Source organism: Heteronotia binoei, unplaced genomic scaffold (genome assembly GCF_032191835.1).
Source record: "Heteronotia binoei isolate CCM8104 ecotype False Entrance Well unplaced genomic scaffold, APGP_CSIRO_Hbin_v1 ptg000366l, whole genome shotgun sequence".
In the NCBI taxonomy this organism is placed as follows: Eukaryota; Metazoa; Chordata; class Lepidosauria; order Squamata; family Gekkonidae; genus Heteronotia; species Heteronotia binoei.
In genome coordinates this window covers 95,639-166,265 of record NW_026800023.1, presented here as the reverse complement: position 1 = coordinate 166,265, position 70,627 = coordinate 95,639, and the positions used below count along the sequence as shown (strand labels likewise).

General features: G+C 49.8%; 2 protein-coding genes across 2 annotated transcripts; both read left to right on the top strand.

Annotated features, from left to right (window-relative positions):
* Positions 1–16,880: 16,880 nt before the first annotated feature.
* On the top strand, positions 16,881–35,369 carry LOC132590616 (atrial natriuretic peptide receptor 2-like). Its single transcript, XM_060263589.1, has 9 exons — positions 16,881–17,633; positions 21,437–21,639; positions 23,278–23,391; positions 25,255–25,390; positions 25,653–25,747; positions 26,120–26,243; positions 32,570–32,692; positions 32,978–33,073; positions 33,201–35,369. The coding sequence occupies exons 1-9, from the start codon at positions 16,928–16,930 to the stop codon at positions 33,329–33,331; spliced, it is 1,728 nt and encodes a 575-aa protein (XP_060119572.1). The 5' UTR covers positions 16,881–16,927; the 3' UTR covers positions 33,332–35,369.
* A 9,043-nt stretch (positions 35,370–44,412) lies between these two features.
* LOC132590619 (atrial natriuretic peptide receptor 2-like) lies at positions 44,413–55,611 on the top strand. Its single transcript, XM_060263591.1, has 7 exons — positions 44,413–45,421; positions 48,381–48,559; positions 49,363–49,476; positions 51,438–51,573; positions 51,846–51,940; positions 52,286–52,382; positions 55,068–55,611. Exons 1-7 carry the CDS (start codon positions 44,413–44,415, stop codon positions 55,127–55,129), a joined length of 1,692 nt encoding a protein of 563 aa, XP_060119574.1. The 3' UTR covers positions 55,130–55,611.
* The last annotated feature ends 15,016 nt before the right edge of the window (positions 55,612–70,627 follow it).

Sequence of the window (70,627 nt, the reverse complement as noted above, 5' to 3'; positions counted from 1 at the left end):
CGGAAGCCTGGAAAGGAGTACTTGGCAAACACGGCATTGGCAACTGCAATGACAACGGGCGCCTCCTGCTAGAATTCTGCATGGAGCACCAGCTCACCATCACCAACACTATCTTCCAGCAGAAGAACAGTCTGAAGACAACCTGGATGCACCCACGGTCCAAGCATTGGCACCTTATCGACTACATTCTGGTGCGCCAGAGAGACCTTCGAGATGTCTTACACACCCGAGTAATGCCCAGCGCAGAATGTCATACGGATCATCGTCTTGTACGCTGCAATCTCCGTCTTCACTTTAAACCCACACCCAGGAGAGGAGGTATCCCTCGGAGGAAGTTTCAGGTTGGCAGCCTCCAGTCAGCCGAAGTTAAAGCTGCCTTCCAGGCAAAACTCCAGTCAAGAATTGAGGACCTCAGTTGCCCCACAGACCCTTCTCCAGAAGCACTCTGGGAACACCTAAAAACTACCGTCCTGCAGATCTCTGAAGAAGTCCTCGGGTTCTCCACAAGGAAGAACAAGGGCTGGTTTGATGAGAACAATCAAGAGATCCAAGAATTACTGGCAAAAAAGAGATCTGCCTACCAAGCACATCTTGCTCAGCCCTCCTGTCCTGGGAAAAAAGCAACCTTTCGCGCTGCATGTAGCAACCTCCAGCGCAAGCTTCGAGACATTCAGAACGAGTGGTGGACCAAGCTTGCAGAGAGAACCCAGCTGTGTGCAGACACTGGTGATTTAAGAGGGTTCTACGAAGCCCTGAAGGCAGTATATGGTCCATCATATCAGGCTCAGAGTCCCTTGCATAGTGCAGACGGCCAAGTGCTCCTCACAGACAAGGCATCCATACTGAACCGGTGGTCGGAGTATTTTCAGGTTCTCTTCAGTGCCAACCGCGTAGTTCAAGATTCAGCAATCCACCTCACCCCACTTCAACCGGTGAAAACAGAGTTGGATGAGATCCCCACCCTAGAAGAGACTGTTAAAGCCATCAAGCAACTGAAAAGTGGCAAGGCAGCAGGAGTTGATGGAATTCCACCAGAGATCTGGAAGCATGGGGGCACAGTACTACATAGCTCACTTCACAAAGTACTTGTCACCTGCTGGGAACAAGGCAAATTACCACAGGACTTTCGCGATGCAATCATCATCACCCTATACAAGAACAAAGGGGAAAAGTCAGACTGCTCCAACTACCGGGGGATAACCCTGCTCTCCATCGCAGGCAAAATCCTTGCCAGAATACTCCTGAACAGACTGGTGCCCACCATTGCAGAAGAACTCCTCCCAGAGAGCCAGTGCGGCTTCAGAGCTAACAGGAGCACCACCGACATGGTATTTGTTCTCAGGCAGCTCCAAGAGAAATGCAGGGAACAGAACAAGGGTCTGTATGTGACTTTTGTCGACCTTACCAAAGCTTTCGATACCGTTAGCAGGAAAGGCCTGTGGCAAATCTTGGAACGTTTAGGATGTCCCCCAAGATTCCTCAGCATGATCATCCAGCTACACGAAGACCAGCGAGGCCAAGTCAGACACTGCAACGACCTCTCGGAGCCCTTCCCAATAGGCACAGGTGTAAAGCAAGGCTGCGTTCTCGCGCCAACTCTCTTTACGATCTTCTTTAGCATGATGCTTCAAAGAGCCGCAGTAGATCTAGATGAGGACGATGGTGTCTACATCCGCTATCGCACCGATGGCAGCCTGTTCAACCTGAGGCGACTAAAGGCACACTCCAAGACAATGGAAAAACTCATCCGAGAGCTACTGTTTGCTGATGATGCTGCACTCGTCTCCCACTCGGTATCAGCTCTGCAGCATATGACGTCCTGCTTTGCAGAGGCTGCCAAGCTATTCGGCCTAGAGGTTAGTCTGAAGAAGACAGAAGTTCTCCACCAGCCTGCACCCCAGGAAGATTATCACCCTCCCTGCATCACTGTGGGTGAATCAGTTCTGAAGACAGTCCAGCAGTTCAGCTACCTGGGGTGCATCATCTCCTCAGATGCCAAGATCGACAAGGAGATTGACAACAGGCTGGCAAAGGCAAACCGTGCATTTGGCCGACTGCACAAAAGAGTGTGGAGCAACAAGCATCTGAAAAAAGGCACAAAGATCAATGTTTACAAAGCGGTTGTGATGACAACCCTCATCTATGGCTCCGAATCGTGGGTTTTATACCGTCATCACCTGCGACTCCTTGAGCGCTTTCATCAGCGCTGCCTTCGCACCATCCTCAACATCCACTGGAGTGACTTTGTGACCAACACTGAAGTCCTCAAGCGGGCAGAGGTTACCAGCATCGAGGCACTGCTGTTGAAGACGCAGCTGCGCTGGGCAGGGCATATTTCTAGGATGGAAAACCACCGCCTTCCCAAGATTGCCCTGTATGGCGAACTCTCCACCGGCCATCGAAATAGAGGGGCACCAAAGAAGAGGTACAAGGACTCCTTGAAGAAATCCCTTAGCACCTGTCACATCAACCATCACCAGTGGTCTGACCTAGCCTCAGATCGCAAAGCATGGAGGCACACCATCCACCAGGCTGTCTCTTCCTTTGAGAACACACGCATAGCTGGTCTTGAGGACAAAAGGAGATTGAGGAAGAATCGCACTGCTACAGGACCAACCCTAAATCAGACTTTTCCCTGCAGCCGCTGTGGCCGGACCTGCCTGTCCCACATTGGTCTTGTCAGCCACCAGCGAGCCTGCAGCAAACGTGGACTATTGCACCCTTCTTAAATCTTCGTTTGCGAAGCCAAGCCGAGAGAGAGAGAGACCATGGCAACGCTATGCAAATTCGCTTTTGAGACTGAGCTGAACACAGGACAAAAGGAAAGTGCTCACATCATTAACCCCAGTGGAAGTTTTCTCCAGCAAAGGGCCACCACAGGGCAGCCCCTGTGGAGTACTTGCCGAGGGCGGGAGAGATGGAGAATGGGGTCAGCCAGAGGCCTCCCTTTCCATTAGTTCCTCTTGGGAAAATAGTGGAAAGGGAGAGCTGTAGCTGGCAGGTCCCTGTTTCCCCTTCCCCGACCAACCCCAACCACTCCCTATTCCATTCCCTCTACTGCCTCAGCTATTGGTTGGGGTGGTGGAGGGACTAGAATAGGGAACAGCGTGACTTGTGGAGGGAAGGGAAGCAGGGCCAGCAAGGACAGGGGCAGGTAAATTTGTGGGAGTGGAGGAGGAAAGGGCAGAGAGGATGGTGACGGCCAGGCTGGGGAAGAGATGGTCGAGGTAGAGGAGGAAAGGGAAAGAAGAGCAGTAAGAAGAAGATGAAGAAGATATTGGATTTATATCCCGCCCTTCACTCCGAAGAGTCTCAGAGTGGCTCACAATCTCCTCTACCTTCCTCCCCCACAACAGACACCCTGTGAGGTGGATGGGGCTGGAGAGGGCTCTCACAGCAGCTGCCCTTTCAAGGACAACCTCTGCCAGAGCTATGGCTAACCCAAGGCCATTCCAGCAGGTGCAAGTGGAGGAGCGGGGAATCAAACCCGGTTCTCCCAGATAAGAATCCGCGCACTTAACCACTACACCAAACTACACCCAAAGGGGTGGGAGAGAGGAAACAGCACACAGGGTCGATGGTGGGAGTTATTATGGGTTAAAGGACAGTGGTGGTGGTCGAAAGGGGGGAAACAGAGACAGTGGAGTTAGACAGAGACTGAAATAGAGCGAGTGAAGTAGGGTAAGGGGAGGGGAGTGGGAGACCCCAGTTTGCTGCCTCTTCCATGCACCCTTTGCCGATCTTGCAGTTTCTGGAACCTTTGAAAGAATAGGAAGAAAACAACCATTAGAAAAACCCATTCAGTCACCATGAAAAACTCCACTTGGGACTGACAGTCATTCAAAACTAAGCCTGTCAAAGGCAGTCTTCAATAAAACTGGCTTTAACTCATCTCCTGCTTCCTACCAGCCATCCTTCCCTCACCAACTTCCTCTTTAAAATTCGCCACTGGCCTTCAGGATGATTTACCAGTAGCCCTACGATGGACCTCTCAGTTTTCAGCCTCGCCTTTGAATCCAGCTGCTTTCAACCTCTTCTGAATCCAGCTGCTTTCAGCCTTTGCTTTGAATCCAACTGCCAAGTCTTAAGCCTGTGTCTACGTCTCTGTCTCCCTGGAGCTTTGTGATGCTGGACATTGTGACATCAGAGGAAGGAGGACCCAGCAGCCTCTGGGTCACAGTCAGGGACCAGTCTCTGCAGGATGGCAGGTGGGGGAAGAGGGAGGTCAAGGGTCAACTGTTGGCCTCTAACTCCATTGGCTCCTCCTGGGGACCAATGGAAGGAGCAACAGACTGGCTTAGATGGCCAAGAGAATTGAATGAGGAAGAGTGGAAGGAAGGGAACTGGGGACCTTAAAGGTGGTTAAAGGTTAATGGGTACAGTGGTCATGGGGAAGGTTAAGAACTTGGGGTTGTGGTGCTTGTGGAAGGAGAAGAAAATGCTGCAACTCCTTCATGTATCAGGTTAAGGTCTTATAGGCATTGCTGAAGGGCTGTGAAAGTCCTCCTTCCCTCTCATGAGAGCTGCTAAGAAAAAGATCGTTATCAGACTCCTAAATCATCCAACTGTCTTAGGTCCCCATTTTTAAAGGTAGGGTTTTGCTTGGCAAACCATTTGCTCTTGGGAGATGACAGTGGAAAGGACGGAACTGAGAAGACTGTGGGGCACACCAAGGAAAGGTCACCTGTAAGGAGCCAGTCTCCACATGCCCTCTGCCTCTTGAACTCTCCCATCATCCCTTCAAGCATACTTCTATGAACTTCTGGAGAGCTCCAGCCTGCAGTCTCCTTCTCCCACTCTGAAAGCTGATTCTTAGCCTGCTTCAACCCTGATCACACTGCAGTGTCTCAGCTTCCTCCAAATACATCCACATGGACGTATTTGAAGAGAAGCCCTGAAGTGCTTGGGGAATATTTCTTTGGAACAGAAGTCCATTGTGTGTACACGCCCCCTCCCATAGTTATAGATAACATGACATACCAAACTTTTTTTGACCAATCTCAACTGTTAGTTTTGCTTTCTTCCGCAATGGAGTGATCAATATTCTAGCAGCTATCAATAAATTCGGCACTGGAATCCTGGACTTGTTTGGCATCAATGCTTTTTCTGCGTATGCCCCAAATAAAAACAGGACATCCAAGCCAATGGGTTCAGCTGGGATGTACTAACAGATGCTGATCTGGGTCAGAATCATGCCCCCTCCAGTGTGGGCACCATACCAACCAGCCTGCCTGAAGCATGCCATTCGCAATGGCCCATTGTGATGGGGTCCCATGCTTTGGCTGCAAGCATGAAGCAGTGATAATCCCCAAATAATTTTGTTGAATGTCTTTACAAAAACCCCAACTCCTTCCCTATATATATATTGAAAGTAGCTGTGCTGAAACCTCTGTCAATAACTGATTCAGCTGTCCTAATGCCAGAGAGAAGACAGATGCTCCGTGCGATTATCCTTTTTCATATATTATGTGATACCCTATTTTATCCTCACAACAACCCTGTGAGGTAGGTTAGGCTGAGAGACCTTCAAGCTTCCTGACTAAAGTGACATTTGAACCTAGGTCTCCCCAAGTCAGTCTCGGGGGTGGGGAAGCCCCTGAACTCCTCTAATTCTTGCATCACTTAGTTAAAATATAAGAAGTCTCATTCCAGGAGGTGTGGGGAGGTCTAGAAATCGGGAGAAACAGCTGGGACTCAGGAAGGGGTGGCAGCTAACATCCTGTAGCCACCAACAGATAGACATTTGGGCAGAGCTCTTCGGGGGTGTTGGGAGGGTGTCACAGTCCCACTTTCTGAGGGGAGCACCAAAACCTCAACCCCAACCCAGCCAGTTTGGTGTAGTGGTTAAATGTGTGGACTCTTATATGGGAGAACTGGGTTTGATTCCCAACTCCTCCACATGCAGCTGCTGGAACGGCCTTGGGTCAGCCATAGCTCTGGCAGAGGTTGTCCTTGAAAGGGCAGCTGCTGGGAGAGCCCTCTCAGCCCCACCCACCTCACAGGGTGTCTGTTGTGGCGGAGGAAGATAAAGGAGATTGTGAGCCGCTCTGAGACTCAGAGTGGAGGGTGGGATATAAATCCAGTATCTTCTCTTTTTTCTGGAAGGGTTTTGTGGAGAAAAGTTCATAGGGCCATGAGGTTGAAATGGTTTGCTGAGGTGCTATTACTAATACAGTATAAATCCTTGATAAGGCTAAAGGCTTGATAAATGATGAGAGGCAAGGAGCTGACGGTGCCTTCTCTTATCATTCAATTTTATTCTTTTTTGTGGTGTGTTGTTCACAGTGCCTATGTAAGCTCTTTTCATCAGCAAAACTTGTGGCTCTGGGAAGCTCAGCTGATTGCTATCTTGACCCACCAGGGTGATCAACAACCCAGATTAACACGCAGATCTTTAATGTACTTCTGAGCAGGTCACGCTACACCCTCCTGTCCCTCGGCATCCATCTTGTTTCTCCAGCCTGTGCTGGTAAGACACCAGGCCTCAGGAGGCAGCTGCTGCTCCCTGGCTGTGGTTCTTTGGTACCTGCTGGGGGAAAAAGAAATATCCTGATAATGGCCTTCAACACTGTTGCTGAGCTGAGCATCCTGCCTTGTATCTGTCTCCCACACCTTTGCCAGAAATAGAATTAATTGTGGCTGTCTTCGTGGATCCTGTAGAAATAGACTGGTATCTATGAAGTTGGCAAGCAAATCTTGTGGGACAGAAATTCCCCCAATCCCCATTGTCCTTCCCAGCCACTCCTTGAATCTCCAAGAAAGAATCAGGAAGGTGAAATAAGATTCCCTCCTTTTCCATCATAGAGAAACACATGGAGCAGAGGTCCATTAGTGACCATCATAGAGAAACACATGGAGCAGAGGTCCATTAGTGACCATCATAGAGAAACACATGGAGCAGAGGTCCATTAGTGACCATCATAGAGAAACACATGGAGCAGAGGTCCATTAGTGACCATCAAAGAGAAACACATGGAGCAGAGGTCCATTAGTGACCATCATAGAGAAACACATGGAGCAGAGGTCCATTAGTGACCATCATAGAGAAACACATGGAGCAGAGGTCCATTAGTGACCATCATAGAGAAACACATGGAGCAGAGGTCCATTAGTGACCATCATAGAGAAACACATGGAGCAGAGGTCCATTAGTGACCATCAAAGAGAAACACATGGAGCAGAGGTCCATTAGTGACCATCATAGAGAAACACATGGAGCAGAGGTCCATTAGTGACCATCATAGAGAAACACATGGAGCAGAGGTCCATTAGTGACCATCAAGAGAAACACATGGAGCAGAGGTCCATTAGTGACCATCATAGAGAAACACATGGAGCAGAGGTCCATTAGTGACCATCATAGAGAAACACATGGAGCAGAGGTCCATTAGTGACCATCATAGAGAAACACATGGAGCAGAGGTCCATTAGTGACCATCATAGAGAAACACATGGAGCAGAGGTCCATTAGTGACCATCATAGAGAAACACATGGAGCAGAGGTCCATTAGTGACCATCATAGAGAAACACATGGAGCAGAGGTCCATTAGTGACCATCATAGAGAAAAACATGGAGCAGAAGTCCATTAGTGACCATCATAGAGAAACACATGGAGCAGAGGTCCATTAGTGACCATCATAGAGAAACACATGGAGCAGAGGTCCATTAGTGACCATCAAAGAGAAACACATGGAGCAGAGGTCCATTAGTGACCATCAAAGAGAAACACATGGAGCAGAGGTCCATTAGTGACCATCATAGAGAAACACATGGAGCAGAGGTCCATTAGTGACCATCATAGAGAAACACATGGAGCAGAGGTCCATTAGTGACCATCATAGAGAAACACATGGAGCAAAGGTCCATGAATGACCATTAACCACAAGGTACAGATGGAACTCTCTGTCTGGGGTAGTGATGCTCTGTATTCTTGGTGCTTGGGGGTGGAGGCCCAGTGGGAGGGCTTCTGGAGTCTGGCCCTGCAGTTGGACCTCCTGATGGCACCTGGTGTAAAGCCACTGTGTGACACAGAGACCAGTTCCACACTAAATCTTTAATCCTGGTTTAGCCTTGTCCCCAAACTGATATTCTACGCTAGAGTCAGAGGAACCAGCTCTATGACTCTGCGGTTTTATGGTTTTAGCTTGGGGACAGGGCTAAACCAGGAATAAAGGCCTAGTGTGAAATTGGTCAGAGAGAGTATTTGACTGGATGGGCCATTGGCCTGATCCATCATGGCTTTCCTTATGTTCTTATGATGGCCAATGGGAATATGGTTCTTCACAAGCCACAGAGTGATTACCGCTAAGTATAGCCTCTCTAGTACGAACTGAGCCATCAAGAGTGAGCTGCACCCCATCAAACTTGGGAAGCACAATACCCTCAAAGACCTCAGTCTCCCCCCACCTTGACAGCATTCAGTTTCAACTTGTTCCCTCATAGCCCTTTAACCACCACAGCCGGGTTTTGACTCTGCATGGCTACAGCAGTGTCAAGCAGCCTTTCCATTTTCCTTTCATGAAAAGGATTGGGGGGGGGGGGCGGGTTGTATTTTTGTCTGTGTGTATGCGTGCACTTGGAAGTCATGGCGACCTGTAGTGGACTGACCCCTACTGGGGGGATAGAGGCTATTCAGAGAGGTGGCTGAATAAAGCCTGCCCCTGCCTCCAGCTCTGGTATTCCAAGGAGGTCTCCCATCCAAGTACTTGCCAGAGTCGACCCTGCTTAGCTGCTGACATCTGACGAGATTGGGCTTGCCTGGGTTATCCAGGTCAGGGGTATGAAAAGGAATTTTGATGATATGCCTGAGAGCTAAAAAATGTCTAAAGATAAATCTCTCAATACGAGAATAGTGACTCCTTGGAGGAGCAAATTGTCAAATTTGTTTGAATACAGATCTTATCTTTTCTCAGTATCTCTCTTGCAGGGTTCCCTCTAAGCTGAGTTAGGGTGAGCCAGCTCACAGATTTTTAGCCTCCAGCTTACACCTTTTTGTCTTAGCTGGCCCCAAAGCAGACTAATGGATGCAGGAGCTCACAACTTGAATGCCAGTAGCTCACCAAGTAGAATTTTTGCTCACAAGACCCTGCATCTTAGAGGGAACATTGCTCTCTTGTATAGGAATAACATTAGGATTATCTTTCATCAGAGCAGTTGTAACTGGTTTTATTTGTTTACTTATTAAAACATTTTAACCTGGCCTTTCCTTGTGGTTCCAGGTGGCTTATAATAAGAGTTTAGAAAGATTTCCAATTAAAACCAGAATAAGAAACCCCAGATCTCTCCCTCCCTCCCCCATTCAAAGATGCCCTCCAATTAAACCCCATCAGAAGTACATTCAGGGTCGATTTCAAAAAATACCCATGGACCAGCTTCTTTGTTCCTGTGGTACCGATCAGATAGAAAATATTGTTCATTGTATTCTATCCTGTCCCATTTTATGGGCCCATCCGAAATAAACTGCTGAATCAATTTCTCACAAAGTTTAAATCAGACGAGGAATGCATTGCATTTTTATTGGCTGATGCCATTCAGATGTTACCCTCAAGGTGGCTACTTTCATCTTTTTTTAGCAATAAAAATAAGGGAAAAGATAACCACAGCCACCCGATACAAATGTTTTGGCCAAGTTATAGCCCTCATTCTGTCACATTATTTTATTGCATATGTTTTAAATCAGGGGGTCCTCAAACTTTTTAAATAGGGGGGCCAATTCACTGTCCCTCAGACTGTTGGAGGCCGGACTGCCGTTACTGTACAAGGCCGCGGGCCGTCAGTTCTCCGTCTTCTGCATCTCTCTCCTTCCCCACACCACACACCCTGGCCTGGGAACTCACCTCACCTCGGTATCACCTCATACTCTGTCTCCGCCGCCTCAGCCCAGTGCCGGAAGTGTGCGTTGCTAACGCGAGTTTAGGTTGAACGTCACTTCCGGTCTGATTTTGCCATAACCTGGCGGGCCGCATCTGGCCCGTGGGCCGTAGTTTGAGGACCCCTGTTTTAAATCTTGTTCCTAGTACTGTATTTTGCTATGTATTTTTTTTTATGTTTTCATTTTTATGGCTGGAAGTAAACTGTATACTTTGGGGGGGGAGGTTTGCTGGGTTGTTGTTGCCGATGGCTACAACAATAAAATACTTTGACCTTTGACCATCAGAAGTCCTGGCAAACAAGCAAGCCTTGCAGTGCGTCCTGAAGAGATCCAAGCGTCAACTCTGGGACCATCCTCAGGTAAAGCAGACCTCCAGGTTTCACAGAAGGTGGACTTTATTGATAGACAGGAAACAGAAGCAGAAGAAGTCTGTGTCAGAGCTAGTTCACCTGTGGAGCAATCTGATCATCGTACCCTTCTTAGGGCCGTGACTGAGCCTGCCGAATGCAACAGTGCAAAGTCCCCGCAAAACGATACAAATTAGTTCACACCAAACTCTCTCCGCTCCCAAACAATGAGCAGTTCGAGCTGCCTCCGGAAGGTGCTAAGGTGGCAGAAAAGGGAACTTACGAATGTTGCAGAGAAACAGCGAAGCAGGTACCAACCACACTCTGCCTCCCCCCCAGATTCCAAGAGCAAACATGCAAGCCAGCATTCATGCATACAAAATGGCAAGAGCTCCTGACATCAAGAAGAAGATGACGACCACAAATTTATACCCCACCCTTCTCTCTGTGGCTCACAATCTCCTTTATCTCCTTCTCCCACAACAGGAGAACAGGCCTCTGTGGATGCTCAGCTCAGTGAGTGTGGAAGGCCAGCGAATGCATAATTCTTGTCTTGCTGCAAGCGCCTAACCCTAACCCTGTGAGGTGGGTGGGGCTGAGAGAGCTCTCACAGCAGCTGCCCTTTCAAGGACAACTCCTACGAGAGCTACGGCTGACTCAAGGCCATTCCAGCAGCTGCAAGTGGAGGAGTGGGGAATCAAACCCGGTTCTCCCAGATAAGAGTCCGCGCACTTAACCACTACACCAGACTGGCTCTCCAGTCCAGTGACCTATCCTTAGAAGCCATGATGGAAAAGGACTAGGCTCAGGTCAAGGACAGAGCGGTGGGATAACAGAGGCAGTAATCCTGGAGGGGCTATGCACTTTGGGCCTCCCCTCCCTTAAGCCTCCTCATGTTAGCAGGGCTGGGAGCCCCCGCACCCCATGGCGAAGGGCAGAAAAATGGGATAGGGAGCCGAAACCAGCCCTTGGCTGTTGTAAGCCTTCTGCATCATGGGGGGTTTGCAGGTGCAGAGGAATGAGCAGGTTTGCAGGTGCAGAGGAATGAAGGCACAGAGGAGGGGAGAGTCAGAGCTGGCAGGGGGAGGGGGGCAGTGATGGGGGAGAGCAGGGCAGGGCAGGCGGAGGGTGACTGGGACAAGGTGGGCCAGCAGGAGTATCCTGGCAGCGGAGGGGGGGACAAGATGGATACAGAAGAGGCCTCTGTGGATGGTCAGCTCAGTGAGTGTGGAAGGCCAGTGAATGGCTAATTCTTGTCCTGCTGCAGACCCCAAACACCCACAGTCAGGGAGGGTCACCACCACCACTGCCTTCCCCAGGGTCTGGCCTATCAGATGACCTGGCTGAGGAAAGGAGGAGGAGGAAAAGAAAGAATTGGATTTATATCCCACCCTCCACTCTGAATCTCAAGAGTCTCGGAGGAGAAGGAGAAGAAGATGACGATGATGAAGAAGAAGATGATGATGATATTGGATTTATCAGAGTCTCAGAGCGGCTTGCAATCTCCTATATCTTCTCCCCCCACAACAGACACCCTGTGAGGTGAGTGGAGCTCTCCCAGAAGCTGCCCTTTCAAGGACAACTCCTGCGAGAGCTATGGCTGACCCAAAGCCATTCCAGCAGCTGCAAGTGGAGGAGTGGGGAATCAAACCCGGTTCTCCTAGATAAGAGTCCGCACACTTCACTACACCAAACTGCCTATGGCTGACCCAAGGCCATTCCAGCAGCTGCAAGTGGAAGAGTGGGGAATCAAGCTCAGTTCTCCCAGATAAGAGTCCGCACACTTCACCACTACACCAAACTGCCTATGGCTGACCCAAGGCCATTGCAGCAGCTGCAAGTGGAGGAGTGGGGAATCAAGCTCAGTTCTCCCAGATAAGAGTCCGCACACTTCACCGCTACACCAAAGTGGCTCTCTTAGGATGCTTAGGGAGGTGGAAAATCCGGTACTCAGAAGTACATTTCAGGATGTGCGTGTTCATCTGCGCTCTTGATCATCCCAGCGAGTAAATATAGCAGCCAGCGGAGTACGTGCAGATGCACAGCTTTTGCTGAGAAAGACCGTTTCTTGAGGCCTTGCGAACGACACACCACGAAACACGATAAAACCAAATGCATGACAAGGGCAGATATAATCAGGCGTCCCTTGCCTTTTATCATTTCTCAGGCCTTCCATTTCATTGTGGTTTTGCAGTGCCTTTGTCACAGGGACCTGCACTGTCTGCCAGTCCAGCGGGGGGGGGGGGGCATTGCTCTGTGCCCAGTCTGTCTCATGAGCACCCATCCCAGCTTGTTCCTGGCAAGGGCTCAGAGGAGCTCCAGGGTTGGTGGGCGGCCCAGTGACTCTCTGCCCACCTCTCCAGCTGAGTGGCTGAGCATCCAAGATGGGCAAGATGATGCCAGCTGAGGCCTTGGAGGGCATCACCCGCTGCTTCGTGGACGCCTGGCCAGATGAAATAGTTTTGCAGAGGTCCTGGGGAGTTGGGGTGGAGCCTGGGGAGAGTAAGTTGGTGGGGAAAAGAACCTCAGTAAAATATAATTCCACAGAGTCCAACTGTCCAAAGCAGCCCTTTCCTCCACGGGTGGAACTGATCTCTGTAGACTGCAGTAGTTCCAGAAGATCTTCAGGCTCCACATGGAGTAGTCCAGGGAGACTTGTGGGAGGCCTTCTTCCCTGGTAAATTTGGAAGTCTTCCACCAACAAAGTTTGCCTCTAAGTCAGGTTGCCTGTCTTTGGCCTGGGCTTGAGCTGAGTGGCTTGTCAGACTCACCTGACATTGCCCTGTCCTCCTCGTCTCTTTCTTTCTTTTCCCTCCTTTTTTAGCAGCAAACCACCTCGCAGTTTACCTCAGCTAAGAACATTTTTCAATTTTTAAAAAACATTATTGAAACGGCAAAAAGTTTTATGATAAAATCACAAAGACGACATACACCAAACGTTAAAAGTCAAAACATTAAGAAATCACACATTATAAATATAGACTAATTATATAAAAATGACCCCTAATATAGCAAATTTGAATATTATAATATTTCTAGCCTTAAATAAACACTAGCTAAATAACTAAGTTCAAAACAAATTACAACAGATCTTACTACAGAGTCCTGCTGGATCGGAGCAATGGTCCATCTCGTCCAGCATCCTGTATCACACTGTGACCAAATAGATCCTCTGGAGGGTCAGCAACAGGACATAGAGGTTGAGGCCTTCATAAGAACATAAGAAGAGGTCTGCTGGAACAGACCAATGATTCATCTAGTCCAGCATCCTGTCTCACACTGTGACCAACTAGTTCCTCCGGAAGGTCAGCAACAGGGCATAGAGGCCAAGGCCTTCATAAGAACATAAGAAGAGCCCTGCTGGATCAGACCAGGGCTCCATCTAGTCCAGCATTCTGTCTCACACTGTGGCCAACTAGTTTCTCCGGAAGGTCAGCAACAGGGCACAGAGGCCAAGACCTTCATAAGAAGAGCCCTGCTGAATCAGACCAGTGCTCCATCTAGTCCAGTATTCTGTCTCACACTGTGGCCAACTAGTTTCTCCGGAAGGTCAGCAACAGGGCACAGAGGCCAAGGCCTTCATAAGAACATAAGAAGAGCCCTGCTGGAACAGACAAATGATTCATCTAGTCCAGCATCCTGTTTCACACTGTGACCAACTAGTTCCTCCGGAAGGTCAGCAACAGGGCATAGAGGCCGAGGCCTTCATAAGAACATAAGAAGAGCCCTGCTGGATCAGACCAGGGCTCCATCTAGTCCAGCATTCTGTCTCACACTGTGGCCTATTAGTTCCTCCAGAAGGTCAGCACCAGGGCATAGAGGCCAAGACCTTCATAAGAAGAGCCCTGCTGGATCAGACCACTGCTCCATCTAGTCCAGTATTCTGTCTCACACTGTGGCCAACTAGTTTCTCCGGAAGGTCAGCAACAGGGCATAGAGGCCAAGGCCTTCATAAGAACATAAGAAGAGCCCTGCTGGAACAGACAAATGATTCATCTAGTCCAGCATCCTGTTTCACACTGTGACCAACTAGTTCCTCCGGAAGGTCAGCAACAGGGCATAGAGGCCGAGGCCTTCATAAGAACATAAGAAGAGCCCTGCTGGATCAGACCAGGGCTCCATCTAGTCCAGCATTCTGTCTCACACTGTGGCCTACTAGTTCCTCCAGAAGGTCAGCACCAGGGCATAGAGGCCAAGACCTTCATAAGAAGAGCCCTGCTGGATCAGACCAGTGCTCCATCTAGTCCAGTATTCTGTCTCACACTGTGGCCAACTAGTTTCTCCGGAAGGTCAGCAACAGGGCATAGAGGCCAAGGCCTTCATAAGAACATAAGAAGAGCCCTGCTGGAACAGACAAATGATTCATCTAGTCCAGCATCCTGTTTCACACTGTGACCAACTAGTTCCTCCGGAAGGTCAGCAACAGGGCATAGAGGCCGAGGCCTTCATAAGAACATAAGAAGAGCCCTGCTGGATCAGACCAGGGCTCCATCTAGTCCAGCATTCTGTCTCACACTGTGGCCTACTAGTTCCTCCAGAAGGTCAGCAACAGGGCATAGAGGCCAAGACCTTCATAAGAAGAAGATGAAGAAGAAGATATTGGATTTATATCCCGCCCTCCACTCCGAAGAGTCTCAGAGCGGCTCACAGGCTCACAATCTCCTTTACCTTCCTCCCCCACAAGAGCCACCCTGTGAGGTGGGTGGGGCTGGAGAAGGCTTTCACAGCAGCTGCCCTTTCAAGGACAACTTCTGCCAGAGCTATGGCTATCCCAAGGCCATTCCAGCAGGTGCAAGTGGAGGAGTGGGGAATCAAACCCGGCTCTCCCAGATAAGAGTCCGCACACTTAACCACTACACCAAACTGGCTCTCCCTGCTGGATCAGACCAGTGGTCCATCTAGTCCAGCATCCTGTCTCACACTGTGGCCTACTTGTTCCTCCAGAAGGTCAGCAACAGGGCATAGAGGCCAAGACCTTCATAAGAACATAAGAAGAGCCTTGCTGGATCAGACCAGTGATCCATCTAGTCCAGCATCCTATCTCACACCGTGGCCAAGTAGTTCCTCTGGAGAACCAGCAACAGGGCATAGAGGCCCTAGGCATTCCCCTGATGTTGCCTCCTGACTGTGGGATTCAGAGGTTTAGTACCTCTGAATGTGGAGGTTCCCCTCAGTCACCATGGTTAGTAGCCACTGATAGATGTATTCTCCATGAATCTACCTAAGCCTCTTTTCAAAATGTGTATTCCTGTGGCCATCGCTATATTCTCAGGTAGCGAATTCCAAATTTTAACCACACTGTGTGGAAAGCAGTATTTCCTTTTGTCCATCCTGAACCTACTGCCCATCAGCTTCAATGGGTGCCCTCCAGTTATAGTCTTTTGGAAGAGGGAGAAAAAGTTCTCTTTGTCAACTCTCTCCATCCCATTCATAACTTTATAAATTTCTGTTCTCCCCCCCCCCTTAATTTTCTATACAGAAGCTTTACAATATAGGTGGTTTTATTCTCAATGTCTTTCCTAATAATCCCTAACAAAGAGTTCATCTTTTTCACCACTGCAGCACACCATCATTGACCCCAAGATTGTATTCACTTCTCAGTAAATTCAGCCCCAACAGCCTCTACATGAAGTTGGGATTGTCTGTCCCATTGTGCATCATCTTAACACTTACGAACACTGAACTTACTTTGCCACATATTTACCCACTCACCCAGTTTGTGGAGGTTTCTATCCTATCCCACCTATATTGTAAAGCTTGGGTGGGGGTTTCTATCCAGAATCAGATTTTATCCCCTGGAGGAAAGGAAAGGAAAGGAAAGGAAAGGAAAGGAAAGGAAAGGAAAGGAAAGGAAAGGAAAGGAAAGCTCCCCTGTGCAAGCACCAGTCATTTCCGACTCTGGAGTGACATTGCTTTCACAACGTTTTCACGGCAGACTTTTTATGGGGTGGTTTGCCATTGCCTTCCCCAGTCATCTACACTTCCCCCCCAGCAAGCTGGGTACTCATTTCACCGACCTCGGAAGGATGGAGGGCTGAGTCAAACTCAGGCCAGCTACCTGAAAACCCAGCTTCCGCCGGGGATCGAACTCAGGTCATGAGCAGAGCTTAGGCTTGCGGTACTGCAGCTTTAATACTCTGCGCCACGGGGCTCTTTATCCCCTTGAACCTCTTTATTAATTCCTGTTGGGAACCCCAGTGCAGCGGGGGAGGCATACACTAGTGGGGGGGAAATCCTGTGCCACGGTGCCTGTTCCCCCTCCCCAAACTCATCAAAGGAGGAGGGGCTTGGGGGGGTGTTTGTGGTGGATGATTTGAGGATAAATGGGAGGTGGGGGCTTAATGCATCTTTCCCAACATGGGGAGGGGAGCCTCTGGAAGCGCCCGATGCCCGCCTCGATGGGGGTGCGTGCGGGAATTCAGGCGGATCCCCTCGCAGTCCTCGACCTCCCAGCCGGAGAAGGGAACCTCACTCACCAGGGTGAGCGGCGCTGGGCCTTCAGCTCCGGTTCCTGCCTGGGCCTGGCTCAGCCGGGATTGATCCGCGCGCGGGAGGGCGCAAAGGGGCGGGCACCTTCAACTGCACCCTGCCCGGGAGCGAGGGCGGGCCGCGGCAAAGACGCCTTTTCTCGAGGGGGCGCAGCGCGGCCGCCCCACAGTCGGGCTGTTGCTGGCTTCTGCTCCAAGATCTCTTCGCCCGCCCCGTCCATGGCCGCGCAGCTGCTGCTCCTCGGGGCCCTGCTGGCGACCTTGGCGGTGCCCTCTTCCTCCTCCTCCACCGCCAGGCCAATAGCTGCCAAAGCCAGCGCCGCCCGGACGGAGGGGGTGACGGTGGGGGTGCTGCTGCCGGAGCGCAGCCTGCGCTTCCCCTGGGCCTGGCCGCGCGTCCAACCCGCCCTGAGCCTGGCCCTGGAGGCGCTGGAGCCCCAGCTGCGCCACCAAGGCCTCGCCGTGCGCACCGCCTTCGCCTCCACCGAGAACCAGAAGGGCCAATGTGACTCCGAAGAGGCCCTCACCCAGGCCAGGGCTCTGAAGGCCTCCCACGACCCCGCCGTGCTGCTGGGCCTGGGCTGTACCGGCACCAGCTTCCTCGTGTCGCCCCTGGCGCAGCACTGGGTTCTGCCGCTCCTGCGAGCGGGGCTCCACGACGGGCACAAAGAGAGCAGCAGCCGCACGACGACTGTGTACGCCGGCCCAGGGGGGCCCGCCCTCCGCGCCTTCGTGGCCCAGCTGCACCGGCACTTCGGCTGGACCTCCGGCGGCGCCCTCCTGCTCTTGGCTCCCGATCTCAATTACTGGGCACCCTGCTTCCCCTTGTTCGGCGCGCGAGCGGACACCCTCAACTTTACCGTCCACGTTCACGAATCTGGGGAGCCAGACGAGACTCGCCGGTTCATGCAGGCCAACGGGCCAGGTGAGCAATGCTCTCTTTAGGCTGCAGAGGCCTGTGAGCAAAAATTCTCCTTTGTGAGCGCCTGGCATTCAAGTGGTGAGCTCCTGCATCGATGAGTGTGCTCTGGGGTCCCCCTTCCTGAGCCAAGACAAAAAGGTGTGAGCTGGAGGTTAAAAACCTGTGAGCTCGCTCACACTCAGCTTAGGCAACACTGCAGGTGAGTGACTCCGGCCACTCGGCGGTTGTTGGACTCTACCGCACTGGCCAGCCATCCCGTCGAAAGCCGCCCCCCCCCCCAGATATTTTGGGGGTTAAACTCTTGCCTGGACTTGCATCATGCTCTGGAGCAGGGGTCCCCAAGCTGCAGCTGGGGAGTCACATGTGGTTCTTCCACACATATTGTGTGGCTCTGCCAAGTCCCTTCCGTCCTGTCAGCTGGCTTGGAGAGAAGTTAAAGTTGCTGTCTTTCCACCTCTCCCTCCCCTCCATCTGTTTGCCTGCCTGCCTTCCTGTTTTGTGGCTCTCAATCATCTGACATTTATTCTATGTGGCTCTTATGTAATCAATTTTGGCCACCCCTGCTCTAGAGGCTTTTCAGGGTGACTGTCTCATTTTCTTTCTTGCCTCCAGCTGCTTTTTGGCCAGTTTGGTGTAGTGGTTAAGTGCGTGGACTCTTATCTGGGAGAACCGGGTTTGATTCCCCACTCCTCCACTTGCAGCTGCTGGCATGGCCTTGGGTCAGCCATAGCTCTGGCAGAGGTTGTCCTTGAAAGGACAGCTGCTGTGAGAGCCCTCTCCAGCCCCACCCACCTCACAGGGTGTCTGTTGTGGGGGGAGAAGATATAGGAGATTGCAAGCCGCTCTGAGACTCTGATAAATCCAATATCATCATCTTCTTCATCATCATCATCTTCTCCTCCTCCGAGACTCTGGTGTCGCTCATAGATATCATTGGCACATGTGCTTTTACGGTGGTTTTTGGTGGAATCCACATGAAAACTATCAGCACCCACGAGGATCCATGGCCTGCTGTCAAGTTTTTTGTGACTTGGTGGTGCCAAGAAGCAGTGGGTACATTTTTTTTCTAATGTAGTCCATGGACTTTGTGACATGTTGACTCAATACTCTTTCTGTAATCGAGTGGGAAAGACAGACTGTAAGTAGCATAAATAAAAATGTTTATTAAAGGTGGGGTCTGGTAGAATCCATACACAAATGGTAAAGATATACAGGGACCAATGTTCCCTCTAAGCTGCAGAGTCTTGTGAGCAGAAATTCTACTTAGTGAGCTATTGGCATAAAAGTTGTAAGCTGCTGCATGAATTAGTGTGCTCTGGGGCCATTTTTCCTGATCTAAGACAAAAGTGTGTGAGCTGGAGGCTAAAAATCTGTGAGCTAGCTCACGCCGACTCAGCTTAAAGGGAATACTGACAAGGACCCATATTTTAATGCAGTTTTGTAAAAATGAGGCCCTGTGAAATGCTTTTTGTGTGTGTGTGTGTGTGTGTGTGTGATCCAGTTCATTGACACGGGTGTGATATGTGCTTAGACTTTGGCTTTGGATGGAGTCCAGGTGAAAATCTGTAAGAACATAAAAAGGACACCCATTTCTTTACACTGTGACGGGGCCATGAAATGCTGGGTCCGAGCCTGCAGCTAGGATTTTTTTAGTGGAGGGACCACTGGGTATAGCAGCGGGGCACAAAAATGATGCCACAAAAATTTTAAAAATAGGCAGTCTGGGCCTGGAGAAGGAAACAGGAACCTCCCGAGGTTGACCCCTGGGGCTCGGATGATGGCCGGGGCCAAATACACCGAGTTGGCACAGCACAGAGAGGTGGCAGGGGAGAGCCTAGGGTTGGACAGGGAGCTCCCCTGGCCTAGCTACCATGCTGTCAGGCTGGCAAGGTGTGCAGCCACCTCTCTGCCTGCCTTCCCGGCAAATCTGTAACTTTAAATGCTAATAGACACATGTGGTATTGTTAAAAAGAAAAAAATATATTAGCTTTTTAAAGTTACAGATTTGTTTGTTTGGGATTTATTTCTGTGACTCCTCCTGTTCCTTCCTCAGCCCACAAAGCGCCCCTGGTGGTGCCCCTCCATGTGGGGATCTGCAGTTCCCAATGGGGCACCCTGCCCTGGCGGCACCATCTGTGGTGGAATCCCGTGTCTGAGCCCTCTGCGAGGAACATGGTGAAGAGCTGGGCCTGCAGCGCATGCATAGCGAGCCAGCTACCCCAACCCAGAGTGCGCCCGCCGCCCCGTCCTTCTCAGCTCCCTCTGGCCATCTGAGCCACTGTGCCCACTGGGGATTGCAGTACAAATTGACCAGGTACCAGGGCTCAAGCAACAGGCAGCCCCGGGGTCCTGGGCTGGATGGGAAGCTGAGGGGGGGGGGCCTTGACAAGAAGTCAAGGGGCTGGGATCCAGGGGCCCTACCATAGCTAAAGGGCTGGCTGGATGCATGATTTTTCTGGTTTTGTTCATGGCAAGCTGCAATACAATACTGTTATTCTGTTGTTTCAGTAGCCCTGCACATATATTTTGAATAAATGCACGTTCAGCCCACTGTACATGCATACATCCAGAGCTTTTTTTGAGCAGGAACACATTTCTGGTTGGCTTGACGTCAAGGGGTGTGGCCTAATATGCAAATGAGTTCCTGCAGGGCTTTTTCTACAGAAAAGCTGTGTGGAACAATGAGGATGTCAGGGGGTGTGGCCTAAAACGGAAACGAGTTCCTGCTGGGTTTTTTCTAACCCCCCCCCCAAAAGCCCTGCATATATCTATTTGTTCATCAATACGTCTATTTTTTAGGAAAGCCTAATGCATGTTCACTCAACTAATTATATTGGGGACCAGTACTGGATAAACGTGGAGTTTGTACCACTCATTTAGCTGTGCGTGCGTTAACTGCAGCATGAGAATTAGTCAGCACACCTACAAAGAACAATCAGCTATACTGTGTGTTAGGAATGTGTGTTTGCTGTAACATGTGAACAGGGCTTATTTTTCGTGTGCAGTTTGTGGACATCAGTGTGATCGGTACACTTTCCGTGTATAATGTTTAGGGTTCAATGTGAAAATCACGAAGTGCCATGAAGATTTCCGCCTTTAATCCTTGTAGGGTTTTTGGTCCCATGGTGGTGCTATGAAGCACTGAATCTTTGTTACATTAAGTTCGGTTTATGGACGTTGAGATATATAACTTTACAGTGAATTTCTATGGAGTCCATGTAAAAGTCATGAGAATCCATCCACTGTGGCACCATAAACTGTTAGGTCTGTGAGTTTTACAGGGCAGTCTGGGAAAATGTTGGGGATGGGGAGGACATTGATGGGAACCTGGCTGCCAGGATTGGGGAAGGGAGACTGTTCCACAAAACCCATGTGAGGAGGAGGAGAAGATGATGAAATTGGATTTATACCCTGCCCTACACTCTGAATCTCGGAGTCTTATAGCAGCTTACAATCTCCTTTACCTCCCCCCCAAAAAACAGAGGTAGGTGGGGCTGAGAGAGCTATCCCAGAAGCTGCTCTTTCAAGGACAGCTCTGCGAGAGCTATGACTGCCCCAATGCCATTCCAGCAGCTGCAAGTGGAGGAGTGCGGAACCCAGTTCTCCCAGATAAGAGTCTGCACACTTAACCACTTCACCAAACTGGTTCTCCAGTGTGTAGCCAAAGAGCCAGACAAAACAGAGCATTTTAAGTCAAGCCTTGCACTTTATGCATCGCTGAGGGGCACATTGCCTCTCACCTCCTGCAATCCATTTTTTGTCTGTGTCTGACACACACTCCTCTGATCCATGTGGTTTCTCCTTAGTGGTCTACATCTGTGGGTCCCCAGAGATGTTACAGGAGATCATGCACCTGGTGCAGGCTCAGAACATGACCAACGGTGACTACGTCTTCATACATGTGGACATTTTGGGGGAAAGCTTGAGAGCTGTGGGGCTTCGGGAGGCAGCCAAGCCCTGGCAGAGCAAGGAGAGCCAAGATGCTGGAGGCCTACGAGAGGCCTTCCAGGTAAGTCCAGGACTCTGCTGCAGGGAGGGAGTGGAGAGGAGAGGAGAAAACGAGGGAGCAGAGGATAGGTGCTGGAATTACCCCAAAGAACATTGCCTTCCTTGGGGTGTGTTGCAATGCAAGCTTAATGGCTTGTTGGAATTGGTTGAGGGCCACCATTTAAAGCATTGACCCATGACCTTCAGGGGATTTGAAGCAAAAACAAAGTCCTGCAATGATTCTGAGCAGGTGCAGACATCTTTCCTCTTGTGAGTGAGTTCCCACTCATTACTTCAACATGCCGGGGAGGGAAGTTTGCTTCTGGGCTCTTCCAGACTGAGCCACAGCCCATCTAGTGAAGGAAGGTGACCTGCAGGTGGGGCTCTTGGGGTCTGACTTGGCTGGGTCCTTGGAAGGGGTGTTGGGAAAGGCCTCCTTCAGCAGGGAAAGAGATGGCTTGTTTTTGGCCTTTTGTGCAGTCCCACTTTTGGGATAGTATATGCCCAGGCCCAGATGTGTGCCTGGGCAGGAGGAAACTCAACAAACACTCTCACTTAGTATAGTTATACATTCACAGTATTCTAATGTGTTTCTCTATTAGAATTGTGTATCAGAATGATTTTTTTTGTATTGACATACTCAAAACAGGGATATTGGCTGTTTATCTCATTACATATACTTTACCCATTTTCACTATATTTTATTGTATTCTTTTTTTTTCTGTGGCGAACTAGAATGATGATTACATGTTAAAAAGTAAACTAGGTGGACTAGAACATCACTATCCGATGTATTTCTCTTTTTAGCTGTACTGACACACTCAAACAGGGATATTGGTTGCTTATCCCATTACATATATTGAACCCATCTCCCACTAAATTTTAATGTATTTTTCTCCTGATGACAAACTATATGTATGTTGCATGTTTAAAGGTGGGTTAGTTGGATGGGAAAACATAATAATTCCTTCCTTTTGGCCCAGGTTCATAGCAATAGAGTCACTGACAGATGCTCTCACATTTTGACATACTGCTGTGTTGTTGCTTTCACATGCTCATGCTACTCAGATCAAAGGTTTGCTCAATTTGTTAATTTTGCTATTCTGTCGTTGAATCTTATATTTGTACCATTTTACCTTCTAAATCACTGCCTACCAGATAATTTTACATCACTGTCCTTGGTTCTAAAATCTGTACCATTTTGCATTCTGGGCCACTGCCTACCAGCTCTGTATGGCTCTGCTCACTGTGCTGGATTCCTCATCCGATGAAGTGTGCTTAGAGAGCACATGAAAGCTGACGTTCTGAATAAAACTAAGTGGGTCTTAAAGGTGCTATCGACTCCTATTTTGTTCGACAAACAACAGTAACAGGAAACGGCAGCTCTTTTTTTTCTACCTGGATAAATCCCAGTGTAGATTCTGGCTTCAGTTCTTTGTATTGAGACTATAGTTTTTGAGTCAGAATCCCTTGGCCTAAAGGGAGGTGGAAGGAAGACAGGGGTGGCTGGCCCTCTGAGGTGCAGAGTCTTTCCCATCTTGCAGGAGACCAACCGTGGCAGAACCCTGGCCTGGCTCTTCCGAGCTGCCCAGACCTACCCTGTCGCTTCTGGAGGAGTCCAGCCACCTTGAGTTCCCTTGACCTTTTCTTCTAATTGCAGACGGTGCTGGTGATCACTGCCCATGAGCCCCAGACCCCGGAATACCGGCATTTCCAGAGACAGCTGATCCTGCGTGCCCAGAGGGACTTTGGTGTGGCTGTGAATGACTCGCTGGTAATTCCACACACCCCTGCTTCTTCAGAGCTCTGTTATTATGGAGGGCCCTTTTTGAGGAGTGAGATGAGAGAGATCAGCCAGCATCCTGGGGCCAAAATCACCTTTCTCCTTGGCCTTGGGAATCTCCTATTGTGAGAAAGAAATGACCTAGGAGATTCCCCAGGTTTGGGGTCGAGGAAGGCAGCTGTGGCTTGGCTTTGCAGGTGGGTCATGTGGGTTGGTTTAGAATCTCAGAATCATCAAGTTGGAGGGTATCTCTAGGGTCATCTAGTCCAACCCCCTGAACAGTGCAGGAAATTCACAAGAGTACCTCTCCCTGCCCTCCTTCTCATGTTCTGCCTAATTCACAGAAAGCATTACTGTCAGATGGTCATCTAGCCTCTGATTAAAAACCTCCAAAGAAGGAGAGCCCACCAGCTCTTGAGGAAACCTGTTCCAGTGAGGAAACACTCTAACTGTCAGGAAGTTCTTACTAATATTTAGCCAGAAACTCTTTTATTTTACTTTCAACGCTTTAGTTCTGGTCTGACCTTCTGGGGCAACAGAAAACAACTCCACATTGTCCTCTATATGCCAGCCCTTCAAGTGCCTGAAAATAGTTATCTTCACAGTTGTCTCCTCTCCAGGCTAAATGTACCCAGCTCCCTCAACCTTTCCTCATAGGACTTGGTCTCCAAACCTCATTGTCTTCGTTGCCCTCCTCTGGACCTGTTCCAATATGTCTATATCCTTCTTAAATTGCAGTGCCTAAAATGGAACACAGTACTGTAGGTGAGGTCTACCCAGAGCAGAACCAAGTCAAAATTAGCCCTTGATCACACAGCAAGTTTGCAGTAGGTGCCTTGGTAGTTCTGTATTCTGGGCAACCATTGTTGCTTATTCCTACCCGGCTTTCTCGGTTACAATCCTGAATGCGTTTTCAGTTGCCTGTGCTGTGTGTTTCAGTCTTGTGGCTGACCACTTCCTCCCTCCCCCCCATTTTCTTGTGTTGTTTTGCCACACCCAGCATGCACTGCCCCCATGTTCTACCTGCCTTGTGTGCTTCAAGGCTTGCCTCTTGTCACCCTGTTCTGGACTGGTCTTCCCTCCTGGATCTGTCACTGATCTCAATGTTGTGGTCCAGGATCTAGAGACACCCCTTGATTCGCAGCATCAGACCCCTGCCCCAGCCAAGGAGTAGCTGCTGGTCTGAAGCCATTCATAAGAACATAAGAGAAGCCATGTTGGATCAGGCCAATGGCCCCTCCAGTCCAACACTCTGTGTCACAGAAGAACATAAGAGAAGCCATGTTGGATCAGGCCAGTGGCCCATCCAGTCCAACACTCTGTGTCACACAGTGGCCAATTTTTTTTTTATTTATACATACACACACACACACACACACACTGTGGCTAATAGCCACTGATGGACCTCTGCTCCATATTTTTATCTAAACCCCTCTTGAAGGTGGCTATGCTTGTGGCCGCCACCACCTCCTGTGGCAGTGAATTCCACATGTTAATCACCCTTTGGGTGAAGAAGTACTTCCTTTTATCCGTTTTAACCTGTCTGCTCAGCAATTTCATCGAATGCCCACAAGTTCTTGTATTGTGAGAAAGGGAGAAAAGTACCTCTTTCTCTTACTTTCTCCATCCCATGCATTATCTTGTAAACCTCTATCATGTCACCCTGCAGTAGATGTTTCAGGGGCCCACTGCCCCCAGACATTTGAGCTACACCATCATGGGCCCCCATGTGACACTTCTCGTGGCTCCACTAGCGAAGCTGAGTCTAGATAGCCCCCTGTGATGACCTTCAAGGCAGCAGAAACAGGATAGTTCCATGATGTTCTTCTCACACTCTCTGTCCCACTGTGGCAGGGGACGCTGGTGGCCGGCTGCTTCCACGATGTGCTGCTGATGTATCTCAGGGCCCTGAGTGAAAAACTACGTGAAGGTGGACACAAGCGGAATACCATCGACATCCTGAAAAAGATGAGAGCCCAGAAATTCCAAGGTATTGGTTACTTAGTGGGGAGGGGGTGGAGGGTGGGGAGGTTGCCCTGAAATTGGGGCTGGTAGTTGGGGTAAGAACTGAGACAAATCAGGCTAGGAGGTAGCAGAAGAGGCTGGGGATGGGGGAGGAGGGCTGGCTTTAGAGAGGAGCTGCCCCAGAGGCTGTCAAAGAGGCAAACTCAGCCATTGTTCATGCATGACAAGTGATGCTGGGGGCCACGTAGAAATGATTTGTGCCTCCCTCCCTGCCCCCTCCCATCCAGGGGTCACTGGGACAGTGAGCCTTGACAGCAACCAAGACCGAGAGATGGATTTCGACCTGTGGGCCTTGAGGGGTCTGGAAAGCGGAGAATACCAAGTATGTGTATGGGGTGGGGGGGGTGGTACCCATTTTGCTAGATGGGGGAGGGTCCCCAGGCCATCCCACTCATCTTGTGTATGCCCCAAATCGGCACTATAGAGAGCCCTGAGTGGGAATGGGAGACCTGAGGTGGGAGGTGGTGCCAGGGCCTCCAGGCCTTTCCATGTGGGTAAGATTCTGGTTAGTTGCAACAGATTCGGAGGAAAGTGCAACAGATTCGGACGGTGCTCACCAGTCTCTCACAGATGAAGAGACAGCCCTCAGTTCCCAGCATGAGACCCCTGCCCCAGCCAAGGAGTAGCTGCTGGCCTGGAGCCATTCAGGGGCCCTCTGAGTCTGTGGTCCGAATCCTGCCCCTCCTTCCCACAGGTGGTGCGTCATTACATAGGACCAGAGAAGCGGATCAAGTGGACAGGGCCCATCCATTGGAAGAAGGGGGGCCCTCCTCTTGACAACCCAAACTGTGTCGTCAACAGGGATGACCCCTCCTGTGGTAAGAGTGGGTGTGTCCAAGGGGGGGAGGGACTTGATCTCCGTGGCCTGTCTGCATTGGCTAGTCCTAAACTCTGTCACCCCCGCCGCTCCCCCCAGTGGTGGTCCATCTGCCAAGCAGGAAGGCCCTAAGTTGGAATGTTCAGACGCCCGCCATTTTGCCTCACGTTCTGCTCTCTGGGTGGGAGCACAGAGCTGGTTCACGACCAAGTGGTTTGGCTGTTCACAAACCTCTGAATCTTTTCATTGGGTGAAGTGTTTGCATGTTCATTCATTATTGTTGGCATTATTCAATATCTGCGTGTTCTCACACATCCAAATGGGAGTTCTGGTTTCCTTCTTTCATGTAGACCCGCCGTCCCTGCTCGCTGCATGGCAGCAAATCTTAAAAACATACAGAGACAAGTTGATCAGTCTGACAGTAATGATTAATTGTGTTTAAAAAAAAAAGTCTTACCGTTTGGTGCTCATTTCATTCTTTGTTATCGTCAAGGGTTTTCGCACCTGCACATTTTTGCTCAGCCTTCTGGGAGTTGTTGTCATTTAAGCATCCGTGTCATTTAAGCATCTGGAGGAGCCTCAGTTTCACCTCCTGCACAGATGCAAAAGCAGCTGGAAAGGGAGAAGGGAATGAAACCGAAGGACCACAGCTTGTGCCTTTTTATCCATCCTCAGCTATGTGTTGCTTTGGGGGTGGTTTCTGAAGGAGTGCTTTCCTCAGCTTAGCCAGTTGGACCCATTTTCCTTCAGAGTAAGACACTGGGCAAATCCAGGCCTTCAAGGGAAGCCTGGGGAATTTTCTCCACTTTGAGACAGGTGTTCATGATGCACCCTTCCACCCACACTCCACCACTTGAAGGGCTGGTTTCAGTCTGTTAGGTCATCACCCCTAAGTTGGGATGTTCTAACACTCACCTTTTCGTCCCCTGATCTACTTGCTGATTGGAGAAGGGAACGGATTTATTGTCAATCAGTTCAACCATTCCAGAGAATCTCAGGCCTCCCTAACCAGGTAAGTTTTTGCATATCTGAACAGTATAAAGCAGTCGGCAGTCTTTCACACATCCCAATGGGAGTCCTAACTCCCGCTAACATACCTGTTGTCTCTGCTCACTACTCAGCAGCCAGTCGTAAAAATAAACATTGAGCAACTGAATTGGTCAAACAGTGACTATAAACATGTACATTTGGAAAGGCCTTACTCTCATCTTCATTTCATTCATTCTGCATTATAGTCAAGGTCTTTTCCACACGTGCTCCTCTGCTCAGCCTTATGGGAGCTGTCACCTTCCCTCTGTGTCATTTAATTCTCTGGAGGAGCCTCAGTTTCACCTTTCTGCACAGATGCAAGAGGGCCTTGAAAGGGAGAAGGAAATGAAAGTGAAGAGCCGCAACTTGTACTTATTTCTCCAGCACACCCATGAGTTGCCTTTTGGTGGTTTCTGAATGAGTGCTTTTGTCGCCTTCAGTGGTTTGATGCCTTTATCTTCAGAGCAAGATAGTGAAGTGTGGCCTACAAGTGAAGTGTGGCTGACTTTCCCTGTTCAGCCACTGCTCAAGGCACCTGGCAGCAAAAGTGTACAGATCTGAGGTGCAGCTGAGGAGCCATCATGGCTGCTGAACATGGTTTCTTCTTCGGAGACCTCTTCACCTCAACATCCATGGCATCCCTCACTCCTTCAGATCCTCCCCATGGGAGACATTTGACAGCTGAGATGGACTGGAGAAGTTTCCAGGGTCGTTGAGGAGGGGATGGGGTGACCAGAAAATTGATCTGGGGGATTTGCAAAGAGTTGGCTCCACCACCATCCCCATCCCCCCCAGACACATACAGACATAGGAAGAGAAACTTCTCCCAGCACCCCAGAGCAAGGACAACTGTCTGGAGTCCCAAGTCAGAGCTGGAGGCTCCAATCGGCACAGGTTGTATGGTTGTGGCCCCTTGTGGAACCACGTTTTGTGCGCACCTTCATGGGCGAGCCCATGCATACACAGGAGGAATGACCTCACGACCACCATCCCACATCACCTCAGGGTTCCTGTTCCTGCCAGCTTCTTCATCCAAGTCTCCTCTCGGCCAGCTGTGGGCCTGCCTCAGCAGAACTGACGAGCTCCTGCCTGGCTCTAGATGTGAGACATCCTATTGCCTGGTTCAGCAGGGCCTGCTTTGACCCACCCAGAATGGCAGCTTACAGGTGAGGAAGGGGTTGACGCAGGGGAGCTTGGAAAACCCCTCTACACAAGAAGCTTCCTTGTGGCTGCATGCTGGGGGGTGAGATTGACAATTCTCAATTTAGGGATTGGATATATTTTTCAGATGCGTTGCTAGATTGTTCTCTAATCCTAAAAATCTAAAGTAGCCCCCTGGTTCAGACGAATCAAATATGATCATCTGAGATCCCCATACCTGGTTAATATCTCCAAATGTAACATCAGAACATCCTTCACAGCTCTCTGCTTTCAGACTATGCAAGCTACTCTTTTAACTGGTCGATATTCCCACATCCTGACAGAACAATGTTTGTGGTTCACCCATGATAGACAGCCTCCCCCATTATATTCTATCCTGTCCACTCTACAGTGCTCCCAGAAATAAATTTCTGTCTGGAGTAATAATCTCCTTAAAAGCACGTTCAGAAACTGAAAAGATATTTCTGTTATCTGACAATGATTCTCATGGGTCTTATAGAGACTCTTTGTTTGCCCTTGCAGCTAAGAAGATAAGAGCAAGACTAATATCCAATGCGGTAACTTTTTGAGGTTGGCCTTTCTGGGGAACTTTAAAAGTGTTAATTGGAAACTTTGTTGTGTGAGTTCTGTTTTGTAATGGCCAATGGCTATATACAATAAATTTTTGACTGACTACAGAGGTGGTGTAAAAAAAGGGAAAGCAAAGGGTTAATATTTGTGGGGGAGGGCGGGTTCATGAAGATAACGTAGCCTCACGCTATCCCCCCATTGGTCAGTCTAAATTCAGTATCATCACGCTACCTTGCAGGGGTGTTGTAATGTGCTAAGTCTAAAATGGCTCTCAGGAGGTGAGAGAATTTTTGGGAAAGGGAGGAGATAAGATAGAAACACTTCTGGACATCATTGCTAGGTCCAGGCACATCCCAGAATTGAAGGCAAAGCATGTGCTTAGAAACAAGGTGTATTTATGAGGTGATTGCCAGGAGAATGGCCAGGCGGGGGTACAATGGCAAAGCCAGCTAGTGTTGTTCAAAATTTAAGTGCATGAAATGTGACTTCATGGCAAGACCCCATATCATGGACGGATGCTACAGCTATGGCATGCAGCCAGGAGACCACGCTGGGAGGTGGTGGCTGCTACAGGCATAGACAGCTTCAAGAGGGAATTGGATAAGCATATGGAGCAGAGGTCCATCAGTGGCTATTAGCCACAGCATATTGTTGAATCTCTCTGTCTGGGGCACAGTGGGAGGGCTTCTAGGCCCACTAGTGGAGCTCCTGATGGCACTTGGTGTTTTTGACCACTGTGTGACACAGAGAGTTGGACTGGATGGGCCAGTGGCCTGATCCAACATGGCTTCTCTTATGTTCTTATGAAGATTGCTACCATGCTGGCAAGGAGCCTGGTGCTACCAGGGATTCAGAAGGTTGGCAGGAAACTCTAAATTAGGGATGTTGAGCTCATTTGTTATGAAGGCCGGATAGTTGACATAAATGAGACCTTGTTGGGCAGGGCCGTGTACGTCATAAAATGTAATGCCAGGTAGCAGAGATATAAACTTTATAAAGGGCGCAAACACAAATATTTTTAACTTAAAACAAAACATGCTTAAAACATTAGCCTGCTTGCAACATTTTAACCATCTCTGATAACTGACATCTCTTGCTCTGAATCATTGCATCGCATTCTGGAGACTTAACTACAACTCCTATGAGGCAGTGCGAGAACAGAGAGAGCCATGTACAGTGATATCAGCCTACTATCTGGGAAGTGTGAGTTAAAAATCCCCAATCAATCAAAGGAAACTGAAAAAGTAAATAAAAGGAAATGTGGTGGGATGGTTAAACTTGGTCTGGAAACACTCCTGGCTTCTTGTTGTTCCTTTTCTAAGTAGTTCACATTCTTTCCTATTGAGAAAGACTGGATCATGAGTGCATGAATACAGTGATAAAGGGGGAAGCAAACTCAGTTGTACCCATAACAAGCCCAACACTCACTCATTCTCTCTCTCTCACTCTGTAGCAAGGCAAAAACTCATACCTTGAATAAAACATTTCTGGTCTTAAAGATGCTTTCTTTTTATCTCTTCCATGGGATCAAGGGAACTGGGCAATGAAATCTCTCTTTCCCTCCTTCACCAGGGGATGAGCCTCAGCCAATAGAAGGAAGAGGGGCTTGGCTCAGTAGCTCTGCAGGGCGATTGAGAGAGTCCCCCTCAAGCTCTCTCAATCTCACAGTAGAGCTACAGAGCTAAGCTGCATTGCCTGAGGTTCCGTCTCTCTTTGGGAAGAGGGGAAGGTGCAAGAGGCTGCTTTGCTCAGCTGCCTCATCACGGGATAAATTTAAAAATAGCAAAAGAAACAGGAGAAGGAAGATGCTGATGGCTGTTGGCTCGTGGGACTGATAGGAACCCTGTGGGGTGGTTTCTACAACCGATGGTGTCCCATGGGTTGCCCTCCACCACTACTATGTATGCTCAGGGATGATTACACACCCACCATATGCCATGCCTGATGTTTAAGGGATGACATTGATTTAACACACACACACACACCCCGCAAACAGCAAGGAAGGTGGCTAATCAAAAGTGTGTTACTTGGTTAAGGGTTCAACTGCACTGTAGTCTTTGTTTAGAGCGTCATACTACAGTTGTCCGCCTTCCTGTTTGCTGAATGGAAGTTACAATTACACACTGAGGAACACAACACCATGTATCTCGATCCCTACTGCCCAGACTGATACCAGACTGCCATGGGCATGTGCAAATCCTGCAGCAAACAGCTGATGAGCTGTGATATGTGACAGAGTAAGCTCTGCGATGGTTGGACAGGGTTGGTTCTTGTGATGGTGTTTGGTGACTGCTTTGATCTGAGACATGAGGGTGCTCAAACACCTGCCATTGTTACCTGTGTGGCATGTCCATGACAGTGCCGGTATCAGTTCACCAGGTGTGCCTCATTACAAGGCGTATGCTGCTGACAAGGCTTATTTTGTAGCAGGAGCTCCTTTGCATATTAGGCCACACACCCCTGATGCAGCCAATCCTCCAAGAGCTTACAGGGCTCTTATTCCAGGGCCTGTTGTAAGCTCCAGGAGGATTGGCTACATCAGGGGCATGTGGCCTAATACGCAAAGGAGCTCCTGCTAGAATTCCTTACAGGGCTCTTTGTACAGGGCCTGCTGTAAGCTCCAGGAGGATTGGCTCCATCAGGGGTGTGTGGCCTAATAGGCAAAGGAGATCCTGCTAGAATTCCTTACAGGGCTCTTTGTACAGGGCCTGCTGTAAGCTCCAGGGGGATTGGCTACATCAGGGGCATGTGGCCTAATACGCAAAGGAGCTCCTGCTACAAAAAAAAAAAGCCCTGGCTGCTATGTCACAAGTGGTCAGGAGACACCCAGATTTATGCTTTGTATTTAATGGGGGGGGGGGAACTCTGGACTATCCCCAAAACATCCCGATACAGTTTCTGTCACTGCTTTGAAACTAAGGTAATGGACTCCGCAAGGATCCCTTTTCTGACCATAGTGTGCATGGATGACAACAATACCATCAGTGTATCACAAAAGGCAATGTTGAATTTCAGGGCATCCCCATGCATGTGGGGCTGCACTCCAAGATCAGCCACACAGGTCATTTTTACAACTGCCGTTCACATTTTTACGACTGCCACATTGCAGAGGAATGATTAGAATGAACTTCCCCTCCCCCATGGTTTCCAGAAAAGACTAATTCAGCATATTGGCAATGCCAAAATTCACGGTGCACTTTGTATCCCTGGCACTGTCTGAAATAGGACGTTGCTGTGATTATTACTCCTCCCTTCACAGCAGACACCATCTGGCCCCAGGAAGGGCAACAGCAGGGGGCAGAGAAGCAGCCCGAACCTCCTCTGGATGCATGTGAACCAGATGAGGGTGGGTCTTCCCAAGAGGAAGAGGGACGTAGCCTCAGCCCACCGATGCCTTCTGCATCTGTCTCAGATACTGCAGAATGAATGCCACAATTATTAAAAACATTAATGGATTAAGCAAGGAAATGAAGTCAGATGTCCGTGAACTTAGATTCACACTCACCTATAGTGACATCACGGATTGCCTTGGGAGGGGGTCCACTAACATGTAATCCTGTTTTGCAGACCAAGTCAGAGTACAGACTTGTGACCTGGCTGGCAATTCATCAGTGCTGGCAGCTAAAGCTGCAGCATCAGCCAAGGATGAGCCACCACTGAGTCCTGACGAATCACCAGATGCAGAACAAGGTATGGACACAAGACGCTCACGTGGCTAACAGGCAGGGGTGGAATTCTAGCAGGAGCGCCTTTGCATATTAGGCCACACACCCCTGATGTAGCCAATCCTCCAAGAGCTTACAAGGCTCTCTTGGGGGATTGGCTCTATCAGGGGTGTGTGGCCTAATAAGCAAAGAAGCTCCTGCTAGAATTCCACCCTTGCTAACAGGCCACCCCAGCATCAGCATTCCGCAGTGAGTTGTGTGGAAGACTGTGAGTATCCAAATAACAGGAGCCCTAACCGTGCCTTTGTAGGACCCTCCGGAAGACAGGACACAGTACCCAGGGGCACTGCAGATAATCGCATCCTGTCAGCTTTATGCAAATTGGAGAGGCAGCTCCAGTCTTCTTGTGAGTATGATGCCAAGGTTAACTTATGCATTTGGGGGTGGGGGGAAGGAATGGGGGTGTTGCATGCTTCTTAAGTCATGCTCTGCAACTACCGCCTAATTTTTAAAAAAATTATTATTGTTTACAGTTCATGCAGTCAATCTGAGGTTGGATGCCCTGGAGACGAGGCAGAACCAGGTGGAGAGGGAACTCGGCTGTCTACGCTCAGCAGTAAACAGGATGAGGGCAGGAGAGGGGGAAGGGACAGAAGGGAACTAAAAATGTAGCCACTGCCAATGGATTTACTGTGTGAGCTGGCAACGTGACACCTCCCTCGGTCGTCTCTATAAAGTGATTTTCTACAACACTTAATGACTCAAATGATTTCCTAAGGCAAACAATAGCAAAAATGGGCTCCTGTGTTAAAACAGTGCACAGCTATATAAAGAACAGGAAAACGCACTCCTCGTGCAAAAAAATAAACTTTGAGTGAGAAAAGCGAGTAGCATTAAAGTTGGGAGTGAGTCAAAATGCGTATATCTTTTTTTTTTTTACATTATTTCCATAATTATACGACTTTTAAACTATATTTAAACCATTAAGAATAATTTAAACGTGGTAAGGTAAAATAGAGCCAAGTCAAATTTCAGTACAGAAAATGTTGCCTCTGTGGGCTAGGCCAGACCTCTGAAGAATAGGTCTACCTGCCCCTTTCCACTGTTCTACTATATTGAAAGAGCCCTCTGGTGCAGAGTGGTAAAGCTGCAGTACTGCAGTCGGAGCCCTCTGCTCAAAACCTGAGTTTGATCCCAGCGAAAGCTGGTTCAGGTAGCCAGATCCAGGTTGACTCAGCCTTTCATCTTTCCGAGGTCGGTAAAATGAGTACCCAGCTTGCTGCGGGGAAAGTGTAGATGACTGGGGAAGGCAATGGCAAACCACCCCATAAAAAGGCTGCCGTGAAAACATTGTGAAAGCAACATCACCCCAGAGTCGGAAACGACTGGTGTTTGCACAGGGGACTACCTTGACCTTTACCTTTTACTATATTGATAGACCTGGCCTTTGGTGAACAGGTCTACCCTCCCCTTTCCACAATATTGGTTGAATTGGCCTTTGACCATCACTCTGCACTGAGCCTTAGAAAGGGGAGGGGGAACTCTTGCAGCTTACTTTGGGATTTTGTTTTTAGTGAAATATGACAACCAGCAAATACAGCTGTCGGAACCCTGCCTAACCTAACAAACAGGAAGTTGCTTAAATGTTATCAACCAGCCCAAACTACTTATTTATTCAAATATTTCTCTCCCACTCTCCCCTGTCACTCAAGGCAGCCTACAAATCATACCGAAAAGCATTAAAGGGGTGTGCAAAAAAAAATAATTTTTTTTCTGGCTCCATTATAGCCTATGGGGACTATTATAGTCAATTGGCTCAGAATCGATTCGGGGGTATCTGCAGCTTTGGCAGGGGCTGCTTTTTCAGGTAGAGGCACCAATTTGCCTCTAAGAAACAACATGGTACTCAGAAGTTCATTTAAGAGTCAGCAGGTGGTTTAAGTGCAGAGGTGTTAAGGATAAAACACTACAGAAGCAGGATAACACTTAACACATGATAAGAGTTACTGTTCTGGTCCGTTTTGTCGGTTTTTCATTCATCATAGATTCAGTTTTATCACACTTTTGTGGTCTGCCATTTAGAGTTCCTCAGTAAAGCATTTTTATCAGTCATATGACTCTGTAATTACCTTTCAACTGTCCTCATCTACTATGCTGATCCTGAACTCAGATTAACTATACAGGCATCTTAAATGTACTAACCTTCAAAGCCGTATATGGCCTAGGACCTACCTATCTGCAGGACCGCCTTGCCCCACATGTTCCCCCGCCTTGCCCCACATGCGATCAAGCTCTCAAAATCTTTTGGCTGTCCCTGGGCTAAAGGAGGCGAGGCTCAACTCCACCAGAGCAAGAGCCTTCTCGGTTGTGGCCCCAATACCTTGGAACATCCTCCCAGAAGCCATCAGGGCCCTGCGGGATTGATCGCAGTTCCGCAGGGCCTGCAAGACTGAACTGTTTCGGATGGCATATAACATCTAATGGGAGAAGGCTGCCACCACATCTGGATCCACAGTCCTTTTATTACTAACTGCCTAGGATCTGTGCGCGTGAGAAAGAAAATATTACATGACCCGCCTGAAGTAGCACCATTGTCATTTATCTGATTGTTTTATTGTTTTGTTTACTGTCTATTTTATGCTGTTAGCCGCCTTGAGTCTGTACGGAATGGATGGGATATAAATATAACGTAAATAAATAAATACTTCTGAGTGCCTTGTTGTTTCCCAGAGGCAGGAAATCCCTCCTCCCACCGCCCAGACTTCAATCTTGTTTCCCCAGCCTGTTCCTCAGAGTGGGGAGCCTGTTCCTCCTTGGGGGGGGTGGGGGGACAGTGGTTGCCCCTTCCCTTGGATCTTTGGCCCTTAATGCAGCAGAAGAAATACCCTGATGCTGACCCTGCAGGGACACCTGTTCTGCATTCATTCCCCCCCCCCCCCACTGTCCCATTTGCGAGGATGCTCTTGCCCACCATCAGCGGATCAGTGGCCCAGGCATGCTCCCCCCATCACTGTCTCCCTACAGCCAGCCCTTTTATCTTACCATGGGAGCCAGTTTGGTGTAGTGGTTAAGTGCATGAACTCTTATCTGGGAGAACCGGGATTGATTCCCCACTCCTCCACTTGCACCTGCTAGCATGGCCGGGGGTCAGCCATAGCTCTGGCAGAGGTTGTCCTTGAAAGGGCAGCTGCTGTGAGAGCCCTCTCAGCCCCACCCACCTCACAGGAGATTGTAAGCCGCTCTGAGTCTCTGATTCAGAGAGAAGGGCAGGGTATAAATCTGCAATTCTTCTTTCAGCCACTCCCTGCACGAACTCCTCTGCACTTCCCTGCTCTCCTCCCACCTCCCAACACCCAGGGACCCCTTTTTCTTTCACCATCCCCGCTCCCGTTTGTGGACATGGGAGGGGGGCTCATGCATCTCTCTTCCTTTCTTCGTGGGCAGAGAGGGGGGCTTTGTTTTACTAAGGTGTTTGTGTGCAAAGATCGTCCCTATTTCAGTTCCCGCACATGGCTCCCTTCGACACACACCTTTTAAACTTTTTTTTTCCTTCCTTGTTCCTGAGATAGCATGTGTGAATGGGATCAGGATGGGATGGGATTGCTTTGGTTTTTCTCTTTGCTGGATGAGCTGAGTCAGTGGCTTAAGGCGAGCCACCCTCTGCCCTGGTGGCCACCACTGCCTGCCAAAGAAGAGCCACCTTGCCCGACATTGACACAGCAGCCAAATGGAGTGCAAGAGAGTGCACGCGAAGCACTTTGAGCACTCAGGAAATGTTCTGTGCATGCTCAGGGGCATGGTTTGAATGTTCACTGAAAGCACTAGAGAGCCGGTGGTTATGGAGGAGGCCTTAGTTCAAACCCATACTTGGAGCCTAGCTATTTGTGACATCTCCATGTACGCTCATGGGTTCCTTCATGCCTGTGTACTGAGTTTAACCTATAATAAATGTAAAACAACCATGTGTAGCACAAATAATAAAATATATAAAATGCAACTGATGAGTATTTTCTTTCAAATATAATACGATAAGAACATAAGAAGCCATGTTGGATCAGGCCAAAGGCCCATCCAGTCCAACACTCTGTGTCACACAGTGACCAAAAAAACCCATGTGCCATCAGGAGGTCCATCAGGGGGCTAGAAGCCCTCCCACTGTGCCCCCCCTCCAAGCACCAAGAATGCAGAGCATCACTGCCCCAGACAGAGTTCAAACAATAAGCTGTGGCTAATAGCCACTGATGAACCTCTGCTCCAGATGCTTATCCAATCCCCTCTAGAAGCTGTCTATGCTTGTAGCTGCCACCACCTCCTGTGGCAGTGAATTCCATGTGTTAATCACCCTTTGGGTGAAGGACTTCCTTTTATCAGTTCTGACCGGACTGCTCAGCGATTCCATTGAATGTCCACGAAATATCTCTTTTCTTCCATATGTTAGATAATGCAAATCAACAAACTGGTATAATGAGAAATATTAGGAAACAGTCCCAATATATGCTTTCAAAAGTCTATAACTTTCTGAGTTTTGCATTGTAAGACACCTGCTGTTGCAGTGACATCTTCAGCAGTCCTCCTGTTCTCTCATTGCCAGGATCCTGGAGGTTCCATTGGTGAATAGCAAAAACTACTTAAGAGTAGGTGTGCGCCTACCAAATAGCCTGCCTTCAATCCTGGATGTTCAGTTATGCATATTGCCTGCTAGCTTGGGGGGGGGGCTTTCTGTTTTGAATAAATTGGGGGGGGGGGGAAGTGAACCTTCTTGCAACCAAATGTGCGCATTTTCAGGAATGCACATCAAAGAAGGAAGAGGAGATTGGATTTATATCCTGCCCCTCAGTCAGAGTATCAGAGCAGCTGAGAATCTCCTTCCCTTTCTCTCCCCATGACACACACCCTGTGAGGGAGGTGAGGCTCGGAGAGCTCAGAGAAAACTACTCTTGAGAGAACGGCTCTGAGAGAGTTTGTGACTGACCCAAGGTCACCCACCTGTCTTCATATGGAGGAGTGGGGAATGAAACCTCCTTCTCCAGATTAGAGTCAGGCACTCTTAATCACTACAACAAACTGGTTCTCTGGTATAACAATGATATCTTGTTCCAGTTACTTGAATTAGAGATATCCAGGGCCAACGACAAGGACCCACACTCAGTCATGTTCACAAGTGATGTCAGCTCTAGGGCAGGGCACAATTAGAGTGGGCGCCTGCTATTTTGGACTTCACTGTGACACTTGGCAGAAAGGAAGCCTGCCAGCAGTGGGGGGGGGGGGGCAGGTTCTTCACCTGCGTCCTAGATATCCAAAACAACAGTGTTTAAGTGTCTGTGTATCCCCCACCCCCACCCCAGAGACAAATCCTTTGGTAGTCATAGGCCTTCCATTTTGAGATCATCTTTGGACAAAGACTGCTTTTCAAAGAAATTTCAAGCAATTATGAGCAGCTGTCTGCGTCAAGCCCAGCCAAAGATATCTTGAATTAGAGATATTGCCTTGGAAGCAAACCTAGCTGGCAACATATTTCAAGATTTCCCAGGGCTGAAGGCCTCCCACAAGCCCTCCTTGGCCACACTTGCCACCCCCCATGTGGTGCCTGAAGAGCTCATGGAACTAACTACTGATCTCTGGACAACAGCATTGTAGGGTATTTTACTGACCCCTGTCTGCATCCCCCTAAGATCGGGAAGCTTGCTGTGCCCATCTTGTTGTATGCAGACGACATGTTACTCCTGTCAAGAACCCAAGTGGGTTTACGTAGGTCGCTTAGAATGCTTTCTCTCTTTTGCTTTGACACAGATCTAGTTGTTAACAGGGACAAGTCTAAAATTATAGTCTTCACTAAAAGATTCAGAGAAATGACTTGGCGTTTTAATGATGAAAAACTGAAACAAGTTAAGACATACAAATATTTGGGGGTCGTTTTTCATCATACAGGATCCTACCAAGGGCACATAGAAAACGTACACGGTAACGCCCAACGCACGGCGCTTGCTTTGCAGGAGTTTTACACCTCTAAGGGCGCTTATAACGCCTTAGCGGCTATTAAGGTTTACAACGCCAAGGTTATACCCCAATTAATGTATGGAGCTGAGATTTTCCTGTATAACAAATTAACTAAATTGGAGACGGTTCAATCGAAGTTTGTACGATGTATCCTACAGGTGCCAAAATATGCCTCATCTATTGCAATTAGGCTGGAAACGGGGCTTCCAAGCCTCTCCACATTAATGTGGAATAGAGGTTTGAATCTCCTTTTAAGGGTGCTGGCAAACCCGGATGATATTGTATATCAAATTTTCTATGACTCATTCGTAATTGGTTGATGAAATTAAATTCTAAATTAGAGGAAAGTGATCTGAATATTGATTCCCTAGCCCTCATGTTTAAGAACGGGGCAAAAGCAATTATCAGAGACCGATTACTGAAATTGGAGTTGAAACAATCTCTGGCCAAAGTTGGGGGGACGTATATCCCAACCTTCTTTACAAGTGATCTTAAAAGTGCCAGGTATATAGGAAAGATACAGCCAATTAAGATCAGGCGGATGCTGTCCTTGGCACGCCTGAACATTCTGGACACAGCAGTACTGAGGGGCCGTTTCCACAAGATCCCGTTAGAAGACAGGATCTGTCCGTGCGGCCTGGAGGAGGTTGATACTGTTCCCCATGTTATTCTGAACTGTCTTTTCCATACAGAGGTAAGGTACAAACTTCTGCGGAACCACTTAATGTTAGCTGAATCTTTAAATCAGGCCCAAGTCTTGCACTTCCTCCTAGGGGACGGGTGTGATCAACTTTCCCTGGATCTTGCTAAGTTCCTATATGTTTCCGACCTTGACAGGAAGAAATTTAACACTGCTTGTATTTGAAAGAAAGTTGCCCTTAGTTAAGTATTGCCTATATCAGATAATTTTATTACTACTTTGATGGTTGTACATAGTTATTATATTGTTATGTGATATTTTAGCTTGGTGTTGTGTTGTTGTTGTATTGTTATTGATGTGTTGTGTTGTTGTTGTTGATTGGCCTAGAGCCGTATTAAACTGACTGACTGACTGACAGAGGAAATGGCGGCTTTGGAAGGTGGAATCTATGCAGGGTTGCCAAGTCTAACTCAGAAAATACTGGGGACTTCGGGGGTGGGGCCGGGAGGCTTTGGGGTGGAGCCAGGAGACTTTCCCATTCCCTAAAATAAATACATAAAAATACAGCAATGCAGTTCCCCTGAATAGTCTTCATTTCGTCATCCCCCAGCAGCTGGCTGCACTTCCACTTCCCCCTCTCTCACACACACTCAAACCGCAGCCAAAACAAACACAATTTGGAAGCACACACTTTGTGGTCTCACTGGGGCCATTTTACTCACCATGGGAGTTGTTGGCTGCCTATACTTAACCCAGTCCGTCAGACTAATACAGGGAAACCAGAGGTTACTATTTTAGTGTGCAAACAGCTTCTTAAGGGACTGTAAAACAAATGGAGGTTCTGGGCTTCTTCCCTTCCCTTTCAACAGGGACGTCGTTTTGCAGGCTAACCCTGACCCCATTCTGTCTGGCTCGAAGACATACCACACTTTTCTAGAAGCAAGCTGTTCCCAGCGCCTTCTTAAGCCTTCAGAGGTTTGAAGGTACATGGAGGCTGTTGGGGCGGAGCTTCCCCGTGCTGGCAGCTGACTGGGGGCAGGAAAGAGCCTGCCAAACTGGGGGATCCCCCCTGGGGCCTGGGGATTGGCAGAACTAAACCTATGACAATATAACCCATCATGGTCCCTCCTTGCCCCAAACCTATCCTCCCCACTATTCACTGCCAAATGTCCAGGGCCATCCAAGACCATCTCACCCATACCTGAAGCCAGGTGTCACTGAAGAACAGCTGCTCAGCCACTGGAGGGGGGGGAAAGAGACACTGGGCCACCCACCACTCCTGGAGCCCCTTTGGGCACCTACTAAATAGCCTGCCTTCAATCCTGGATGTTCAGAGGAATGGGCAGAGGGCAGAGGAATGGTGTTTAGAAGGACCGGGTAGAGAGAATTCCCTTGCCAGGGCCAGCAGCTGTACAGACCCTTCTCCATGGGGTTCCTTGTCCCTCCCCTGCCCCCAGCAAAGGAGTCCCTTGACCTGGCACTCTCCCTCCAGGTTGGTCTGAGGGTGTTCTTCCATGAGCTTCTCTGAGGGGGTCGGTGTCCTGCATGATGAGTGACAGAGGGTGCTGCTTCTGCAGCCAGGGAGGAATGTGTGGGTCGGTGGCATGGGAGGGGGCAGAATACTCTGGAGGTCATTCCACATACGTGGCAGTGGCAGTGCCGGCAGTGGAGGTGGGGAGGAAGTATCAGTATCAAATAATGCCACTCTCTTTCCCTTTTAAGGCAGACCTGCTGGATTATTTTAAAAGGAGAGGGGGGGAGGTACATGCAGGGACTGCCAAGAGAATCCACAAGATCTCCACACCCACTCACAGAGCCTGGGAGCAGGTAATTCTGGAAGTGCTTTGCACTTTGGGTCTCCCCTCCCTTAAGCCTCCTAGCACTAGCGGGGCTGGGGAAGCAAGACGGCTGCTTGAGGGGGGCATGGAATACTCCGAAGTGTATTTTAAGATGTGTGTGTTAATCTGCACTCTTGATCATCCCTGTGGGTAAAGATAGCAGCCAGTGGAGCATGCACAGATGCACAACTTTTGCTGAGCAAGACAGCTTTTTGAGGCCCTATGAACAACACACCACAAAGCATGATAACACAAAATGCATGACAAGGGCAGATATAATCAGATGTTCCGTGCCCGTTATCATTTCTCGAGCCTTCAGTTTCCTCATGATTTTGCAGTTTTTCTGTCATTGGGGCCTGCCCTGCCCTCAGCACTGTGCCCAGCCTTTCTCACAAACACCCGTCCCTGCTTGTGCCTGGCAGGGCCCAAAGAGGCTCCAGGGTCAGTGAGTGGCCCAGTGACTCTCTGCCTGCCTCTCCAGCTGAGTGGCTGAGCACCCATGGTGGGCAGAATTGTGCCAGTTGAGGCCTTGGTGGGCATCACCCTCTGCTTCATGGACACCCGGCTGGGTGAAATGGGCTTGTCCTGAGGAGGGGAGGGACCTCAGGAAAGTATAATACCACAGAGTCCACCTTCCAAAGCAGCCCTTTTCTCCACGGGAATGTATGGACTGAAGATCACTTGTAATTCTAGAAGCTCTTCAGGCTTCAGATGAAGGTGGGCAAGCGTAGTTCAGTGGGACTTGTGAGAGGCCTCCATCCCTGGGAGATGTGGAAGTCTTCTGCCACTACATTTGCCTCCAAGCCAGGATGCCTGTCTTTGGGCTGGACTTGAGCTGTGCGGCTTGTTTGGTGTAGTGGTTAAGTGTGCGGACGGAGAGCCAGTTTGGTGTAGTGGTTAAGTGTGCGGACTCTTATCTGGGAGAACCGGGTTTGATTCCCCACTCCTCCACTTGCACCTGCTAGCATGGCCTTGGGTGAGCCATAGCTCTGGCAGAGGTTGCCCTTGAAAGGGCAGCTGCTGTGAGAGCCCTCTCCAGCCCCACCCACCTCATAGGGTGTCTGTTGTGGGGGAGGAAGGGAAAGGAGATTGTGAGCTGCTCTGAGACTCTTAGGAGTGGAGGGCGGGATATAAATCCAATATCATCTTCTTCTTCTTCTTGTCAGTCTCACTTGGAATAGCCCTGAGGCTCCTCCGCCCGGCTGAGGCTCCTCCTTCTCCTCCTGGTCCCCTGGGGAAGGAAGGAAAGAGCGAGAGTTTCCTTTGCCCAGTGTAGTATAAAAATTACACCAAATATAACAAATTTGACAATTATAATATTCCCAGTTGAAATAAACACTAGCTAAATAACTAAAAAAGAAATTATGACAAAACTACTACATTTACTACAGAGTCCTGCTGTATCAGACCAGTGGTCCCTCTAGTCCAGCATCCTGTCTCACACAATGGCCAGCCAATTCCTCTGGAGGGCCAGCAACAGGGCAGAGAGGCTGAGGCCTTCATAAGAACACAAGAAGAGCCCTGCTGGATCAGACCAGTGGTCCATCTAGTCCAGCATCCTGCCTCACGCAGTGTCCTCAACCACCTCCTCTGGAGAACCAACAACAGGGCATGCAGGCCCAGGCCTTCATAAGAACACAAGAAGAGCCCTGCTGGATCAGACCAGTGGTCCATCTAGTCCAGCATCCTGCCTCACACAGTGGCCAACCAGTTCCTCCGGAGGGCCAGCAACAGGGCAGAGAGGCTGAGGCCTTCATAAGAACACAAGAAGAGCCCTGCTGGATCAGACCAGTGGTCCATCTAGTACAGCATCCTGCCTCACACAGTGGCCAACCAGTTCCTCTGGAGGGCCAGCATGGAGGCCAAGGCCTTCCCCTGATGTTGCCTCCTGACTCTGGGACACAGAGGCTAAGCGCCTCTCAATGCGGTGGTTCCCCTCCATCACCATGGCTAGTAGCCATTGATAAGACATATTCTCCATGAATCTATCCAAACCCCCTTTTAAAATGTTTGTTCCTGTGGCCATCACTATATTCTCTGGTAGTGGATTCCACATTTTAATCACAATGTATTGAAAGTGGTATTGCCTTCTGTCCATCCTGAACCTACTGCCCATCAGCTTCACTGGACGCCCTGGAATTCTAGTATTGTGGGAGAGAGAGAAAAAGTTCTCGTCAGCTGTCTCCACCACATTAATATTTTTAATAAACCTCTATCACGTCTCCCCTTAATTTTCTCTTTTCTATACAGGAGCGTTACAATATAGGTGGTTTTATTCTCATACAACTCTGGGTTCCCGCACTAGCAGGTTACTGGGCCATTCAGACTGGCTGGGGCCCTATGATTGGTGCAGGCAGCGGGCATTTAGATCCTGCTGCCCATTGTTCCTAGTTCCCCAAGCTCCGTTCTTCCGGCTCCAGTGAGCTAAATAGGAATACCCAGATCTTTGACATAAGTTGTCAATGTTTTAATTATTTTAACTGTTTAAATGTTTAAACCCTATTTATGTGAGATTTTATGCTGTAAGCCGCCCTGAGCCACTTGCTGGGAAGGGCGGGATATAAATTATAAAATAAAAAATAAAAATAAAAAAGTCCACATAACACTAATCATCCCTAACACTAAGTTTGCCTTTTTCCACCGCTGCAGCACAGGGGGTGGTTGACACCTTCATTGACCCCAAGATCATCTTCAATTCTCAGCAAATTCTGCCCCAATACTTGAGGTTGGGATTGTCTGTCTCATTGTGCATCGCCCTTAACACAGACCAGCACTGAACTAGGTTTGCCACATTGTCGCCCAGTTTGCGGAGGTCCTTTTGGGTGATCCAGGCTCGGGTGGGATTCTCTTCAGACTCCGATTTTACGCTCTTGAGCCTCTGTATTAATTTGTGTTGGGATCCCCGGTGCACAGGGGAGGGCCGAGGGCAGGAACTTGTCTTGGGGTGGACAAATCCTGCGCAATCCTCTCTGCTCCACCTTGCGAAATTCATCAAAGTGGGTGGGTGCGTGGGATGAGATCCAGTTTCCAGACATGGTTTTGGTGGGCAATGTTCCCCTCTGAGCTGCAGAGTCTTGTGAGCAAAAATCCGACTTTGTGAGCTCCTGGCATGAAAGTGGGGAGCTCCTGCAGAAATCAGTGCGCTCTGGGGTCCTCCTTCCTGAGCTAAGGCAAAAATGTGTGAGCCGGGGGCTAAAAATCTGTGAGCGAGCTCACGCCAACTCAGCTTAGAGGGAACCCTGGTGGTGGGTGATTGGATGCCCGCCTTGCATGGGTGCGGGAATTCAGGCGGATCTACGGACAATTAACCCCGGGGAGAAGGGGGGCTCCAGGAGGCTGAGCGCTGCTCGGCCTTCAGCTCTAGCTGCCGCCTGCCTCAGCCCGCCCTGCGTCCGGGAGAGAGCTGCGCGGGAGGGCGCAGAGGGGCGGCCACGTAAAACTTCGCCCCGCCCCTGCACAGGAGTCCGGAGGGAGGGCCGCGGCATGGGCGCCTTTTCCGAGGGAGCGCAGCGCAGCAGCCCCACAGACGGGCTCTCCCTGCCTTCTGCTTGCGAGAGCTCTTCGCCCGCCCCGTCCATGGCCGCGCCGCTGCTGCTCCTCGGGGCCCTGCTGGGGACCCTACTGAGGCTGCCCTCCTCCACCTCCATTGCCAGGCCGGTGGCCGCCAACGCCAGCGCCGCCTCGACGGTGGAGGTGACTTTGGGGGTGCTGCTGCCGGAGCGCAGCCTGCGCTACCCCTGGGCCTGGCCGCGCGTCCAACCCGCCCTGAGCCTGGCCCTGGAGGCGCTGGAGCCCCAGCTGCGCCACCCCCGCCTCGCCCTCCGCACCGCCTTCGCCTCCACCGAGAACGTGTACGGCACCTGCAACGGCGAAGAGGCCCTCTCCCAGGCCAGGGCTCTGAAGGCCTCCCACGACCCCGCCGTGCTGCTGGGCCTGGGCTGCGGCGGCTCCGTCGTGGCGCCCTTGGCGCAGCACTGGGTTCTGCCGCTCCTTCGAGCGGGGGTCCACGAACGGAAGAAAGATAGCAGCAGCCGCACGACGACCGTGTTCGCCGGCCCAGGGGGGCCCGCCCTCCGCGCCTTCGTGGCCCAGCTGCACCGGCACTTCGGCTGGACCTCGGGCACCGCCCTCCTGCTCTTCACTCTCGAGGTCGAGTACTGGATCTACTGTTCCCCCCTGCTGGGCGCTGAAGGCAGCGCCCCCAACTTTACCGCCTCCCACGTTCACGACCCTGAGAAGTCAGACGAGACTCTCCGGCTCATCCAGGCCAACGGGCCAGGTGAGTGACTCCGGCCAGACGGGAGCCTGTGGTTATTGGGCTCAACGGCAACCGTCCAGCACTCCTGTCTGAAGCCGGCAACACCCCCCCCCCCCAAAAAAAAATTGTGGTTTAAAGTGCTGCTCATTCTGGACTTGCTTTCTGGAGGCTTCCCAGGGTGACTGTCTCATTTTTCTTCTTGCCTCAAGCAGCTTCTTGGCTTCCTTCGGTTTCTCTTGCTCCCCTTGGTGACTCACTGGTGCCTTTTCTTAAAAATGTCAAGGTAGTCCCCTGTGCAAGCACCAGTTGTTTCCGACTCTGGGGTGAGGCTTTCACAAGGTTTTCAGGGCAGACCTTTTATGGGGTGGTTTGCCCTTGCCTTCCCCAGTCCTGTATGCTTCCCCCACCCCCAGCAAGCTGGGGACTCCTTTGACCGACCTCGGAAGGATGGAAGGCTGAGTCAACCTCCAGCCGGCTACCTAAAAACCCAGCTTCCGCCGGGGTTCGAACTCAGGTCGTGAGCAGAGCTTAGGACTGCAGTACTGCGGCATTAACACTCCCAGACTGCATTTTAAAATTGAAGGGCAGGATTTAAAAATGGGTTGGAATGCATATATGCGGTATTAAACTCAGGAAAGCAAAGGTCCCCTGTGCAAGCACCAGTTGTTTCCAACTCTGGGGTGACGTTGCTTTCAAGTTTTCACAGCAGACTTTTTACAGGGTGGTTTGCTGTTGCCTTCCCCAATCAGCTACATTTCCCACCCCCCCTAGCAAGCTGGGTTCTCATCTTACCAACCTCGGAAGGATGGAAGTCTGAGTCAACCTCAAGCTGGCTACCTGAAAAGCCAGCTTCCACCAGGGATCGAACTCAGGTCGTGAGCAGAGCTTAGGACTGCAGTACTGCAGCTTTAACACTCCCAGAGTGCACTTTAAAATGGATGGGCACAATTTAAAAATGGGTTGGCATGCATATATGTGGTATAACACTCAGGAAAGGAAAGGTCCCCTATGCAAGCAGCAGTCATTTCCAACTCTGGGGTGACGTTGCTTTCACAAGGTTTTCACGACAGACTTTTTACAGGGTGGTTTGCCGTTGCCTTCCCCAGTCAGCCACACTCCCCCCTCCCCCAGCAACTTGGGTACTCATTTTACCGACCTCAGAAGGATGGAAGGCTGAGTCAACCTCGAGCCGGCTACCTGAAAACCCAGCTTCCGCAGGGGATTGAACTCAGGTCGTGAGCAGAGCTTAGGACTGCAGTACTGCAGCTTTAACACTCCCAGACTGCATTTTAAAATTGAAGGGCAGGATTTAAAAATGGGTTGGAATCCATATATGTGGTATAACAGGAAAGCAAAGGTCCCCTGTGCAAGCATCAGTTGTTTCCAACTCTGGGGTGACGTTGCTTTCACAAGGTTTTTACGGCAGACTTTTTACGGGGTGGTTTGCCGTTGCCTTCCCCAGTCAGCTACACTTCCCCCCCCAGCAAGCTGGGTACTCATTTTACCCACCTTGGAAGGATGGAAGGCTGAGTCATCCTCAAGCCAGCTACCTGAACCAGCTTCTGCTGGGATCGAAGTCAGGTCATGAGCAGAGGGCTCCGACTGCAGCTTTACCACTCTGTGCCATGGGGCTCTTTGCCTTTTCTTACTCGCAAATAAATATGGGGAAACATTAACAAAAACAAAACCAGTTGCAGTGCCTTCGAGGAACAATTCTAGTCGCTCTCCCTTTTAGGGGACAAAGGACTGCCTTTACCTTTACTCAGGGCTTCTTCTTTTTTTTTAGCAGGAATGCACAAGAACGCAGTTCTGGCTGGCCCGGTGCCAGAGGGCTTAGCTTAATATGTAAATAAGCTCCTGCTGGGCTTTTTCTACAAAAAAACCCCTGTGTGGAATAATGCCGATGTCAGAGGGTGTGACCTAATATGCAAATGAGTTTCTCCTGGACTTCTTCTACAACAAAAGCCCTGCCTTTACTGATTTTGTTTACTTCGTTTCTACCGCCTCTTTGTCCCCAGTGAGGACCCAAAGCGTCTGACCTGTTTCTTCTGTCACCCATTTTATGCCTCACGACAACCCTGTGAGGTAGGTTAGGCTAAGAGTGTGGGACTGGCCCAAGGTCTTTCAGCAAACGTGTGTGGCACGTTGTGGGTTTGAGCCTTGGATTCCCAGATCCTAGTTTGATACTCTGACTAGTGCACCACACGAAGTAATGGTAAATTGTGGGATGTTGTAGCCAGGTGAGTTAATCAGAAGCCTCTTTCAAGGATTGGACAGGATAAAAATTAAAGGGACAGTGGCAAGAAGAAGGAGAAGTTTTGCTGAGTGGATCTTACTTCTGAGCAATTATGTTGTGGGTATGGGTGTGATCAATACGTTTGGTACATAACCTTACTTTTTTTGGGGGGGGGGGTAGTAAAAAAAAAGTAAGGATCTGTGACTCAGATCCATGCTCAAGGGCCCATCCGTTACATAGTTCAAATGCAAAAGCGCCAAAATCTACCAATCACTGTTCCCTCCACACACACCCCATGTGTCATCCCCACTCCCCACCCCACCCCTGGTTTTTCTGAAGTGAACTTTGACCATCTCTGTGAACTACCGTATTTTTCGCTCCATAAGATGCACCTAGTTTTTAGAGGTGTTTGTGTGAATGTAGAGGCATTTGTGTGAATTTTTTTGCAGTATTCGCTCCTTAAGACGCACTCACTTTCCCCCCCCACTTTTGGGAGGGAGGAAAGTGAGTCTTATGGAGCAAAAAATACAGTAGATAACACGACCTGGGGAGGCTTCTAGTGTCTAGCTTCAGGGTGGAAAGGTACATGATATGTCACATACACACTAATGCAATGTGTGAGGACAAGGAGATAGCAACAAAGCAGGACCGTTAGAGGTTACTACAGGTTATTTGCTTGTGTTTGACACACGCTCCTCTGATCACTCTGGTTTCTCCTTAGTGGTCTACATCTGTGCGTCCCAGAGATGTCACGGGAGATCATACACCTGGCGCAAGCTCAGAACATGACCAGTGGTGACTACGTCTTCATATGCGTGGATGTTTTGGGGGAAAGCCTGAGAGCTGAGGGGTATCGGAAGACCAAGAAGCCCTGGCAGAGCAAGGAGAGCCAAGGTGCTGGAGGCCTCCGAGAGGCCTTCCAGGTAAGTCCAGGACTCTGCTGCAGGGAGGGAGGGGAGGAAAACTAGGAAGCTGAGGGTAGGTGCTGGAATCACCCCAAAGGAGATTGCCTTCCATGGGTGTACTGCAGTGCAAGCTTAAGGGTGTGGTGGGATTGGTTGAGGGCCACACTTTAAAGTGTTGAGCCATGAGCTTCAGGAGATTTGAAGCAAAAAAAAGAGTCCTGCAGTGATTCTGAGCAGGTGCTGAGATCTTTCCTCTTATGAGTGCATCCCCCTCAGCCAGACTCTTTGCCTCGACATGCAAGGAACGGAAGTTTGGTTCTGGACTCCTCCAGGCTGAGCCACAGAGAAGAAGGGTGATCTGCAGGTGGGGCTCTTGGTGCGTCTGCCTTGGCTGGCCACTTAGAAGGGGTGTTGGGAAAGGCCTCATTTAGCAGGGAAAGAAATGGTTTGTTTTTGGCCTTCTGTGCAGTCCCACATTTGGGATGGCACAGTGGCAGGTCCAGATGTGTGACTGCACGGAGGGCAACTCAACAAACAACAGTTACACGTAACTGCAACACCGTTTTTTACCTAGATGGTCCAGTGGAGCCATTGACCTCTTCAGTTAGAATCCCATGGCCCAAAGGGAGGTGAGAGGGGGACAGAGAAGGCTGGCCCTCCAAGATGGGAGAATCTTTTCCATCTCTCATGAGACCAGCCCTGGCAGAACTCTGGCCTGGCTGACATGCAGGTGGTTCTTCCAGTGTGCCCAGACCTGACCTGGAGATCCTGAAGGAGTCCCAGCCAGCTGCAGCTCCCTTGACCTTTTTCTCCAATTGCAGACGGTGCTGGTGATCGCTTCCCATGAGCCCCAAACCCCCGAATACCGGCATTTCCAAAGCCAGCTGATCCTGCGTGCCCAGAGAGACTTTGGTGTTGCAGTGAATGACTCACTGGTAAATCCACGCACATAACCTTCTTCTATGTTTTGTTATTATGGGGTGCAGTGCAGTGCCCTTTGTGAAATGAGAGAGATCAGCCAGCATTTTGGAGCCAAAATCACTTTCACCTTGGCCTTGGGAATCTCCTAGCCTGGCCAAGAAATGACCCAGGAGATTCCCCAGGTTTGGGGTTTAAGAACATAAGAGAAGCCATGCTGGATCAGGCCAATGGCCCATCCCATCCAACACTCTGTGTCAAATGGTTGGCCAAAAAGCAAACAGCACCCCCCAGGTGCTATCAGGAAGCCAAGTTGTGGGGCCAGCTGTGGTTTTGTTTTGCAGGTGGGTCAATAGGGTGGATTTAGAATTACAGAATCATAGAGTTGGACAGGGCTTTTTTTTCTAGCAGGAACTTCTTTGCATATTAGGCCACGCCCCCCTGATGTAGCCAATCCTCCTGGAGCTTACAGCAGGCCCTGTACTAAGAGCCCTCTAAGGTCTTGGAGGATTGGCTACATCATGGATGTGTGGCTTAATATGCAAAAGAGTTCCTGCTACAAAAAAACCCCCTGGAATTGGAGGGTACCTCCAGGATCATCTAGTCCAACCCCCTGAACAATGCAGAAAGTTCACAAGAACCTCTCCCTGCCCTCCTTCTCATGATCTCTGCTAATTGCCAGAATCAGCATTACTGTCAGATATCCATCTAGCCTCTGATTAAAAACCTCCAAAGAAGGAGAGCCCCCCCCCCCCCCAAGAAAGCCTGTTCCACTGAGGAACTGCTCCAACTGTCAGGAAATTCTTAGTAATGTTTACCTGACAACTCTTTTAATTTACTTTCAACCCGTTGGTTCTGGTCCAATCTCCTGGGGCAGCAGAAAACAATTCTGCACCATCCGCTATAGGACAGCCCTTCAAGTACTTGAAGATGGTGATCATATCACCTCTAAGTCGTCTCCTCTCCAGCTCCCAGCTCCCTCAACCTTTCCTCATAGGACTTGGTCTCCAGACCCCTCACCATCTTCATCGCCCTCCTCTGGACATGTTCTAGGTTGTCTATACTCTTCTTAAATTGTAGTGCCCAAAATAGAACACAGTACTGTAGGTGAGGTCTACCCAGAGCAGATCCAGGTCAAAATTAGCCCTTGATCACACTGCGAGTTTCCACTGGCTGCCTTGGTAGTTCTCTATTCTGGGCAACCATTGTTGCTTCTTCCTAGCTAGCTTTCTCAGTTACTATCCTAAATGCACTTTCAGTCACCTGTGCTGTGTTTCAGCCTTGTGCCTGATCACTGCCTCTCCCACCCACCCCCAGTTTTCTCACGTTTGCTTGCCACATGAAGCATTCACTGCCCCCGTGTTCTACCTTCCTTGTGAGCTTCAAGGCTTGCCTCTTGTCACCCGGATCCAGACTGGTCTTCCCTCCTTCATTTGTCACCCAATTGGATGTTGTGGTTCAGAAGTCTCCTCCATGCCATAGTTGAAGGAGGGTGAATCCCAGGCCTTGTATCTGTGGTGGGCTGCCAGATCTAAGCTTGCCTGAGGCATGGTGGTCACCAGACCTCCACAGATCAAGAGACGCCCCTTTATTCCAAGCAGGGGTCGTTTTGTAGAAAAAAAGGTGGTGGAGCTCATCCAGGGATTGTTATACAGCTGCACCTACTATCCAATGGACAAGGTGGGTTGAATTGTCAGAAAGGTTCAGGATCTGTGCTCTTGTGAGCTCCCGCTGAATCCTAGGCTTGATTCCAAGCATCAGACCCCTGCCCCAACCAAAGAGAAGCTGCTGGTCTGAAGCCATTCAGGGGCCCACTGCCCCCAGACATTTGAGCTACACCATCATGGGCCCCCGTGTGACACTTCTCGTGGCTCCACTAGCGGAGCTGAGTCTAGATATCCCCCTGTGATGACCTTCAAGGCAGCAGAAACAGGATAGTTCCATGATGTTCCTCTCACTCTCTGTCCCACTGCGGCAGGGGACGCTGGTGGCCGGCTGTTTCCACGATGTGCTGCTGCTGTATCTCAGGGCCCTGATTGAAACCCTGCAGGAAGGTGGATCCAAGCAAGATACCAGTCGCATCCTGCAAAAGATGAAAGGCCAGAAATTCCAAGGTATTGGATGCTTGGCAGAGGGGGAAAAGTGGTGAGGGGATGAAGAACAGTGAGGTAGCAGAGAAATTGGGAGTTGGGGGAAGGCAACAAGTCTGGGCTGAGACAGATCAGGCCAGGAGGAAGCAGGCGAGAGTGGGAAAGGCGGGGGAGGAGGCTGGCTTTAGAGAGGAGCCGCCCAAGAGTTAAACTCAGCCATGGTTCATGAGTGACAACTGATGCTGAGGGCCACACAGAAAGGATGTGCATCTCCCTCTCTGCCCCCACCCATCCAGGTGTCACTGGGACGGTGAGCATCAACCATGACAATGACCGAGAGATGGATTTCGACCTGTGGGCCATGAGGGATGTGGAGAGTGGAGAATTCCAGGTGTGTGTATGGGGGGGGGAGGGTCCCAAGCAGCCCCACTGGGTCACTGAACAGGTTTGCATGCACTGAATAGGCACCAAAGAGCCCTGAGTGGGAATGGGGTTCCTGAGGGGGTGCTGGTGGGTGAAACGTCAGGCCTTTCCATGTGGGTAGGATTCTGGTCAGTTGCAACAGACTCGGAGGAAGGTGCTTGAGACACGGTGCTCACCAGTCTCTCACAGATGAAGAGACAGCCCTCAGTTCCCAGCATGAGACCCCTGCCTCAGCCAAGGAGTAGCTGCTGGCCTGGAGCCATTCAGGGGCCCTCTGGGTCTGTGGTCTGAATCCAGCCCCTTCTTCCCACAGGTGGTGGGTCATTACATAGCATCACAGAAGCAGATCAAATGGACAGGACCCATCGACAACCCGCTCTGTGCCTTCAACAAGGATGACCCCTCCTGTGGTAAGAGTGGGGGTTTCCGAGGGGGGGGGAGGGACTTGATCTCACTGGCCTGTCTGCATTGGCTAGTCCTAAGCTCTGTCACCCCCTCTGCTCCCTCCAGTGGTGCCAAGCAGGAAGGCCCTAAATAGGAATGTGCAAAGGTTTGCCATTTTGCCTCACGTTCTGCTCTCTGGTTGGGAGCACAGAGCTGGTTCTTCACCAAGCGGTTTGGTGCTCACGAGCCTCTGACATCTTTTCATTGGGTTATGTTTTTGTATATTCGTACAGTGCAATTGGCATTATTTCGCACCCGCGTGTTCTCACACGTCTGAATGGGAGCTCTGGTTTCCTCCTCTCACGTAGACCCGCCGTCCCTGCTCACTGCATGGCAACCAATCCTAAAAACATACAGAGAGCAGATTGATCAGTCTGACAGTAATGATAAATTGTGTAGTTGTTTTTTTATTTTAAGTCTTCCTTTTGGTGCTCATTTCATTCTTTGTTATCACTGAGGGTTTTCACACCTGCACGTTTTTGCTCAGCCTTATGGGATTTCAGTCCTCCCTCCGTGTCATTGAATCATCTGGGGGAGCCTCAGTTTCACCTCCTGCACAGATGCAAAAGCAGCTGGAAAGGGAGAAGGAAATGAAACCAAAGTACCACAACTTATGCCCTTCTATCCATCCTCACCTATGTGTTGCTTTGGGGTGGTTTCTGAATGAGTGCTTTCCTCCACTTAGCCAGTTTGGCACACATGTCTTCACAGTCACTGGGCAAATCCAGATCAGCAGATGAAGTGTGGATAATTTTCGACGCTTTGAGAGAAGCATTCATTATGCCATCCGCAGTGCACCTGGCTTCCACCCACACTCCATAGCTTGAAATGGTGGTTCCAGTCTGGTGGGTCGGTCACCCCTAAGTGGGGATGTTCTAACACTTGCCTGTTCATCTCATGATCTGCTTGTTGACTGGTGTAGGGAAGTGAATTATTGCCAAGCAGTTCAGCCGTTCCAGAGAATTTCAGGCCTCTGTACCAGGTAAGTTTTTGCATGTCCAAACAGTATAAAGCAGTCAGCAGTCTTTCACACATCCCGGTGGGAGTCCTACATTCCGCTGACATACCTGTTATCTCTGCTTACTACTTAGCAGCCAGTCATAAAAGTAAACATTGAGCAACTTAATCGGTCAAACAATGGTTCTAAGCGTGTACGTTCGTAAATGTCTTGCTGTTTTCATTTCATTCCGCGTTATCATTGAAGTCCTTGGTGCATGTGCTTACGGGAGTTGTCATCCTCCCTCCAAGTCATTTAATTCTCTGGAAGAGCCTCAGTATCACCTTTCTGCAGAGATGTAAAACTGCCTTGAAAGGGAGAAGGAAATGAAACGGAAGCACCACAGCTGGTCTGCAGCTATGAAGCTGTTCAGTCAGTGCTCAAGGCGCATGGCGGCAAAGTGTACATACAGCTCCAAGGTGCAGCCCAGGAGCAATCATGGCTGCTGAACGTGGTTTCTTCATCTGAAGAACATGGTTTCTTCACCTCAGAATCCATGGCATCCCTCACTCATTCTCACTCGTGGGAGATGTTTGACAGTTGGGATGGAATGGAGACGTTTCCAGGGTGGTTGAGGAGGGGGTGATCAGAAAATTAATTTGGGGGTTTTGCAAAGAGTTGATCCTCCCACACACACACATACATACACACAGAAACTTCTCCCAGCACCCCAGAGCAGAGACGAGTCTGGGGCCCAAGATAGAACTGGAGGGCATAGTGCACAGAGCTCAAATTGGCACAGGTTGTGACCTTTTGTGGAGCCAAGTTGTGTGGGCACCTTCATGGGCAAGCCATGCGTACACAGCAGAAATGACCCTACAACCACCATCCCGGATCACCTTGGGGTTAATGTTCCTGCCAGCATCTTCATCCAAGTCTCCTGTCGGGGCCAGCTGTGGGCCTGCCTCAGCACAACTGACGAGCTCCTGCCTGGCTCCAGATGTGAGACATCCCATGCTGGTTCAGCAGGGCCTGCATTGACCAAACCCAGAATGGATGCTGCCCCCCCTGGCAGCTTAGAGGCGAGGAAGGGGTTGATGAAGGAGTGTTAGGAAAACCCCTCCACGCAAGCAGCTACCTTGTAACTGCACATTGGGCGGCTGGGATTAGCAAGGGGGCTGGCTGGGGTCAGTGTGGGCAGGGACTGGATGTCCTCGTAGGGGGCTGGTTGTCCTCATAGGATCCTCCTTCACTTGTGGATTGCTCCTTTTGCACAGGGACTGCTTTGAGAAGCACCTTGTAACTGTGAGGCAATGTCAGGAGGTTTCTCAGCCATTGGGACCAAATGTGCACCCACCCTGGCCAAATCACCTTTGCCCAGCAATGTAAAAGCTGCATTTTCCATGACGCAGAGACAGTGGAGGAGGGACCATGCCCAGGGGGTCTGGCCTCTCCATGCCCTGTCAGGCCTCCTGTGAAGGAAGCTTGCCTCTTCTCCACCTGAGTTGCTTTCCTGTCCTCCAAACCAGATGAGAGACGGGCATGTGGATGAGACAACACGCTGGGAAATCAGGATAAAACTAGGTGTGTGATTAACGCATTATAAAAGGCACAGAGACGTTTAGCTCATCAAGTATTCATCCATCATGCACTCAGTTTTATCATTTTCTTGTTAAGGGCTAATTCAGTACCTCGTTTGTTTGATTCCTCTGAGTAATACCCACGATTCCCTGCACCTCTGATTCAAAAGGACCTCAAAAGGGAGAAGGAAAATGAAACTGAAGCACCACGACCAGTTCTTATTTCTGCAGCACATCCATCAGCTGTGTTTGGGTGTTTTCTGAATGAGTGCTTTTGTCGACTTTGCCGGCTTGATGCATTCGCCTTCAGAGCAGAACGGAGGGCAAATGCAGGCCTGCAACTGAAGCATGGCTGGTTTTCTGTGCTTGGAGAAGGGCATTCTGTGTGCCATCCCCCATGCACCCTTCCACCCACACGCCACAGTTTGAAGTGGCGCTTTCAGCCTACTGGACTGGTCACCCCTAATTAGAGATGCTCAGACATTCACCGGTTCAGCTCACCATCTGCTTTCTTGTTGGAGTGGATTTATTGTTGGGCAGTTCAGCCATTCAGAAGCATCTCAGAACTACTGGCCAGGTAACTTTTAGCATATTCAACCAGCGCAGGGTAATTGATAGGAAGTCTTACTGTTTGGTTGGCCAGTGATTATGAATAAACACTATTTTTTTTAAAAAAAAGGCTTACCTTTTGTGTTCCTTTAAGTGTATGTTATCATATAGACTTTTGTGCATGTATGAGATTGCCTCTCATTATGGGGGTTGTAGAACCATCCGCATATTATTTGTCTGGAGAAGCCTCAGTTTCACCTTCTGGGCAAGGGCAAAAGCAGCTTGGCAGGGAGAGGAAGATGCAGCTGAACCAACCCAGGGAACTGCATGGCTGCAAAGCTGTTCAGCACCTACTCAGGATGGACAGCGCAGAGGCGGACGTATCCGGGGGAGGCTTGGCTCAGGAGTGATCGGCAGCTGCAAAACATGGTATCTTCTGCTTAATCTCTCCATCCCTAACCATGTGGGAGGGCAGGGAGACTTCCCCCTGAGAGCATCCTGGGAACCAACTCCCAAAATGGTACAGATCAGTGGGTTTGGTGAGCCATGTTGGACTTGGATTAGAGCTAGGTGGGTCACTCTGACATCTCCTGGATTCATTGTGACTCTGGTAAGTATCTGAATGAAGACGTTTCCTGTCCCAGAAGGCCCTCTCCAGAGGAAATGTCTCTGTCACATTCTACGGACCCACAGCTGAAATCTGGGTTGCAGTGGAGAAGTCCCCTATCGCGTGGAAATCGGAACTCTAATCCATCCCACATACAATTTCTCTCTTGCATCCCATGGGCTGTCTCAAGTGGTGGAAAGCAAGCCCCTTGGATAGAGTGGAGACGTTTCTATGGTATGGTTGGTGAAGGTCAGTAGTCAATGTTTAGTCGTTATCCCCCTGCTTTTTCCTCTGGCGTTCAGAGCACTGGGCATAGTGCCCAAAATGGCCCTGAAACAAAGTCCAGACATTCCAATGCTGACCTTGAGAATCTGATTTCAGTATTGGGGCTCAACCCTGGAAAAGTTGTAATTTGTGGTGGGGAGATTGTGTTTATGTCAGCAGGGAGGAGGGACAGCCCACCCCATGCTTCTCAGGCTGGAGGGACGAGGTTTCCCAGGACCCCTGGCATCTGCATCATGACTGAATCCTGCCTACATCACAGCTTACAGGTAAGGAAGGAGATGGCAGTAAGAACCTGGCACACTCACACCAGCAGCCATTGTGTGACTGTAGCCTACTAGGGTGTGGATTTTGCAAAGGAGAATGGTGGGCCAATGTGGCATGAGCTGCCATCTCAGAGTAGATTCTGAGGGCCCGGATGGTTTCCCAGAATCTTCCTTTGCTTGGGGATGGGTCTGTTTCCATCAGGCACAACACTGCATGGCCATTACACTCTACTCCACCACTTCCCGGGATATCCTGGAGAACAAGAGCGTTGGCTAAGACTGGACATCCTGCTACTCACCCATCACTGCTGACATCGTCGAGGTGAGAGGTGGCCAGTAGGGCAGGAAGGGTGTTTTCTCAGATCCTGTGTGCTTTGTGAGGTGAAGCAGACTGGTGAGGAGTGGCCCAGTCTGGCACAGAGAGACGCAGGAAGAATGACTCCATGCAGTGATCACCCAGTTGAGAGGTGGAGGAGGGTAAGTCCTTCATGCTTCGCACTCCCTCCAGTCCCCTGAATCAGGACCTCCACTGGAACTTGAAGGAGAGGCCATCCAACTGCATGGTGGACAGGACAATCACTGTTGAAAATCAGGGATTGTGGCCTAGCCAGCTTCTGATAGGGAAGGGAAGGGAAACCAGGATCTTTACACCACTGAGTCTCCGGCCCACAATAGCAACATTCTCTCCATTTATTCATTTTCTCATTGCCTTTCCTGCTTTTCTTCCAGGACAAGGAGTGCCACCATGGCCACCCTGAGCTCCGTTCTTCCAAATTAAGCATTCCCATTTGGTGTCCTGTATGCTGTGGTGCAAAAACAACCCCCCCCCCCAGGAGGATAACCTCCTCACCCTTTTTGTGTGTGTGTATTCCCTGACATGCCCCCCACCAGGACGATGGACAGCAGTTGACCTGCCAGATGAGTGTCTGCCGCCACAGCTGTGCACAGAGGAGGTGTCTACTGTTTTGGGAAACAATCTACAAGAGATAGTGCAGTGTGGCCTTCTACGTTGAGGCCATGATGGACTTCAGCTTCAGAGATGAGAGGGGAGAAGCCCCCTAAATCAAAAGCAGCCCAAGATTGTCTCTGCCTTGTCTTAGCTTCATTTCTGCCAGGCTGAGTCCATTGCTCCCTTTTAGCCTATGCTAGGCACTTCAAGAATATTAGTGATGGAAGATGCCACTGGATATTGTGGGAAGGAATCTCGGGGGGGGGGGGGGGTTGTGTATGGGGTAGAGAAGGAAGAGAAAGAAATACTTTTCTCCCTTTCTCTCAATACAAGAACTTGTGGGCACTCAATGAAATTGCTGAGCAGTTGGGTTAGAATGGATAGAAGGAAGAACTTCTTCACCCAAAGGGTGATTAATACATGGAAATCACTGCCACAGGAGGTGGTGGCAGCTACAAGCATATCCAGCTTCAAGACGAGACTGGATAAACACATGCTCCATCAGTGGCTATTAGCCACAGGATATAGATGGAACTCTTTGTCTGGGGCAGTGATGCTCTGTATTCTTGGTGCTTGGGAGGGGCACAGTGGGAGGGCTTCTAGTGTCCTGGCCCCACTAATGGACCTCCTGATGGTACCTGAGTTTTTTGGCTGCTGTGTGACACAGTGTTGGACTGGATGGGCCATTGGCCTGATCCAACATGGCTTCTCGTGTTTTTATATCTGGAGCAGTGATTCTCTGTATTCTTGGTGCTTGTGGGGGGGCAACAGTGGGAGGGCTTCTAGTGTCCTGACCCCACTGATGAACCTCCTGATGGCATCTGGGGTTTTTTGGCCACTGTGTGACACAGAGTGTTGGACTGGATGGGTCACTAGCTTGATCCAATGTGGCCTCTCTTATGTCTGGGACAGTGATGCTCTGTATTCTTGGGTGCTTGGGGGGCAACAGTGGGAAGATTTCTGGTGTCCTGGGCCCACTGATGGACCTCCTGATGGCACCTGTTGTTGTTTTTTTGCTAACGTGACACAGATGGCCTGATCCAACATGGCTTCTCTTATGTTCCTCTGACCAAGAGGCAACAGAAGAGGAAGGGTGCCTGTTGGGGATACTGTCTCCACAGACCACCACTTCCCCTGTGAAGGGAACTGATCCCTTCTGAGCAATGTCCTCTTTAAACTTCATAGAGCTGTGCGTAAAAATTCAATCTCGTGAATGAAAAAAGCTAGTAGCATTAATGTTGTCATGAGCCCTGACGAAGAGGAGCTGGAAGGGTTAACAGACCTGCAAGAGTTGCCAGCCAGTTCCTCAGCTGAACAAACAGCAGCTGGCCCATCAATCACTCTCCAGGCACCAGTGTCAGCTGTTGAAGATCAATCTCCAAGCTCTCCTCCTCCCATCTCAAGAGTTCGAAGCAGGCTCCGGAAAGAATTTTCAGAGTGGAGACATGAGGCATGCCGAGGCTTCAGATCTCTCAGCCCTGAGTTCTAGCAGAGTCACTGCCACCAAGGAGCAGGCTGATCGAGACTCCCATGTAGCCCCCACCCAGGATCTGGTAACCTTGTTGTAATGCTGTAGACCAAATTGGAGTGGTTCTTCTTAATTTTAATTTGGGCAGGCTTGAGGCCTGCTTGTAAATTTTTAAACGTTTTTATTTTTCTTTGCAAAGCCCTAGAACATAAAGGTCAGGCCTATTAGTGTGGGCCTTGAGTTAGTGCACCTGCGGATTGTTGCCTAGGGAACAAAAGGGAGTCACCTGTTGCTGCCTCCCTTATCTGTGTCTTATTAATGTTATTTTGGGGAATGAGATTTGATTGGGTTATTTGAATTTACCCACGAGGGTTCCCTAAGAATAAAGGATTCCCTTTTTCTACCCTCTTTGCCCTCCTCGGGACAATTTGACTAGACTCTGAGACCCTAGACTCTACGCTGGGCTCTTTGCTTATGGATTTTGGATGGACTTTGTTACTTTGACAACTTTGGAACCACTTTGTGTATCTAGCTAAGTATATTTTGCAACATTATTATTTTGGGTCACAGCTCCTAATGTCAATTTTTATGCTTATTTTCAAATAAACTCTTTTTGTTTTAAAAAGAGCTTTCTTGTTGCTTTGTTTGGGGGGTTGTAACAATGGAATGCCAAAAGCTTACCTAACCGCCTCGAAGTTTGCCTAAACTACCAAATAGAAAAAATATTTTTGTTCTGGGGAACTCCTGGCCACATCTGCTGTGGTTTGGCTTTTCCTGGTCTTAGAGGAAAAAACTCTGAGGTTTGACTGGGGCCTCAGTGTGTGAAAGTATCCAGTCTGGTGGCAGCTCTACCCCAGGATCATGTTTTGGGCCTGGATATTTGTGTTATTCTTTTAGCCACCATCCTAACGGCCCGCCTAATCTCGGTCACAAGGGTCGGACCGTTACACTTGTGGAAGCAACAAGTCTATTCTCTGGCTTGCAGCCACACTCCTTCCTGATTCCCGATCCTGGCCTGCTTGATTTCCTTGGCATCCTGACCTTTTGGCTTTTGGACATTGACTTCTGATTCCGGTTTGTGATTCTGCATTGGTGACTTGGCTCCTGCTTGACTTCCTGGACTTTGACCTTGAACTGGCTTTGGACTCCTGCCTGTCTGCACCCTGAGAATGTGACAAATGTTGACTATATCATTGTTGACTATATAATTTCCATAACTACAAAAAAAGCCCTGTGCAAAACAATGGTTATATGAACATATGAAACTGCCTTATACTGAATCAGACCCTTGGTCCATGAAAGTCAATTTTGTCTACTCAGACTGGCAGCGGCTCTCCAGGGTCTCAAGCTGAGGTTTTTCACGCCTATTTGCCTGAACCCTTTTTAGTTGGTGATGCCAGGGATTGAACCTGGGACCTTCTGCTTACCAAGCAGATGCTCTACCACTGAGCCTCCGTCCTTCCCAATGGTGATGTCAGAAGGTGTGGCCTAATATGCAAATGAGTTCCTGCTGGGCTTTTTTCCTACCAAAAAAGCCCTGTGACTCCATCTATAATGCATCTTGACGACTTTAAGAGATGCATATGACTATATTAATTTTTTTAGCCAGCTATGAGGATAAATACATCATTGGGAGTTTAGGAATTCTGTATGATCTTATGAGATCTGTTGCAACAAGGTATTAAGATATAATCAGTTGGTAGAAATGCAGTGTAACACAATGAAGTATTAGCAACCAAGCAGTGTACTGTCACTTTAATCAGTGTGCATTGTGAATAGCAGCTACAAGCAGTATACCTTTTTAACTGAGAATACTGAGGTTGATTCTTTGAGAGCCATTGCTGCCGGGAGAATAATAGAGACTGATGCATTTGAAGAAGAAGAAGAAATTGGATTTATATCCCGCCCTCCACTCCGAAGAGTCTCACAGCGGCTCACAATCTCCTTTACCTTCCTCCCCCACAACAGACACCCTGTGAGGTGGGTGGGGCTGAGAGGGCTCTCACAGAAGCTGCCCTTTCAAGGACAGAGTCTCAGAATGGCTCACAATCTCCTTTCCCTTCCTCCCCCACAACAGACACCCTGTGAGGTGGGTGGGGCTGGAGAGGGCTCTCACAGCAGCTGCCCTTTCAAGGACAACCTCTGCCAGAGCTATGGCTGACCCAAGGCCATTCCAGCAGGTGCAAGTGGAGGAGTGGGGAATCAAACCCAGTTCTCCCAGACAAGAGTCCGCACACTTAACCACTACACCAAACTGGCTTGAAGCACTTGAGCAGTGGGTAAGTGCTCCATACAATTTCTACAAGATGTTTACTGTATTTTTTTTTACTGAGTTATTTTTTTTACTTTTAGTTCCAAAAATAATAACATGGCCAGAAGAAGATTTGTATCGCTCTCAGAACATGCTGAGTAACCTAGGGGACATGTAGCCACTAGCTCTTCTGTGTCAGTTTGTTTTTGAATAACAGTTGACCTGCAGATGGTGACCAACATTACCTTCATCTACAGTAAGACATACACCCCAATGGAAGATTGCATTGAGGATTGTGATTCATGGGCTCTCGATTATTACACCGATGCCATCACTGAGAAGCCCTTTTGAACTTTATATCAATAACCTGTGAACAATACTTTCAGTTCCATATGGAGGTTGACATACCCGGGAGAGTCGTTGGAAAATTGCAAATTGCTTCCAACTTATGGTGACCTTATATGGTGAGCCGTGAAGCTCCATGCCAATAATAAATGCAAAAATAAATGCACACCTCTAAAATCTGTTGTAATAAATTCAAAATCTTTATAATAAAAGTTCAAAAATAATTGCAAATGGTTTCAAATTTCTTTTGGCAAATACCAATGACGCTGCATATGTTGGGCACTGGGACCACACAATCTTTTAATCAAATTCAGACCACGGTCTTCAAGTGGAATTCTCACGAACTCACTGTACAAAGATGCGTCTACTTCAAATCCATTTACGGTATAAATACAGCAACAGGTGGAACCCGGTATACAAGTCCTGTTCCGTTGGCCACTTTCCCTAAGCTTATTCGAATCAAAAGCGACTGCAAACACTCAGAACAATGCACTCTCTACATCTTTCCATGTGCTTCCAGCCGTGAGGCATATCTGGTGATCCCAGTGCAAAACATATCCAGTGTCATTGGTATTTACCACTATAAAAAAATCTTTGGAATTTGGAGATTTGGAATTATTTTTGAACTTTATTATATAAAGATTTTGCATTTATTATAACAGACTAGAGATGTTATTGTCTCAGAGCTTAGTGGTTTGTTGTCTATATTCCACATAGAGGCTGACAAGCGTAGCCCAGGGGGTCTTCTGGAAGGACCCCATCCCTGGGGAAATTTGGGAGTGTTCTGCCAGCTAGGTTTGCCTCCAAGGCAGGATGCCTGTCTTTGACTTGAATTGAGTGGCTTGTCAGACACACTTGCAATTGAGCTGAGTGGCTTGTCAGACTCACTTGAAATTGCCCTGACAACTAACCATCGTCCAGAGACCACCTTAAAGACCATGGCCACAAAGGTATTCCCTGATAAAAGGGAGGGAATTGTTGATTTCCTTCAATAAAGGCTCTGATATGGATTGTTGTTCCAAATCCAAACGTTCCTTGGGTGGGGTGAAAGGTGGCTTCAGAAGGAAGGGCCCTTCTTCAGAGGGAGAGAGGCAAGTCTCCCAGCCACAATGTCCATGCGAGGGCTGACCCCGCTCTTTTTCCACAGGCAGGGCAAGGGTAAGATGCAGACTTTTTGGTTCCTGGCAACCAAGGGCCACAGGATATGCCTCCGTCCACTCAGGGTACGAGGCCGAGGCTGAACACATCGAACTTCAGGTTCCCCATGAACAAAGCAGGGAAACCCCTGGATGAAAAAAACCTGGGTATCCCAGGGAGGTGATTTCAACATAAATTGGAGGGGAGCTCAATGCCTCTTTTGTAACGGGGTGGGGGCATCTGGAAGCGCCGGATGCCCGGCTTGCAGGGGTGGTCAATTATGTTGGTCTGGGGTTGTTTCTTTGTGAAAATAGAGAGAATTCAGGCCGATCCACGGAGAATCCTCGGAAGCCCACGGGGAGGAACAGGGAGCCCCCAGCAATTGCTCAGCTTTCAGTTCTGGGTCTTGTTTGGATTAGCCAGCCCTGCGTCCGGGAGAGCGCAGAGAGAAAGGCAACCCCAACTTCGCACCGCCCCGGCCCACGCTTCCGGAGGGAGGTGGCGAAAGACGAGCGTCTTTTTTGAGGGAGCGCAGCGCGGCCGCCCCACAGAAAGGCTTTCTCTGGATCCTGCTGCGGAGAGCTCCGCGCCCGCCCCGTCCATGGCCACGCTGCAGCTTCTCGGGGCCCTGCTGGGGGCGCCCTTCTCCTCTTTCACTGCCCGGATAGTGGCCACCAACTGCAGCGCCGCCCCGACGGTAGTGGTGACGGTGGGGGTGCTGCTGCCCGGGCGCAACGTGGGCTACCCCTGGGCCTGGCCGCGCGTCCAACCCGCCCTGAGCCTGGCCTGGGAGGCGCTGGAGCCCCAGCTGCGCCACCAGGGCCCGGCCCTCCGCACCGCCTTCGCCTCCACCAAGGACGGGAAGGGCGCCTGCGACGGCGAAGAAGTCAAGTTCTTGGCGGGGATTCTGAAGCGCTCCGACGACCCCGACGTGCTGCTGGGGCTGGGCTGCCTGGAGACCAGCTTCAAAGCAGCGCCCTTAACCCAGCAGTGGCAGCTGCCGCTCCTTCGAGCCGGGCCCTACTGGAGGAGCGAAGATAGCAGCAGCACGCTCGACAGCCCACGCTGGGAGGAGGGGGCCACAGCAACTGCTCAGCTTTCAGCTCAGGTTCCTGCTGCCTGCCTCAGCCAGCCCTGCGTCCGGGAGAGCTGAGCTGGAGGACGCAGAAAGAAGACCAAGCCTTACTTCGCAAAGCCCCCGGCCTGGCTTTCCTGAGGGAGCGCTGTGCGGTCGCCCCACAGACGGGCTCTTTCTGGCTCTTGAAGCTGCCGCCAGGTCCTCGCCCGCCCCGTCCATGGCCGCGCCGCGGCTGCTCCTGGGGGCTCTGCTGGGCGTGCCCTCCGCCTCCTCCTCCAAGGCCGGGCCTGTAGCCGCCAGCGCCGCACCGTCGGTGGGGGTGAGGCTGGGGGTGCTGCTGCCAGAGCGCAACCTAAGCGATCCCTTGGCCCAACCCCAGCTGCGCCCCCAAGGCCTCGCCCTCCGCACCGCCTTCGCCTCCACCGAGGACGAGGAGGGCGCCTGCACGGGCGAAGAAGCCGAGTCCGGGGCCCCCGACGTGCTGCTGGGGCTGGGCTGCTTCGAAGGGGCCTCCTCAGCCGAGTGCGGGCCTACTGGCGGCACCAAGATGGCCGCACGACGGTGAACGGTGGCCCGGCGCGGCCGCCCTCCGAGTAGGGTTGCCAATCCCCAGGTGGGGGCAGGGGATCCCCCGGTTTGGAGGGTCCCCTCCCCGCTTCAGGGTCTTCAGAACGCCGGGGGAAGGGAGGGAAATGTCTGCTGGGAACTCTGTTGTTCCCTAGGGAGATTTATTCCCATAGAAAATAATGGAGAATTGATCAGCGGGTATCTGGGGCTCTGGGGGGGGGGGCTGTGTTTTGGGGTAGAGGCACCAAATTTTCAGTACAGCATCTAGTGCCTCTCCCCCAAAATATCCCTCAAATTTCAAAACGATTGGACCAGGGGGTCCAATTCTAGGAGCCCCAAAAGAAGGTGCCCCTATCCGTCGTTATTTCCTATGGAAGGGAGGCATTGAAAAGGTGTGCTGTCCCTTTAAATGAGATGGCCAGAACTCCCTTTGGAGTTCAATTATGCTTGCCACACCTTTGCTCCTGGCTCCACCCCCAAAGTCCCCAGATATTTCTTGAATTGGACTTGGCAACCCTACCTCTGAGCCTTCCTGGCCCAAGCTGCGCCGGCGCTTCCACTGGGCCTCCCGCGCCGCCCCGCTGCTCCTGAGTCCCGAGTTGCAGTACAGCGACGCCCATTTCGAGGCGAGGATTGCTTTAGCAAACACCCCCGGGTGGCCCCATCAACCAGGGCCGTTGCCACCGCCCTGAGCAGCCAGTGGAGACTGTCCGGTTCATTCAGGCTGAGCAGCCAGGTGAGGGGACTCCGGCCAGACGGGAGTGAGCGGGTCTTGGGCTTGACAGAACCCACCTGTCCGAAGCCGCCTCCCCCACCCCAGCCCGGGGAGTAACCAAGCTGGCAGTGGCACCCATGTCTCCGGGGCCAGGGCTATCTTCACGCATGGGCCTGATGAGCACTTGCCCGTGGGCCCCAGGAGCGAAGGGGCCCCATACTAACCTGTGTATGATGCAGTACTAATAACCAGGCATTGATAGCTTGTGAATATGTGAATGGATAAGCTTTTCATTTGTGCCAAGTTGAGAAACTGCTGAATGCAGTCTTGTAGTCCTATGCAAAGATCCTTTGCATAAAGCGACCATTTATCGACCATTTACGTTTTTATTCCTTTAAGACCAACCCATTTTTATTTAGAACTTTTGTGTGCTCTTAAGCACGCTTCATCCGACGAGGAATCCAGCACAGGGAGCAAAGCCATACCTAGCTGGTAGGCAGTGGCCCGGAATGCAACATGGTACAGATTTAAGAACCCAATGGCAGTGAAGTAGCTCTCCAGATGGTGGTTCATTTCATTTTGTGCTTTGTTGGTTTATGTGATTCCATGGTTTTGGTTCATGGTTTGGTTTGGTTTTGTTTCTGAATGAATTGTGGTGCATTTGGTTCAGGAGGGCTAGAAACCACTGGTGTGCTGTGACTTGCCTGGAAAGTGATGCTATTGCACCTGGAATGTCGCCAGGGGGCGCTCTATCACTTGTGGAGAAACCCTACGACAACCATACAGTTTTCCCCCAAGTGATAAAGCATCCCTCCCTGTGATGTGTCCAGAACATTAATATCAATTTTGGGTGAAATCATCACACCAGGCATGTCATGGTGTGCAAGGAGGATCCCCTGCTGATAACAACACAGGCAAACCACCCCAAAACCAAGCAAGAGAGCCAGTTTGGTGTAGTAGTTTAAGTATGTGGACTCTTATCTGGGAGAACCGGGTTTGATTCCCCACTCCTCCACTTGCAGCTGCTGGAATGGCCTCGGGTCAGCCTTAGCTCTGGCAGAGGTTGTCCTTGAAAGGGCAGCTTCTGTAAGAGCTCTCTCAGCCCCACCCACCTCACAGGGTGTCTGTTGTGGGGGGAGAAGATATAGGAGATTGTAAGCCACTCTGAGTCTCTGATTCAGAGAGAAGAGCGGGGTATAACTCTGCAGTCTTCTTCTTCTAAATAGAGCTAGGGTTGCCTGGTCCCACCTGGCTGCTGGCAGGGGGTTTATGTTCCCTCTAAACTGCAGTCTTGTGAACAAAAGAGCTCTTTTGGTGTAGCAGTTAAGTGCGTGGACTCTTACCTGGGAGAAACGGGTTTGATTCCCCACTCCTCCACTTGCAGCTGCTGGAATGGCCTTGGGTCAGCCAGAGCTCTGGCAGAGGTTGTCCTTGAAAGGGCAGCTGCTGCGAGAGTCCTCTCAGCCCCACCCACCTCACAGGCAAGGCCGGTGCTAGGCTTTCTGGCGTCCTTGGCGAATCACCCACTAGTGACCCCCCATTAGTAAAAAATATAGGGAAAACGAAGAGCCCCAAACTTGAAAGTTTTTACGTTTTTAATTTACTGATTTTTAATTTTAATTTTTTTTAAAAAAAAATGTGATGAGTTATTTTAAAATTGTGAGAGCAAGTGCTTGCCGGTCATACCAGGAAGGAGGGTGGCGGGACTGGATGAGGTGGGAGAACAAGTCACACATCGGGGAGAGGGGTGTGGCTTGGCTTTGTTGAGGGCAGCGTGGTGATGGGAGAGGACAAGGGGACAGCGGTCAGGAGCCCGAGTCATGCGTTGGGAGGGGGCGTCCAATGGTGCCCCCTATGCCAGGTGGTGCCCTAGGTGACTGCCTACTTTGCCTACTCCCACACGCTGGCCCTGTTCACAGGGTGTCTGTTGTGGGGGAGGAAGATAAAGGAGATTGTGAGCCGCTCTGAGACTCTGAGATTCAGAGTGGAGGACACGATATAAATCCAATATCTTCTTCTTCTTCTTCTTCTTCTGCTTCATTTTGCAAGACATGTATAGCGCAAGTACCCGAACTGATTTGGAATGACCCACAAACCAGCTATTGTTTCAATCCCTAGTGTCCTCTGTAATTTGTGAACAGGGCTTGCATTAAAATGGTATGAATTCATGAATAACCATCCATCCATGGTTTTGCATGATGAGGGGGGGAAATAATTGGATACAGGGCCTTTTTCGTAGCAGGAACTCCTTTGCAAATTAGGCTGCACCCCTCTGATGGAGTCAATCCTCCAAGAGCGTACAGGGCTCTTCTTACAGAGCTTAGGTGTAGACTAATAGGCAATGGAATTTCTACAAAAAAAATGTCCTGATTGGATACCCGTTTTTCTTGTGCAGTTTGTGGCCGTCAGTGTGCTCTGTATACTTTCGGTGTATATCATGGAGTTCGATGTAAAAACCATGAAGAGCCATGAAGGTTTCTGTCTTGAATTAACGGGTGGGGGAGGGGGGGTTGTTCCATGGTGGCGTGATGAAGTGTTGCATCTTGCGTTATCTTAGTTTCAGTCTATGGACACTGATATATAAGTTTACTGTCTATTTCAGTGCGCCCATGCAAAAGTCATGAGAATCCGTCCATTGTGACACCAAGAATTGTTAGGTCCATGACTTTTAAAATGCAGTCTGGGAGAATGTTCTTGTTCATTGATGGGGGTGAGGAGAACGTTGATGGGAACCTGGCTGCTGGGACTGGGGAGGGGACAGGGAGACTGCTCCACTACACCCCCGTTGTATATCACCCAGAGCCCAGCAAGAGGAGGGATTCAGCGATTCATAAGAACAACCACAATCGTAATGTGATGAGAAGCCAAAGCTGATTTGGGCTTCCTCCCCCACTCACTTCCACAGCAAGGGAAATTGCTGAGTGCAGCAGTGGCGCACAGATGTGGGAGTTGGAGCGATAGTAGCTGGGTAGCGCGCGCACACTGAGGCACAGCGGCTGTGCCATGCCACCACTGTGCTTGCCCTCGCTGGGGTCGAGGGTTTGGGGTAGGAATGGGGTGGGCAGCAGGGCACCTTGCCACCCATGCTGGATAAAGCAGAGCATCTTAAGGGAAACCTTGTGCTCCGTGCATGGCTGAGAGGCACTTTGCCCCGCACTGCCTGCCCTCCAGCAATGGTCTACATCTGGGAGTCCCTGGAGACACTGCAGGATGTCATGCACCTTAGGAGGGAGTCCCCACACCAAGTCTCTTTGCCTTGACATGCAGGGAAGGGCATGGTGGGATCTGGGGGGGGGGAGGGGGGCTGCAGTTTAATGTATTGAGCCAAGACCTTCAGGAGATTTGAAGCAAGAATGAGCCCTGCAGTGATTCTGAGCGGGTGCAGAGATCTTTCCCCTTAGGAGGGAGTCTGCACACCAAGTCTCTCTGCCTGGACTTGCAGGGAAGGAAAGTTTGCTTCCGGACTCCTCTGGACTGAGTCACAGCACATCTAATGAAGGAGGGTGACCTGTACATGACTCCAAAAAAATTAGCAAAGATGAGCAACAAGATGCCAGACAGGTGTTGGAAATGTAAAAAGCATGAAGGTTCTTTCTACCATATGTGGTGGACTTGCGAAAGAGCTAAAATGTTTTGGCGAATGATTCAGCAAGAGATGTGTAATATTTTGGGATATGAATTTAACAAAGTTGCGGAGACTTTTCTGTTGGGATTACAAATGGAAAAATTTCCAAAAGAAGATAGAACTTTAATATGGTACTTGCTCTCAGCTGCTAGGACATTGTATGCGCAGTTGTGGAAGCAAGAAAAAATACCAGAGAAATGGGACTGGATTATAAAAGTTATGTCATGGAGTGAAATGGACAAATTAACAAGAATATTAAGAGACTATGATTTGGAGCTTTTTAAGCTGGAGTGGAAGAAGTTCAGAAGATACATAGAAAAAGAGTGGAAGAAAAAAGGACATTGGACAATTTTTGATAATGATTAAGTTTTTTTTTAAAAAAAGTATAATTTTTGGTTTTTTTAATAGTTAAAGGTACCTTTAATATCTGTTTTTTCTTTAAGTAAATAACACTGGCGGGGGTCAAGTAACGGGAGGAGAGGGGAGGGAAAAGTAAGATATGGGGTAGAAGAATTTTTCTCTTTTAAGTCTTTATAAGATTTAGATATAGTTTTGCTGCCATATGTTACTAATAAAATTGTTTATTACAAAAAAAAAAGGAGGGTGACCTGCAGGTGGGGCTCTTAGGGGTCTGCCTTGGCTGGGTCATTGGAAGGGGTCATGGGAAAGGCCTCCTTCAGCAGGGAAAGAGATGGCTTGTTTTCAGCCTTCTATGCAGTCCCACTTTTGGGGTTGCACAGGCCCTGGCCCACATGGGTGCTTGCGCGGAAGGCAACTTAACACACAACAGTGACAGGCAATGAACCCTCTAAGCTGCGGAGTCTGGTGAGCAAAAATCCTGCTTTGTGAGCTACTGGCATGAAAGCTGTCAGGTACTGCATAAATTAGTGTGCTCTGGGGCCATTTTTCTTGAGCTGAGAAGACCCAGAAGAGGTGGAGGCTAGGAAACTGTGAGCAAGCTCACAATGACTCAGCTTAGAGGGAACACTGGTGACAGGTAAGTGCAACCCTGTTTTTTTTTACTTGGATAAAGCCCTGTGTAGCTTCTGGCCTCCATTCTATGTGTAGAGAGAAGAGATTCTGGGTCAGAATCTCTTGGCTCAAAGAGAGGTGAGACGGGAATGGGGAGGCTGGCCATCTGAGACGGAGAGTCCTTTCCATTTGTAGGAGACCAGCCCTGGCAAAACCCTGACCTGCTGGTGTGTCTTCTGAGGTGCCCAGACCTGCCTAGGAAGTCCTGAAGGAGTTTTTGACAGCTGGAGCTTCCTTGTTCTTTGTCTCTAATTGCAGACGGTGCTGGTGGTCGCTCCCCATGAGCCCCAACCCCCCCCCCCCCAATACTGGTGTTTCCAGAGCCAGCTGATCCAGCATGCCCAGAGAGACTCTGGTGTGGTAGTGAATGACTCAGTGGTAAATCCACACACACCCCTGCTTCCATGTCTTCTTCTGAGCTCTGTCACTCTAGGATGGGCCCTTTGTGAGATGAGAGAGATCAGCCAGTGTTCTGGGGCCAAAATCACTTTTCTCCTTGGCCTTGGGAATCTCCTGTTGTGACAAAGAAATGACCCAGAAGAGTCCCCAGGTTTGGGGTTGAAGAAGGCAGCTGTGGCTTGGCTTGGCAAGGTGGTCATGAAAGATCTTGATAGATCCAGGTCAAAATTAAGCCTTGATCATGCAGGGAGTTTGCAGTGGCCTTCTTCGTTCTCTCTTCTGGGCAATCAATGTTGACGACTCCTCCCTGGCTTTCTTGCCTGCTGTCCTGAATGCCATTGTGCTGCCTGTGCTTGTGGCTGACAACAGCCTTGTGGGTGACCACTTCCCTTTTCACCCCCCCTGCCCTATTTCCTCATGTTCG

Excerpts from the sequence above, each read along its gene's own strand:
- LOC132590616 (XM_060263589.1), top strand. The coding sequence starts at position 16,928 with ATGGCCGCGCAGCTGCTGCTCCTCGGGGCCCTGCTGGCGACCTTGGCG. Across the intron at positions 25,748-26,119 it reads TGGAAAGCGGAGAATACCAA|GTGGTGCGTCATTACATAGG; the intron begins GTATGTGTATGG and ends TCCTTCCCACAG. Across the intron at positions 26,244-32,569 it reads CAGGGATGACCCCTCCTGTG|ACCAAGTCAGAGTACAGACT; the intron begins GTAAGAGTGGGT and ends CCTGTTTTGCAG.
- LOC132590619 (XM_060263591.1), top strand. The coding sequence starts at position 44,413 with ATGGGTGCGGGAATTCAGGCGGATCTACGGACAATTAACCCCGGGGAG. Across the intron at positions 49,477-51,437 it reads TTGCAGTGAATGACTCACTG|GGGACGCTGGTGGCCGGCTG; the intron begins GTAAATCCACGC and ends CCACTGCGGCAG. Across the intron at positions 51,941-52,285 it reads TGGAGAGTGGAGAATTCCAG|GTGGTGGGTCATTACATAGC; the intron begins GTGTGTGTATGG and ends TTCTTCCCACAG.